Source organism: Mixophyes fleayi, chromosome 2 (genome assembly GCF_038048845.1).
Source record: "Mixophyes fleayi isolate aMixFle1 chromosome 2, aMixFle1.hap1, whole genome shotgun sequence".
Taxonomy (NCBI): Eukaryota; Metazoa; Chordata; class Amphibia; order Anura; family Limnodynastidae; genus Mixophyes; species Mixophyes fleayi.
Window position 1 is genome coordinate 217653042 of NC_134403.1, and position 72089 is coordinate 217725130.

The 72089-nt window shown below is 40.9% G+C and overlaps 1 protein-coding gene across 2 annotated transcripts; it reads right to left on the reverse strand.

Annotated features, from left to right (window-relative positions):
• Positions 1 to 2582: 2582 nt before the first annotated feature.
• Positions 2583 to 59153, reverse strand: LOC142138643 (protein argonaute-4). Of its 2 annotated transcripts, none has more exons than XM_075195474.1 (18): positions 58833 to 59153; positions 47547 to 47715; positions 47319 to 47439; positions 46725 to 46906; positions 46388 to 46524; positions 42207 to 42341; positions 42021 to 42108; positions 39590 to 39737; positions 34863 to 34982; positions 29873 to 30001; positions 29504 to 29637; positions 19131 to 19315; positions 18559 to 18718; positions 17758 to 18073; positions 15616 to 15750; positions 15200 to 15301; positions 14862 to 15061; positions 2583 to 6314 (listed from the first exon to the last, which is right to left on the reverse strand). In XM_075195474.1, the coding sequence occupies exons 1-18, from the start codon at positions 58849 to 58851 to the stop codon at positions 6206 to 6208; spliced, it is 2589 nt and encodes an 862-aa protein (XP_075051575.1). In that variant the 5' UTR covers positions 58852 to 59153; the 3' UTR covers positions 2583 to 6205. The 2 variants fall into 2 exon arrangements, with proteins under 2 accessions (XP_075051575.1, XP_075051574.1); XM_075195473.1 differs by having other exon boundaries at positions 34842 to 34982.
• Between the last annotated feature and the right edge of the window lie 12936 nt (positions 59154 to 72089).

The following is a 72089-nucleotide window of genomic DNA, read 5'->3' on the forward strand; positions in this document are numbered from 1 at the left end:
AATCTTATTTCATAATCTATAAGGGTAAAAACATACAGAGGTACCGGCAGATCAGAGACAGAGTGATGCAGCACGTTGTATCTGTTTTCACAGTATCCAGGAATGGCCACCGTCTGCGCCAGGAAGCTGAAATGGGGAGGTAGGAGGAAATTCCACCTTCCACCTGTCCTCCAAGATGGCCACCTCCATGCCCCGCCGAACCGCACATACAAAGTATGGCTGTCGGCACTTAGAATGCCTCCTGTCCCTCCCCTGCTCGTTATGTAGGGGACGGAATGGGGGGGACTTGCCAGCATGTCCGTCGGGCCATGGAGGACAGGCTATTGTAGCTTCACTCCCGGCCCTTCTAAATATTTAGAGCTCGGCTGTCTATATGGCCGTCCTGATGCAGTGCTGGCCATCACCTAAATGCTGCCTGTATGGCAGACTAACAATCTTGTGGGCCAATTGTTCGTTTTTAGGGGAAGACTGCTGGCTAAGGCGCTAGGCAAGTGAGCCAGGTTGCTGCTGACCTTGCGCAGGGACCAGAATGAAGTTAGCAGACAAGCTATCCACCGCTCGGGTCCTTGAATCGATCCCCGCGCAGCACCTGAAAGGGAAATAAAATAAAAACATGTAAAAAACAAAAAAAAAAAAACCAGGAGCCTATACTATCTGAGCTGGAGAGAAGTGGCAGAGAAGGGGGAAGAGTGTGAGAAACCAACAAGTTTATAAGTGCCAAAACTCCTAGCCCACCTACTAAACCCTGATGTCTCGCAGTGTCTCCCAATGGTAGGAAAGAGAAACTATTGTTGAGGAGAAGTAATCTTGCATATACCCTCCAGGTGTGCTGAACTTTTCCTTTCTACAATCAGCTGAGGATGGTATTAACTCATTCTGAGGGCTGCCAGGGAGTATTTTAAAGGAAAGGAAATTAACGGTAAGTAAAAAAAAAATCCAATTTTCTCCTTCATCCTACTAGGGACACCCCACAGCTGTCCCTAAGGAAAAGTACGTCCAGTTGCGGTGTGCAGCACCTTACTTTCAAAGTTAGCGTCCTTGGATATCAAGGCATTAAACCTGTAGAACTTTGTGAATGTGTGCACCGAAGATCAAGTGGGCGCTACGCACAGCTGCTCAACGCCACCCAAGAGTCCCAGCAGAATATGCACGCATTCTCTGGGACAGGTTGACCTGACAATTCACCTGGCAATGATAGTCAGAAGCATTAAAAAGTCTGGAGCGGGAAAACTTTTGCACTGATTGCAGTACCTCTACTGCCTTCTCCATGCACCCATTGTGGCAGAGTTGGTGCCTAAACACCACCCAGCAATATCCTTTTTTTGTGCACAATCATCATTTATATAGCGACACTGATTCCGCAGCGCTGTGCAGAGAACTCTTTCACATCAGTCCCTGCCCCTTTGGAGCTTACAGTCTAAATTCCCTAAAACACACAGACAGAATGACAGAGAGAGCGCCTAGGGTCAATTTAATAGCACCTAATCAGTGGCGCACGCAGGGGGGGTTTCTGAGTTTCTAGTAACCCCCCCCTGCGCTAAGTGGCCACTGTCCTATACAGCAGCCGCGGCGCTGTCAAAGAAGTGTCCGCGGCAGTGCTGTAAACAGCACCGTTGCAGACGCTTCTTATACAGCGCCGCGGCTGCTGTATAGGACAGCGCTGGCGAAACGGAACTGCTGCGCATGCGCAGCAGCTCTCTCGTTTGTTTGTTTGGTTTTTTTTGGGTCGGCGGGGGGGAAACCCCCCCCCCCCCCCCCCGACAATCCTTCGTGCGCCGCTGCTAATTAACCTACTGGTATGGTTTTGGAGTGTGGGAGGAAACCGGAGCACCTGGAGGAAACACACGCAAACAAGGGGAGAACACAAACTCCACACAGATAAGGCCATGGTCGGGAATTGAACTCATGCCCCCAGCGCTTTGAGGCAGAAGTGCCAACCACTAGGCCACTGTGCTGCCCATGCAAAATAAAAAGCAAAACAAAGTAGACTAAACCAGAAGGCAGCTTTAGCAGCCACACAAAGTTTCCCTCGCTAATGGTAAAACAAAAAAAAAAAAAAAAAAAAAGGAATACTTGCCAACTCTCCCGGACAGTCCAGGAGACTCCCGGACGAGCAGGCAAGTATCCCGCAAACACCATCTTGCTGTGTAAAATAACGCGATTCACCACAGCCGCCCCTCCCGCCCACCAACCACGTCCCCCTGCCCAGGATCTCCCGGAATTAAGTTTTAAAAGGTTGGCAAGTATGAAAAAAATGCTCCAGAGCAGCCAAAAGGTGGAGCAGTTTGGGCTTTTGCCAGTGAAATCAAAGTGTCCAAGTTCCTGTTACTGCACTCTATACCCCAGGATGAGTGAGAAATACCCTTTATATGCAAAATTCAAAGCAAAGTATAAGAAACATTACTCACAATAACCTGTGAACTACAATGCATTCTTGTGGCTCAGCTTTGTAAAACAGATTTAATCCTCTCTTGATCTATTATTCACAGGTTTAGCCATACAGGTAATGTAATTTCAGATATTACTTACTTTTTGATATTAAACTTGAATACATTTGGTTCATAAATAAAACACAAAATACCATTTATTTGGCATACTGCCATATATTTCATTTAAACACATTAAAAAACAAATTAAATCCCTGCAAGATAAAAAAAAAATTACAGCCAGCATCTTAATCTAGCAACATGGGCTGCTAAATTGCCCTTAAATAGCTTAGAAAAAAAAAAAAAAAAGGATTTTTACCTCGTATTGCTATAGACATCCATTCAGAATTTAATAAAACACAATTTGAACATTACAAGTCTAGCAACAATATATAAACAAAATGTACATCAAAAAGTCAAACAAATGCAAACTCCTGTACAATGAACCCCTTTTCTAGACATAGAAACACTATAGAAATTAGTAACATGGTAAAGTATCACTTATTTGTTTGGAGAATAAGGAAAAGTGATATTACAATAAATTTTCAAATGTCACACAGATCATAAAATTAGCCCAAACAAAAAATTAAAGTTTTTAAAATGCCCTCAAAGAAAGTAGGTGTCATCTGTCTTAAGCCTGCACAGTTTTGCACAACTTCTACCCAGCTTTAAGAAGTGTGGAAAGATGGACGTTACCACATGGGGGTGGGGTTACAGGGACAAATTGTGGTACCTTCAAGTGAACCATTGCTAGTAGTCATGCCTTTGTCAAGCTAAATACCAAATTGAGGTACCACATTACAATGAAAGAGTTCTGTAAGACCAAAATAATTTTAGAAAATGCTTTACATTTAAGGTCATCTTGTGATAATGTCACATGTTCATTTATGTGACTTAGACTTGTAAGATTGTCATTAGCACAAATTTCAGAGTCCTAGATATTTTTAGTTAAAACAGATCAGACTCCTCTAGTTCATACTCTGCAAACCTACTACCAGTACACACACGTGAGGCTGCTACATACATTACATAGAGGTGCTAATTTAATGCACTTGTTTGGAAGTTATTAAACCCATTTTCTGAGATAATTTGATACCCCCCCTTCTACTTGATGGAATCCGAAGTAAAAAGGTATAATAAACGAGGGGAAAAAAAAATATATATATATATTCACCCCTTTATCAATACACTCAAAAAGGTCACTGTGCACAAACATGCCAACTATAGCTGGACCTAAAGGCAGTTTACAGACATTGTAGCAGTTTAATTTTTAAGTGCAGTATCTGTTTTATACTTTGGCCTACACGGTCTGCTTAATTTCACATTTTCTTCTGGCAAACAAGAAAACATTCTTAGCAGGGCTACACTTAACTTAAATCTAGGCTTTAAAACTCCAACTTAAAATCATAATTCACAGACACATAATAATTCCTATTGGTTTCCACACAGACACAAAGTGCCCCATCCTGCACATATTTAAAATATTTAGAAGTTGAAAACAGGTCACAATAATATTGCTGCAACACAATCTGTAAAGTGTTTAAAAATGTACAAATATACCTACTAGGTGCTACACCCCCCACCCCATTGCTTTTTCTACCTAAACTACCAAGATATTTAATAAGCATAGGACTGTGTTTATATGACAAACAGTAAATAACCCTATTAAACCTAACTGCACAGTTATCTTCTGAAGGTGTCCCGCCTCAGTTTTATATACTTGTACAGAAGAGTGCAATTGACCATCCCACCTCAGTCGCAAGCAGGTATCTGAACATTGCACTGACATCTGCAAGACTAATGGCACAGATTAGGTTTGTTGCATGATGCACAATTAAAAAAAAATAAAAAAAATGCTGTAGATATGAACAGGAAGTCACCTCAGCCATCAAAAAGCAGTTCACAACCCCTTCAATGCCAGGCGATTGACAACAGTGCGCAAGCAAGTGGCTAGAGACACCAAAGCGGTCATTTGCATCAAGACATCCATGTCAGGAAATCTAAAATATGAATATGCTTAAGTGAATAAGATCAGTGCTTTTAAAAGTAGCATTTAAAATACGTCAGAAACCAAGGACTGCCTGGTACCACCTGGCATTAAGGGGTTACTAAGCAGCAAAGCCCAAAGCAGCATTAAATACTCCCCCCCCCCACAAAAGAGACATATAAACTTCCACTATCCCAGTGAGGTATATTTTGTTTGTGTGTGAAAAAAATCACGAAAGCTGCAAAACAAAAACATAGGTGTTGGTCAAACCTATAGCCATGCGGCAGAAAAGGCTGGGAGACAACAGATTGAAGCAGGAAATGTTCAAGGTATTTACACAGAAATAAAAAATAAAAAAAAGTATATTGAAGAGCTGGCTGCACACTACAGAACATTTTACAGGTCAGTACAGCACTAGGTAGGTTTACTGGACACCTTTCTGAAATAAAAGTTACAATGCAGCAGTTTTAGGGCAGCAAGAACATGTAATTGGTTAGAAGGGCCTGTGGTTTGTTAACCTATTAGAATTGGTTGCCCATTTTATATTGGGAAAGGTTAATGTACATTATGTGCAATATGCACCTGATGCGTTCATTTGGGTTCAGAGTTCCATCACAGATTGAAAATGCTGGTATTTATTGTGATGTTTCCACTGACTAATGGCTGCTGCACTAGCCCTTACATTGAAGGGGTTAGATGCTAATAGCAGGGCCTGCCCGCAGGCAATAGATTAAATGGTGCCTAGCATCTGGTGCTAGAGATGAACACGGAGAAATTTGGACAAGTGAAAATGTGAATTTGGAGAGCAAGTCTTAAATAAAAGATGAACAAAAACCCCTCAGCTGCACCAGTCATTCTAATACAGAAGGTGGGATGCTACACATAGAACAATTATATATAGAAATGCTGTGTGAGGTTAAGGAAAGGTTTATTGCCAAAAAAGTATGCCAAACCCCACCCTTCCTACAAGAGTAAAAATGTTATCAAATCACAGCAGCATAACACGGGCATTTCATGTGCTGGCAAAATACTTACAAATTGTTGTTTTGGGAAGTGGATGTCTCCTGGGGAGGGCAGCGGGAAACGTAATGGCAATCTGCATTTTAAAAACCAATGGCAGTGCTCGCCACATGGCCCTTATATTAAAATCTTATTCATATTACACATTCATTTAATACAGAAAAAACTAATTTAATTAATCTGCAATATAGTGCAATAGTTTTGCAGCTTGTACATGCTAAAATGTACAAGTCTGCAATGGTAAAGAACCTGACAGACAACAATACCTGTAAAAGAAAAAAAAAAAAAAAAAAAAAAAAAAAAAAAAAAAAGGTATTTTACAGTAAAGACAACCTCATTTAACAAGTATATGGCCCCACACAATTATACTTTACCATATATGTATATACTCACAAAGCAGCATGTAGTTAAGACCAATTATGTCAACTTTTGTTATAACCAAGGATGGAGAAGTGCTGGCTTTCAAATGAAACAAATTAAAAGACAACCATTTGGAGCAAAATCTTCAGATATCTTGCGAGTTTGAGGTAAAGATTCAGTCCAACGCATCAGAAGAGCTTAAGTTTTTGATATACTTAAATAAAAACAATTATAAAACAATTCCACAACTTTCCTCAATTCAGATGAGACTGTGAAGAGATTCAGTGCAAAAAGTCCAAAGTGTGCTGGTAGGAAGCCAAAAGAGCTATACCTGACAACAGGAGACTGTTTAAACAATATATTTTAGGGCTCTGAGGAGAGGGGGAGTTTGGTGCGCCATCTTGCTGCTCTGTCAGGCGAAGTACATTGTGTGCTGGGTGTCATGATGAATCTGAACAGCTTTGGCCAGAGCTTGAGGATCACGACCATTGCTTTGTCCAGACACATGGCTTCCTTCGGCACTAAGGAAAAACAACATTACATTGAATTAGGAAATGCCAAACATTCCAATAATTTGGAAATAAGCACTATCTAGATTCAGTATTAGCATGTCATTGCATCTCTTTGTACACCCCTTACATCTACTGGCACAAGTAGGCAGCAAAGTAAAATGAACTCTGACACCTTTACACTGCAGCCTACAAAACAAGTGGTACCATTAAATATATTAAGCTCAAACATACATATTTGCAAATACAACATAACTGAGATTTAGTTTAGAAGATCCAGTGATGCACTGAAAAATAAACTATTCAGATCAATTCAGTGGGTAACTGATACTGCAACGCAGCCTACCCTCTCCCTCTTCATACACTAGCCCCAATTACACACTCAAGCTGTCAGCAGATACCTTCAGGTACTCCGGCTCACTACCACCTCAAGTCCCTATTTCACAAATATCCACAGTTGCGGAACTGACATCTCAGTCAGACACTGCGGCCAAGACTGACAAGCGTTCAATTTTCCACCTGGCAGTCAGAGTGTGAGGGTGCCCTGGCTAGACGAGACTCTGCACATGACCCACAGGTGAAGGGGCCCTGATGAAGGGTATCCAAGAGTGCTTGTTGGGAAGCAGTCATTCAAATTCTGGCAGCTTAAAGTTTTCACCCACCTGTTCCAGAGGAGAGGAATCACCCACTTCTTGTGACCATCGGCCTGGGAGAGGTTATGAACCAGCGCCGAAATGTGAGCTACACCTACCTGCAGCTAAAATTATTGTTCAAATTCTTTTAGTTCAGTTTAAAAATCTCAACGATACGATGGCCTTTGGAACGATAATTGCTCATCGATGTAGGGTAGACACTACTCTGATATCGGGCTAGTCATTTATCATCCGATTGGCCCACTAGATGGCCTGCAGTGTGTACCCAACTTACTAATTACGAGAAGTTAATGTATCAATAACTGAATCCGTTGCATCACCATACACATTGCAGATTTCATACGCCATTCATTATGCCATTTTATTTGCATCCCAAATATCACCCAATCCTCTCAGTGTTATAATTAGTTTAACGGTAGTCACACCAATGAATGGAGTCATAAGATCAATCAGGTATGCTCTAACCATCATTCAATAATTTACTATATTACTTGAAAACTTCTGTGCGATATATAACTTTTCATGAGTTTGACAACCATTACATTAATGAGAGCATTACCTACTGCCAGAAGCCCACTATCCAATAAAGCACATGAACAATTTCCATAAACTTAAGTTTCAGGTCATATGCACATTATAACATGTGTAACATTCCTTAAAAATGTAACATGAACAATAAGAAATTCATAATACAAAAACAAAGCTGTTAATCCCAGCACTATAAGATAACATTATGTTAAATGGTACAAAAATCCTAGGGTATGAAGTGCCAAAGTTATTAGAATTGGGGAGATGAGGCAGGGGGTGATAGGGGATTCATGCAGTGTTAGACGCATGTGCATCCAAAAAGTGCATTATGCACCTGGTTTACCTCCCACATAATTACATCCAGAAACACTTACACCCAAACCAGGCCGTAAGCACAAAGTTCTTTAATATTTGTTTTGATGGTGGACTCTTAATAAAAGCAGGTATAACATTCCTTCTTGTGTACAAATAAGGGTGTCAAAAACAAATTCTAAAATACATCCACAAAATAATCTAGACACGAATAAATAAAGCACCTATTAGCTTCAGAGGTGAAACTGCAATCAGAAGCAGTTCACTACTACTGGGGACTCATCATTGTTTATTTGCAGCAGTCATCAGGCACCTGCAAATGATAAAGCTACTGACAGGCATATCTGTGTTGGTCTACTTCAGAAGCAATTAAACACTTTCTGCCTGTACCTGGTCTGCGTTTGCACACCTTGTTTCTCCCCCACTTTGCCCCAAGTACCAAATCTGCATACAGGCGCAAGTGTACACTTCAGATGGCTTAAACCAATTCCTCATACAAACCTAGATTGAGCCCATAAATTGATCTCTGATATGTCCCATATACAGTCAGAAAATTCCTAGTACTTACCACAATGTCTACTAAATCATATGCTTCCACTATACTTCTTTATTTTAGTGTCAAACCACCCAACACAATGCATAACATCTATCAGTTACCCCTTAATTAAAGTTTAGAAGCTCATGCTCATCCATTCTTTAAACAGTGGGTGGCTTTGCAAATACCAAAATCTTGATATACCACCACTGCAAAGCACTACCTATGGGTCCGGTGGAATTTTATTGCATCATAATTGGTTTCACTTCCTTTACAATAGACTGTATTATAGAGCAATATTTTTGTATTGCAATGGTGTTACATTTGTTTGGAAATAGATCTCAACAGAACTATTACACACACACAAACACTAATATAACAAGGTGATCTTATAAGGTGCATGTTTGTCCTTTATATAGAGTTTTACAAACTGTTAATGTCCTATCAACCAGCTAAGGTTTATTCTCCCAAACAAAGCCTGGACTATGAGTTTAATTCAACACTGTACCAAGCTGCAGATGGATATGTTCTCCCCAAAGCCTCCACACACTGCCAGGATGGGTGTGTGTCCTCTGTCAACGGTGGCCTAGTGGTAAGCACTTCTGCTTCACAGCACTGGGGTAATGAGTTTGATTTCCGACCATGCCCTTATCTTTGTGAGTTTGTATGTTCTCCCTGTATTTCATGGGTTTTCTCTGGCTGCTCCGGTTTCTTCCCACACTCCAAAACTTTCTAGTAGGTTAATTGGCTGCTACCAAATTGACCCAAGTCTCTGTGTGTGTGTTTGGGAATTTAGACTGTAAGCTCCATTGGGGCAGGGACTGATGTGAGTGTGTTCTCTATACAGCGCTTAGGTATTAGTGGTGTTATATGAATAGTTGATTACTTCCCCAAACCCTCTTCCCCCTGACATGCTGTGTGACATGTTTTATTTAATGCCAATGTAAAGTTTACGAAAATAAGTTTTTGGGCAAAAATTAGGTGGTGGATCTATTTTCAAAGGTAGCTGAGTGCTGCAGGAGAATCTCCTTCCCTTATGATGCAGTAGCAAGGACCCTGGATGTGGTTAACCGCCACATTTCTGAGTGCCTTTGGGGGAATAAGAAGCTCTTCACTTATTACATTTAAATATTCACAAAAAGGGGAATAGGACAAGAAAGTTTTTAGAATAAGATAAAGTAAATCAATTTGACACTGGGCCATTACTTGTAGTGGTCTTTCAGAGTTTCTAAAGTTTCCTATAATTTCCTCAGGGACGTTTTCTGCCTCCAACTTTTCCACTGCATTCCTTCTAACTGGCTAAATCCCACTTGTCAAAAGGTAATCATTAAGTTACTGCCATCATTTTTCCTTAACCAGCATCAACAAATGCACAAGATTTAAATCTATTAGTGTACCATATTCATAAAAGTACTGTATAGTATAGCGGTGATGGCACTGAACTTAGTTTCGCAAACATAGGCAACGGCCAAGCAGGATTTCAAGTTTTACTGCAAACACAGCCAAATCTTTCAAAACATGGTTACTTTTTCATCAATCCTAACTGTTAAGCGAAGTGTTAAGTCCCATCAGTAATTAGCTCATTACTTGCATCACCTCCAGCAGTCAAATTTGAAGAATGCAGGTAAATAAAACTGGGCATCATCAAAATCAAGTGGGCCTTTCTCCCTTGCCTTTGTCAAGACATTTTTTCCTTTATGGTGTTGTGAAGGCTTCTGCATTTCAAATATGTAGATCTATCAATGTCTATGTTCTTTGCGGTAAAGAACCAATGTTACCAACTGTCTAAGTCACTTCAGATAATGTTTATACTTTTCCAGAAGGGTTGGCTTCAGATCATTAGACCCCATCGCCTCTGCCACAACAATATTCAGGTCAAAAGTTTCCCAGTTAATGAAATCATGGACAGCAAGGCATCTAGCCTCATTCTGTTTAAACATTATTTCTCATTTCTGAGATGTTTGTCCCATCTCCAACTCAATAACTTTCTATCACCAAGACATTTTGCTTGATAACACAATCAGGAGTGCAAAGTTTTCACTGCTCTGGAGACCAATTGCTCAAGGCCAGACTCTGTGGGTAGGAACTTCAAGTGCTCATGCCAGACGCTGAATCAAATGATCCTTTAAGTGATAGAGAGGTCCCCACATCTACAGAAGTATTTACATTTAAGGAAGAGCCTGGACTAAAGATCAGGATATGCTGAGGGTGTGAGAAACATACCACTGCCAGACCTGGTGCCATCTTTAAAGCAACCTGTTAGGGAGAAAGATTTTCTGGGAAAGAACACAAATTAGTTGTCTCTACTCTGCTCAGCTGCACTGTATTCATTTAGATAAACTATTTGTTTTCACCCCATTGTCATTATGGAAATGCTGTGTTGCAATATGGAAATAAAGAGGTAAAACACAGAGCAGGGATCAGGTCCTTACTCAACAATTTATAAGCCACACCTCCCATACATATACATTCTCATCCCAAAAACTATTGCTGGCTGGAGCTATTACAGGGGTTTTTTTGTTTGTTTTTTAATCGGCTATCTTATTCTAACTTCATGGTTGCATATCAATTACATAGGCTTTTCTGGATATAATTATGCTCAACAGTTGGTGTAAAGATTCCATCAACTTTTATGTCTATATATTGCTACACAACAAAACTGTATGAAACACTAGCCAAGTAGCAAGATTCAAGCTTCAAGCTTTGGTGGTGGAGGCAGAGCTAGGTCTATGACGTAGCCCCTGGACACAATTCCTTGTGTCCAAGCGTCCATGGTGGCTGCCCACCACTGGCGTTGAAAGTGAAGATGGCAAGCCCCCACCACAGATTCCCAAGGGGAAAGAGGGTCACGCTGCGGGCTTACCATTCGGCCTCGAGGCTCTGCGTCTAACAGCGGCAATGCCTCTGCTATACTCTGCCCTGGAGACAGATGACTGTTCTCTTGGCGGGCCGCCCCGACCCAGGGCAAAGGAACGAAGATGTCCTTGACGTGGTCTATTGGACCCCATGGGGAGTGCGTTACTTTTACCTCCTGTGGCCACCTGAATGACTCTTTCTAGCTCTGATCCGAACAGAGTAAACCCATCAAATGGCAAGCTCTCTAGAGCTCATGTTCACGAGCATAGCCATAGGGTATGACGAGATGCAATAATGAGGCTAGAGTCTAGCATTGACAGATACTGCATCCATGGCTGCCTGCCCTACATAATAAAAAAAGTCTCCTGAATATGTTCGGCCAAGGAGAGGAGTTTAGCGCGTGGAGTGTTATCCTGAATGCCTCTTACTGCTCAGCCCATAATTGGATGGTTTTGTTGGTCCAGGCCACTGCCGTGGTAGGTCTAAACATACTGCCTGATGCTATATAAACAGAACGGAGTGTGCAATCGCACATATCTGTGGGGTCCCTCAGAGAACTCGCTCCTGGGTGGGGATCGCTGAAGAGGACGACAAGCGGGCTACAGGGGTGTCAACCCTGGGAGAAGCCTCCCATTTAACCGAATCTTCTGCCGGGAGATGGTACAGTGACTTAAATCTGCCCGGCCTCAAACTGCATATTTGGCCTAAGCCAAGCATCGGCTACCATTTTAAATCATCTGAGGGGACGGCGGTAAGGCCGCCACCTGCGCTTTGGTTCTGGGTCTGCAAACCCTAAAGTATGCCTGAAACCCAAAATGAGATCACCGACATTATGGGCAGATGCAGAATCTATAGTGCTAAGTGTGTCCTCTTCTTGTGTATCAAAGTCTAATTCACCTTCCTCATCTGAGGAATGGTTTGAATCAGGATCGTGGCCCTGGGCCGTAACTGGAATAATTCTCTTCGCCCTGAGGGTGACTGTGAGCAGGCCTTCCTCACCCTTAACCAAATGGTGTTGAGCGGATGTGCAACTAGGGATTGTGAAGATGTGTTTTAAAAAGGAACCTTACGTACCTCTGTGGACAGTAACATCACACTGGTGAGCTTCTCCATGGCCGCTGTTAGGGACTTAGCCCAGAGCCGTTTCTCCACAACTGCTATCCCTTGTGCTGGGCCATGACGCTCCTGAATATCAGCTTCGCAAGCAGCGCAAAGAGCCTCGTGGTCAGGCTGTCCAATAGATAATTTTGCATTACACTTGTCACATGTATAAAAAAGTGCAGACACACCAGCAGATCCCTTACTTTTGGCGGCCCCCCTCTGAGACATACTTGAAATGTATTACAGGTTAAATAAACTAATAACACAATCAGCATTGAAAAATTGTCTGAGCAGTAGCGTCCGTACACAGTACAGCAAGATTGTAAACCAAGTCTCTATACTAGGTAACAAATCTTGCAAAAACCACCAATCCCCATACATTGAACAATAGTCTGATAGTGAACAGCTTAAACAGGCATTCAATATACATCTATGGTGTATAGTAACAAGCAAAGGGAACTATACCAGAAGATGGAGAGGCAGAGCAGAGGAGCAGCGTGCAGCATGAGGATCTGTGTCCCAATATAGCCACTTCCGTGCAGGAAGCAGGAAGGGGGTGTAGGGAAGTTCCTCCTCCGGATCTGCCCCCAAAAATGGGCGCTTCTATGACATGCCGATCAGCACACTTAGTATGGCTGTCAGCATGTATCGCATGCACGCTGTGATTACAGTGCCCAGGCAGCGTGTGCGGTGTCCTCTGGTATCAGAGTCGCCTCCTAGGGAGCGCGATCGATACTTTTTAGTCCCCTGATGCTCGTAGTCCAGGGGGGCTTGCCGGCATGTCCTTCGGCATGGGGGGGGTGTTTCACTGCAGTCCCCAAGTGCGACTATGAACAATGGCCTTTAGAAATTACTGGCTATATCCTATATGGGCCACCTAAAGCCCTAATGGCAGAAATACCTATCATGGCCAAAAAAAAAACCGCTCATCTCTAGGGGATGACTGCCGGACAAGCTGCTGCTCATCTTCGCAGGGACCCAGAGTGTAGGAAGCAGACAGGCTGTTCACCCCTCTGGGTCTTAGGATCGATTCCCGCGTAGCACCTAAAGGAAGAATAAAATAAAAACATGTAAAACCTAAACTAGACTAAGTATAGGCAGGAGCCCATACCAACGTGTCCTATCTCCTAGGTATTTAAAAAAACATAAAACCTGAGGTATCCACAAGAGAGGGAGGGGCATAGTAGGGGAGGAGTGAAGATCAAAGAAGTTGACAAGTGCCTAAACTCCTAGACCCAGTACTATACCCCAATGTCTCGCAGTGTCCCCCAATGGCAGGAAAGAGAAAATTACATTTACAAAAAAGCTGTTTAAATAAATGCAGAATCTGTATCCATCACACTATGCCCCTGCAAAAAAAAAAAAAAAAAAGTTTTCCTTGTTTTACACTGCCCCATTTCTCCTCTGTTCATTTTCTTACCTTTTACTTGCCCTTCTGTCTCTTGTTTTAAGTTTTCTTGTGTTCTCCTCTGTCTTTTCTTCTGGCTCCTCACTGCGCCACTCTTCGCTGAAAATGTCGGGTGTGATGACGTCACGCCCGGTATTCAGTGCGAACGGAGCAGGGAGGAGGGTGTTGGTCGCTGCAGATGTAAGATTTTGGGGGTTTTTTGGACCGGTGGACAGAAACAGTGGGTGGTAAACAGAGGGAAGCGCTTGACACCATCCTTGCCTACCATGTGATCCCTGGGGTGCTGTGGCGCACAGTTTGGAAATTGCTACACTATACTATTACATCATAACATTACTTTCTCTCCGAAGTTCTTTCTCTGCCCATTACAGGTCTAACTATCATCAAACTTTATATAGCAAATTCTGCAGCGCTTTACAATTGGGGACAAACCTTAATAAAACACTGGGTAATCCACACAGGCAGAGATGTAAGAGGGCCCTGTTCGCAAGCTTATAATCACTACACACCATCAGAACAAGCTAATCGGAATGCTGTATTGGCTGCCACATGCCAGCTAGCAGTAGATTGGAAACAAACTCTCAGACCTACCCTGCAAACAGTGCTTGCTACAATTTGACACATTTAGCGGATGGCGTTTATGGACAGTGTACTCAATAACTCAAAGTCTGACCAAAATCTGTGAACACCAGACATTGTATTTTAATGTCTTTTATCTGTTCTCTTTGATTTCACATCCAACGTCCATATTTATCTGAAAATCTTATGAATACTAGAACTCACAGGGGGATAGACTGCATTCTTTGCTACCCCCTCCTGGATCTTCCCTTCTCCCCCTTTTCTCCTCCAGGTGCAGGTCGCCTCACCACTCCCTTTGTCTTTACTTCCCCTTGTTTCCACTTTCCCCTCATTATTAAAATCTGGAGAGCGATATTCTACTGCAACGTTTATTTAATGCACACTCATTGTTTGATGACATTCTGTTCTATTTTGGCCTATGTCTCTTTTCATTTCGCAAAATGGAGTGTTATTAGTTATGGCCAAACAAAATGTCTATTCAGTGGCTGGTCTGTATGACAGAACCAGACATAACAAAGTCTTTAAAAAAGTAAACACTTTGTTTAGCACAGACTGCATCTGGGTTAAAGGACGATATGAAGGCTCACCTGTCATGATCTTTGTCCACAAGATGGTATCTTGCTCTGAAAGCCACCAGCCGAGCATAGTATGCAGGTGCAGGGATGGAGACAGAACGTGTACATCGAACGTATGTGTGGCACAGCTGGTAAGTTAAGAGCTGGAGTTCGTCAGCTGTAAAGCAGTTATCATCCCAAAGAACCTGGTAATGAGATGGGCGACTTGTTCCCTGGAAAAAGCAAAGTTTAAATACTTAGCAATATTACAAGATAATACATTGTGTAATTTACCCAGGTGACATTTGCCAATTGACAAGTCAAAAGCCATATAAAAATATGCCCTCAATAAATTAATTTAAATGCTGTACCTGAATACCTGCATGGCTACAGAGATAGAAGTCAAATTCTGATGGGTGTGTTATGGTGCTGTCTACTGTAGTTCCTGCTGGTACATTTCCACTTTTGCCCACCTACAAAAAATAAAAACAATGAAACAAAACTGAATGGTAACTTTAAATTTTAAACTGAGCCCTAATTAACATCAGTTTTTAATTGATGTTATGTATATAAATGTAACTTCTTACAGCCGAATTGTATAAAATACAGTTGTCAAATTCAAGAAAAACTGATGTGCTCCTTTTTACACTAACAGAAATCAGCGATATTAAATTCTACTATACAAAATGATGAGTGAATGCATCTATATGAAGAGCTTTCTGTAGTTTAGCTTGTAATATGAAAAACAGCAATAGATGTAGCTATATGTTTAGTTCTGCATACATACCCTTTCTGTTTTGTCAGCACAAAAGAGTCTAGTATGATGCCTTTTTTGCACAACAATGTATGTAATTCCTGGTCTGTAATCTTCTTCTAGACTAATGCAGGCTTTCCGAATAGCCATGAGCTCTGGCCATGCAACCTACAAGATAAGTTTATTTTTAACATGCATGTACAGATGTGTTCATTTTATTGATGCAATGCACATTCTTAATTCAATATTTCATTTCAACTACATTCTCCAAAAGCATGATATTCATGTTCTCTGCAATACATCTTTCTGCAATGCTGCATAGTGGAGAACAGGAAGTGAGTTACCTCCACTCACATCACAGATGTTTCACTAAAAAAACAACACAAACAAAAATAGTTGCCCATTTCCCAATTTCTCAACCAACAGCAGTGGACAGCCTAGGCTAGTATCCACAATAAAAACATATGAGTGTGAGGTTTCCCAGAGATATAATGTGGTCCCAATATAATGGGCCATAGCCACCAAGACTTCTGTTTACTAAAGCAGAACAGTAACAAACAGGTTTATAAAGAAAACTGAATAAATGAATAAACAAAAAAAATCCCCCATTTATTTACCACTTTAAAAAAATAAAATCGTTGATCCAATATTGACCAAGTCTTAAATAAACAAACAAGAAAAATGTAATATCAGAAAACCCAGATGAAAAATATTAACTTGCTCACAATCAAACGATGAGACACAATCAGGCCAGAAACCAGGACTCCCATTCCTTTGTGATGAATGGTGAAGGGCAGCCCTGGCTTTGATCACCTTGTAGTAGCCGTTGGTAGTGAACGGATGGCTTTTTAGAGTTTTAAAGATTTTGCATTTCAAAAGCTGCACTCTTTAGAATGGATACATGTAATTGAGGATCCACTCCTCTCCTGTCCCATTACTGCATTCAAAAAGTTAAATCTATGTATCTGGGTACATACATGTGCCTAATCTGTGCCCACAACAGCAATTGGCTCCTCTTATAAGGTGTAGTACAAAACTTTGAACCAGCACCAAGCAGACTTTGCCTGTACATAAAGGTGTTAACTCAAAATTGTGCATTCTGCAGAAACAGCTGTGTGAAGCCTTAAAAAAAAGGTTCAGTTACAAAAGCACAATGCATTTGCAGTTTTGATTACAATATTTTGATGGAATACTGGTTGTAAGCCTGTTTGATGCTACAACACAGCCATTCAATAGCACATACCAATGGGTCAGAAACAGGTTGCCCTGAAATTTAGAATTCAAAACATTCCACCTTACTTCAGAACTACTTTGGTTTCAGGCATTCCCAGCCTTTATAAATTATGCTAACAACTTGGTCACAATTTTGTCAGATATGCAACTGTATTGAGTTACAAAGCCATTAATACAACAGTATATAACAAGTCATTGCTTGCTTAAAAAAATTAAAAAAAAACTGTTCCTGGCCACATCACTGGAACCAGAACCAGTAACCAACATTCTGTTAATGCACAGATAGGTTTATAAATGGTGTCAAGATGCACAGAAAGTCAGTGTGAGCCAGAGAATCTGTCCTTAATTCATAGCTCTGGGAACTGTATGGTAGTGCAGTGATAACATATGACCCACAAAGGAGTATACAATTTAATAATGTCAGTTAGCAAAATATATTTTGCAATAGTTAACATTTTAAACCGATTAATACATAAAAAAAAATATTTGCAATGCATTACAGCAATCTTAAAGCCAAAACGTATTTAATGGAACAGATATATCATTGTTCTGTGTGGAATAGCCAGTAAATTGAGGATTTTTGTATCATTAAAGTGGTCTTGTGGGCAAAACCCGTCAACATAACAGATAGTGTATTGCCCTATGGAAAATGGTAGCTACCACTGTACAAGACCAAACAAAGCCATTGCTCAGAACAGTGGATCCCAAATTCTCTCAGTTCAAGGCACCCTTAGGGTTTCCATAATTTTTCAACGCACCCCTAAGCCAATATAATTTCCAAGTAGTCCCCAGTCTTGCTTACCCAGCTTACCACCAGCCCTGGCTGAGACAACCCTGTAAGATCACGCGGCACTCCAGGGAGCCGCTGGCTTAGAATAAAAAATATTCTGGCTGTTATAATTACTGCATGCTACAGTCACAAAGACCAAATACTTAACTCACCTGCTTCATCTGACCTTCAGATACACCACCTCTGTAATAGATTATGCGTGTGGGCTTGAAGCGAGTCGACTTGTAGAACTGGATGAGGAGCTCCCGCACCATGTTGCTAAGATCCTGGATAACTTCCTGACTGTACAACAGCTCTTGGGAAGTCTCCTGACGAGAAGTCTGCACACGCACAGTAGCACAATACCGACTAGGATGACCATCCATACTGCCTACTACAGCAGCAATAGAAGGTTTCTTGCCATCACCAGCTGGGGGATGAGTTACATCTGCACCCAGGAAAATAACAGGCTGCTGAAACACTGAGGGACTGCAAATAAACACAACAGCAGTTTCAGGTTAGCAAAAGAATCGATTTGATAATTATTCTTCTACTTGAGTTCAAAGCTCAATAGTTTATCCTCCTAACACTATGGAATAGTTAGCAGATCTGTATTTTAATCTGGTACCATTCAAGTTAAAAAAAATAATTAAGACTGCACTAGCACAGCTTGCTGCATTTTTTAGTATTAACATGGTGGGGAGAGTATGCACACCAGTGGTTCTGCCACGTCATATATGTTCAACCATCATTATGCAATGCATCAGGAAATAGTTTTGCTGACAGATAGATGAATGTTAATCTGTACAGTAAATTGTTACATAAGCAGTTTACCATACAATTAAGATGACCATTTTAGAGCTATACACCACATCAATAGTTAAGGGTAGATCATAACCCAGCATACACTTCGTCATAATAGCCAGTGTGCTACAATAGTCATACACTAAATGTGGTAGGTTAAGCTAGTTTACCGTTGATGAGGAACCAGCACATTGTTTATGCCTCCTAGCTTGGCATTGATCTTCAAACATAAATTGGAGAGTGTCTGAGGAGAGGTCTTGACTACATTTTTCACCTGCACACATTGGGTGGCCATTCCTAGGAGTGTGTCCCCCACTCTCTTAACTTCAGCTGTGGAGAAAGACATACACAAGAAAAAAAAATGATTCTCCCCCTAGTAGTGCAGTAAATAATTTGCTCCATACATGTTCTGTATAAACTATATGGAGGTAGTTCTTAAGCAATTTAGCTGCATAACTACATGTTACAGCATAGAAAGCTAGCCAGAAATTGAAAACAGTAGGGCATGTTGTGTGTTCATTGCCCTTAGAGATAAATCAGTGCAGCTCTGTGCATTGATACTACTGCATCATATGCAATGGGCAAAAAAATTAACTAATCTGTATAAACCTTTACATCAAGTTAGCAAATATTACTTTTGCCAACATTTATAAGTCTAAGAGATTGTATGTTTAAGTATACTCCCTTTTACAACCCAGCTACTCAAATTTTCCACAATTTGATGCATAATCTTTGCTCTTACCATAAACTGGAGTCTTTCCAGGAAGAATAACGACAATGAGCTGTAGACCCACATAGGTAAGCTTTAGATGTTTGAACATTGGCTCCACGCTGTCTGCACCCTGTGCATATTTACAGAAGCATGGCTGACCTTGAATTGGCATCCCTGCATCCTTCGATATCTTCCTTAGTTGGTCTGTGAAACTCCTGTTTTGAAAATGAAAAAATATCCAACATGAAACAAACGAAATGAAGCACAGAACCAGTAGAAATTTTGGCAAGTACAATAAAATCAACTAAAGAAACAATCATGAAAAATGTAAGCCATTATGTTAAAAATGGGATTTTCGTACTTCCGTTAAATCCTCTGAACTCTGAATTCATCAGGATACACTGGAGACTGGGTATAGAGTGTTGCTGGAGCATTGGCCACTTTCAAATTTAGCGCTAAAATTGAAGCTTCTACCCCTGTGTCACATTGACTACTTTCAAACCTTTTTTATTTAACAAAGCCCCGAATGACAGAAACAGGGGTACAGAAGAAAAAACCTGAATCCTAACAAGGATAATAATGAAAACTAGAAATCAGAACTGAAAAATAATGAGTGTAAAGGAAGGGCATCTCAGAAAAGGATTTAACGCAAGCACAAAAATCCCATATGTCCATGGGGACATGGTGACATCCCAAAGCTTTCCCCTAAGGGAGGGTATGCTCAGAAGTCACGTTGCACAGCACTTTCCGTCTAAAGATGGCATCTCTAGATGTAATGTATTACACCTGTAGAACCTACTGAAGGTATGCACTAAAAACCAGGGGGCCATCGAGCACAGATGCTCAGCAGAGGGCCCGTGGCGCATTACCCACTGATCTAGTGGAATGCCTTCTCACATTTTCCAGGCCAAACTGTTCCACTCTAATGTAAGCCTTGCGAATCTCCAAAATAATCACTTTGGCTGTGGTCTGTTTAAAGACTGGCAAGTCTGTCTTACAAACGTCCTGCGCAAGCCCTTAGTCCTGTACACATGTTCTCTGGGACTAAACTACATCCAGAGATCGAAGAACGCAATCTTCCACTGGAGACTTAGCCCAGGAAAAAAAACTATATTTACAATTTCCTGATTCATGTGGAACAGTGAGCCCTCCTTTGGTTGAAACACGGGCTTGGTTTAAAGTTCTGAAACTCTTGGCAGAAATGAGAGAGAACAAGAAAACAGTTTTCTAGGTGTGAAATTTCAACTCCACCAAACCAATTTGTTCAAAGTGAAAGTGCTGCAAAGTCGTCATCAAATAGTAATCCCACGCATCCACTAGAGGGATGTAAGGAGGCTGCACATACAGCACTCCTTATAAGGTGATCTGCACCTCAGGCTAAGAAGCCAGTTTTCTCTGATAGAAAACAGAAAGGGCTGAAACATGTGCCTTCAAAACAAACAACCCCCTTTAAACTGTCCTGCATAAATTACAGCATTCGATGCAGCCTGAAGAGACAGGAAACCCTTTCAATTCACACTAGGGGGTATATTTACTAATTTGCAGGTTTGAAAAGGTGGAGATGTTGCCTATATCAATCAGATTCTAGCTGTCATTTTGTAGAATGTACTAAATAACCAGAAACTGATTGGTTGCTATAGGCAACATCTCTACTTTTTCAAATGCACAGTTTAGTAAATATAACCCCAGGACATTTAAATCTTTCAGACTGTGTGGTCCCAGTAGTAAGTATATTGTCCTCTGGCAGGAACACCTGTTTCTATTAGTTGTAACTTAAGGCCTAAGAAGAATCCTCTGGAAAAGACTCGATTCGCCACGTTGCTGGATTAAAATTTTTAACAAAGGGTTGTCTCGTAGAACGTTGAAGTATGGAATGACGGCCACACCTCTGAATCTGAGAAACGCCGGGTAGGCCCAAAAACTTATAAAGGCTAGTTTCAACGATGAATTTAGGGAGTCATTAATAACCCTCCTTGATTCATGTCTCATTCAATGTGGTCGCTCTGTCATTTTTAGGGATTTCAGGTTCAGAATAGGTCGGAAGGAGCTGCCTAGCTTCAGGGCCAGGAAGAGGTTTGAGACAAAATCCAAACTTTTTCCCAAAACAGGACTGACCATTCCTGTTGAAATGAGGGACTGAATGGCCTCTCACAGGCCAACATCCTTTAACCCGCTTCCTGGAAAACCTATAGTATAGAAGCCCCCTGAAGGGGATGTCTGGAGTTCTACTACATATCCCTGGCTGAGGCCTCTCATTAAAGCATCTGTGGTAAAACAGAACCAGTGGTCCCTGATGAGAAGCAGACTGGCTCCCACCATGGGGAATCACTGGGCAAGCATCCTGCCTGTAATGCCAACTGCTGGTCGGGAGGGGGGGGGGGGGTTTAGATGCTGGACGTCCTGTCGTCCAGGCCCTTTTGAGGGCTGGCCTCTAGCCTTCCCATAGTTGGATTAACTGAAAGGAGAATACTCAATTCCTCACCGTCCCAGATCTCAATCACCTGTATAACTGCACATTCTTCCACCGCATGTTTCTTTTAGGAGTCCTCAAGAAACTAGAAAAGTTTAGAGCCTTCTGCAGCCTTCCCTTCCTCCTGGAACAGATCCTTCCAAATTCTGGGGGACCACTGGAAGCCGACTGTTCAGGAATCCGGAAATGGTAGCAGATGTCAAAATCCACTCCACAGACAATGACTGAACTAAACCCTGCACTAACATGGCCAAGTTCTGAGAAAAAGTCACAAGGCATCTTTGCATAACAACTGGAGCAAGTAAAAACTTTTTCTACTGTCTCGCTTCCAAGCTTATCCCTGGATGAACTCCCCTTTCCAGACATGAGAAATGAGGGAAGAAAAAAAAAAAAAGACAAGCAGTTGCACAATCCAGGAGGATGTGAGGCAGCACAGACATAGGCCAGAATTATAGCGAGACCCAAACACCACAATACCTCACCACTTAGTCCCTTTGAAGACAGGAAAACAGACCGGAAGAAAGGAGCAGCTGCTTTCAGGCTCTCAGTCACAAGTGAGGTGTCCCATAATTATCAGGATCTCTTCCAGTGGGGCTTATACAAAAGGAAAGCAAGGGAGGAGGTGCTAGAGAAAGCTTTCACCCAAGCACAGTACACAGGCCTCCAGTGCCCACATATTTTTAAATCAGGTAAAATTTTATTGCATTTTTTCCTTTAAACAACAAAAAAAACCCAACACAGTAGGCTATCCCCCCAACTATACCCCATACAGTGATACAAGCATTGTCAAGTATTTATACACCATGCAGTTAGAAAAAGCAAAAAACATTGACATTCACATTTCCAAGTAAAGATATAGACATTTTTTCACGATATAGTGAGATAATGGTACAGCTTTGGTAATACAAGGTACAATCATTGATCTTAATAACATAATAGGTGGCTGGATGTCTGCCCCAAGCTTCAATCAGGAGAGTTCCACCTCCCTCAATCCCTCCGTGACATACGGGGATATCCTCCATCTATACCATATTCTTTCATACTTATCCACCAAATTCCTGCTGGTATACATGAACCTTTCATGGCCGACTGTATCGTTAACAAGGTCAATCCAGCTATTCAATGTTGGACCTTCTGGTGCCATCCGTTTCCTAGCTATCACTACCTTTGCCAGCATGAGTAACGTATTGATAAGCAATCTAATGAGTCTACGAGTTTTTTTGTTCAGGCCTAAACCGAATATACAGAGCCTTGGAGTCAGGGCAATCACTCCCACCTCCAATCTTTTAATACAGTCCTCCACTTCTCCCCAAAAGGATGAAACCAGCGGACACTCCCAAAGCATATGCCAGAAGCCCCCCTCCTCGCTCCTACATTTGGGACACAACACTTTCTGACCACCACTGAACTTAGAAAGCCGAAGAGGGGTGAGATATGCTCTGTGTAACAGAAAAAATTGAACTTGGCGAAATCTAACTGATGCGATGACCTCCTTTGGGCTACATAACACCATATCCCATGCCTTATCGCTAAGACGCCCCAGATCTCCCTCCCACCTGCATCGCAGCTCCGGCAAGCCCCCTTCGCCAGATCCTTCCACCAAAATTGAATACAGAAAAGAGATTTTCCGCCTCTGGCCCAACCTTGACAGTTGCACCCTTAAGGAATCTGCGTTAAAGCTCGGGGTAGCTTCCCGAAACTGCGAGGCCAGAGCATGTCTTAATTGCAAATATCTATAAAAGTAACCCCTAGGTAGTTCATGTAGTGTCTGAAGTTGCTCAAATGAATATAATATACCGTTCTCATACAATTGTCTAATGTGTGTTATATTGTAGTTCCGCCAAGCTACAGCCCCCTCCATCTTAGTTAGTTCTCCAAAATCCAAATTGTCCCATAGTGGAGTGCATGGATCCAGATCCAATCCACCTCCAATCTGGGATGACAATCTCCAAACCTTCATGGCCTGTATTAATAAAGGGGGGTCCCTCCCAACTTTTCTTCCGGCCAGAAGAAACTGCACACGTGTATGACTAGATCCTGTCTCAGAAACCAAAAAATCATGCAAGTCTAGACCCAGCCTTGACCTAAACCAGATTTCAATATGTGCTAACTGGGAGGAAAAATAATAAAGCCGTAGATTCGGCAAAGCCAAGCCCCCCGATCCTCGAGAACGATATAAAGTAGTGAGTTTAACTTTTGCCCTCCTGCCCGCCCATACCAAAGAGGCCATAAGACGTTCTATGTAACGGAATGTACTATGGGGGATATAGACCGGCGACTGCTGCAAAACATACAGAAACTTTGGTTGAACTATCATTTTGACCAGATTAATTCTACCTGTGACCGACAATGGCAGCTGCTTCCACACCCCAACTCGGCTCCTAAGATAATCAATCTGAGGTTGAACATTACGCTGAATATACTGACCCATATCACTAGAAATCCAGATACCAAGATATTTAAATACCGGAGTCCATTTAAGAGAAGTCTGCAGAACTTGGCCCGTAGGGCAGGTTCCCCTAATCGGAGTTACACTAGATTTATCCCAGTTAATCAAAAGTCCAGAGTATCTACCGAACACCGAGACCACATGGAGTAGATTTGGCAACGATTTATCAGGATATGACAAAAAAAGTAGCATATCATCTGCATAAAGGGCAATCTTGTCCGTCCTGCAGCCCATCCTTAAACCAGTAATATCTGACTGCATTCTTACCACACATGCCAATGGCTCTATGGCAAGGGCAAACAGAGCAGGGGACAGGGGACATCCCTGTCTGGTACCTCTGCCCATAGCAAACTGGCGGGACATAAAGCCATTTACACAGACTCTAGCTGTAGGACAAGAATACAAAAGTCTGATCCACTGAATAAAAAACGGTCCAAACCCAAATTTCAAAAGCACCGCCCACAGGTACCTCCACTCCACAGAGTCAAAGGCCCTAGCAGCATCCAAGGACACCACCACCGCCTCCTCCTCCGCAGGATGGGGCAACTGTAAATGACAAAAAAGCCTTCGCAGATTTATGGCCGTAGATTTTCCTGGCATAAAACCAGTTTGATCAGGATGCACTATCTCACTAATCACCCGGTTCAACCGTGTCGCCAAAATTTTTGCTAAAATCTTAATATCCGTTGCCAGTAACGATATCGGTCTGTATGATTCTGGAAACAAGGGATCCTTTCCCGTTTTAGGGATAAGAACTATAATGGCTTCAGACATAGACGGAGACACACACCCCTGATCTCTAAAACTTGTAAACATGTCCTTCAGGCGAGGCACAAAAAAACCCAGATGTTTCTTATACAGCTCTATGGGTATCCCATCTATGCCCGAAGCCCTACCATTTGGGAACGATGATATTGCAGCTACAATCTCCTCATCAGAAATTGACAGTTCCAAACTTTCTCTACCATCTATACTCAGTTCGGGTATGGAAACAGCCGCCAGAAACGTATCTAAATCAGAATCTGAGTACTCAGCTCTTGACACATAAGCCTCTTTGAAATACGTATAGAAAACATCACTAATCTCTTCAGTCACGGTATGTACGACACCCAAAGTATCAGTAATCCCCGCCACTACAGCCGCCGCCCTTTCAGACCTAGCTAAATAAGCTAAAAACCTACCACACTTATCCGCTTCAAAGTATTGTGTATGTTTAGCAAATAACAATTTACGCCTTGATTTATCTAGCAAATAATCCGACCACTCTCTCTGTACTGTTAACCAAGCCATCCTATCAGAAGCCGCATGAGAGGAGAGATATACTTCCTCCAACCGCACAACCTCTTTTTCCAATCTATCGCCTTTCAACCTAGATTCTCTCTTGAAACAGTTAATGCTTCTAATTAAAGAGCCTCTTAAAAACGCCTTAAAGGAATCCCAAACGACAGACAGAGCTGCTGTATCCACATTGGTAGCAAAGTACTCTTCCCATTGGGACTCTAAAATATTTCCATCCTGTAATGTCAACCAAAAGGGGTTAAGCCTCCAGAATGCTTGACCTCGAGAAACATTAAGTTCAACTGTTAATATCAATGGAGAATGATCTGAAATTCCCCTTGGCAAATATGCGACACCAGAGACAGCCGGCAGCAGTTCCCCCGATACAAGTCCTAGATCAATTCGGGAGAAGGCGTTCTATGAAGTGGAGAAACATGAGAAACAAACCTCTGCCGGATGCCTCAGACGCCACACATCCACCAAACCCGTTTCTGCCACCAAATCAGCAAACTTTGATCTCTTAGCATGTGTATTGTCCCCCACCTTCCTCCACCTGTCAACATTAGAATCCAACACATTATTGAAATCCCCACAGCAGATCACTGGAGTATCAGGAGACAGAGAAATAAAATCACTGCACTTTTTTAGGACCTCACCACTATAGGGGGGGGGGGGGGGACATAAACTGACAGCAAGTTTATACGTTTGGAATCAAAAAAGCCCCTTACAAAAACATATCGACCTAATGGATCCGACTCCACCACTTCCAGAATAAAATTTACTTTCTTTCGTATAAGGAGAGATACCCCTCTAGAATGGCCCGTATGAGTAGCATGATATGCCCATCCAACCCACGGTTTCTTAAGGGCCAACACTTTACCTCCCACTAAATGAGTTTCAGTTAAACATATAACATCTGCCCCATACTTTTTCAATTGGGATATGACCAAAGACCGTTTAATTTTATCGTTTAGACCACGTACATTCCAGGTCAGGATTTTAATAGACCCCTTATTCACCTTCCCAGTCGCCATAACACAAGGGAATACACATGAAGCATCTCACCATAACCGTCAACCCCTTCCAGCCCAGGCAGACACCCAATCTCAACATCCGAAAGCATTTGCATAAAGATAAAGTACCACACTTGTCACTGCATTGTAAGAACTCATCCCTCCCTACCCTATTCAAACAACCCCCCTCCCCGTATATCCACCCCCAACTCAGACATACCTGGATCCCCTTATAACTATCCCACATCTCCTTAGACAACGCACACACCTATCTCCCCATACTTATGGAGATACCTATATGCGCCGAAAAAAAAGAAGAGGGAGACCGCGACCCTTTAAGCAAGGGAAGCTCCCCAACCCACAAATTCACCCCTAGTACTCCCCTAACCCTCCCATCTATTAGCACCAACAACAGAATTCAGCAGTTTCAAATACTATCAACATTGTCATAAGTATCCAAATACCTACAATATTAATCACAGTATTTCACTTTTATATAAACATACATCCAAGTGACATATATTATCCCTAACATTATAGCTATCAAAGGCACATAGTCCTTAATGGTATCATCTCAGTTCAATAGACCAATACATCACCAGGAGCATCTTCAATCCGGACGAAGACCACTAGGAGCTCTCCTATCCAGCCAGTGAGTCGCCTCAGACGATGATCCACAGAAAAGGGTAGTCCCATCTGCAATCACCCTCAATCTTGCCGGGAAGAGCATAGCATATGGCAATTGCATTTCACGAAGACGACGTTTCACCAGTATAAATTGAGCTCTGCTTTTTTGCACATCCACCGAAAAGTCAGGAAATACAGCAACTCTCTGGTTTTCATACATCAGGGGGCCCTTAATCCGAGCCAATCGCAGGATAGCATCCCGATCTTTATAATGCAACATCTTGGCAATAAATGTGCGCGGCTGTGCACCAGGAGGTGGTCTCTGCGTCGGGATCCGATGTGCCCTTTCCACCGCAAACTGGGCCGTGAACTCCTCTCTGCCGAATAGCTGGATCATCCAGTTCTCCAGAAATGTCTCCGGAGCATTTCCCTCCGCCTTCTCAGGGAGACCCACCAGTCGAATATTACTGCGTCTGAGGCGACCCTCCATATCTGACATTTTCTGTCTAACCGACACCATCTGAGCCTCCAGACCGGCAACTTTCTGCGGTAAAGGAACTGTAGTATCTTCAAGTATAGAGATGCGAGCCTCTGTCTCCGACACACGTTCCCTAATTTTCTGAAAGTCCTGCCACATCAATGACAAATCAACCTGCACTTCTCCGATTTTATCCATTACCTTCTTTTCAGAGGCAGCGATGGCTTTCAGGACCTCCTGAAGAGTAGAATCAGCAGGTGTTTCTGCGTCTGTAGAAGACTGGGGTACCCGCAGCTCAGATGCAGGAGCTCCCCCTGCCGCTGTAGCAGGATTAGAGCGAGCATATTTCTCCAGCTTGCTGGCAGCAGTCAGTCTTTTCCCCGCCAGCAGGTTCCGCCTCAGCAGCGCTCCGGTCACTCGTGACTCTCACAGCCGCCCTGATCCTCCAGCATACACCAACCTTGCCTCTGCTAGTGCCAGGACAGTTCCCCCACAAAATTATTACGGTAAGAGGGAGTTACAGGTAATCAGGATGTCCGACCAGGATATTTAGGCTGGGGAGCTCCGGTATCTGCAACCTACACCATGCTCCGCCAGGCCACGCCCCCCAGTGCCCACATATTTAAAGTGCAGTCATTAAAAAAAAAAGCACCCAGCTCCAACTAGCACAAAACAAGACTGGTTTAGAACGTAGCCAATAGGCTCTGCTAACCACTCTTTACCCCCACAGTCTTCAGTATCCCCCAAGGATGAGAGAAATTACAATTTATTGTAAACTTTATTGCTTTTTAATTTAGGTTTCAATTTTAGTTTTAATTTGTTTATACACACATACTGTGTTATGTGTTGCACAGTATGCCAATACAGGAGACTTATAAAGAACTATAAGGACGATTTGCAGACTCCATAGAAAAACTAAAACGACATGAACACCCCAAAAATACATTGTCCCATAACAGTAAACATTTGGTATCCATAAACTCAGGAGACAAACACAGTCTATCAAAGAAAAACAGAAGCATCTCAGGAGCTAAGGCCAACCGTTAGATTTGCCATTATCAACTAAAAAAAAAAAGTTCATGTTGCTAACCATTTTATATAATGTGTAAGTATGGCAGAATATATAAATTATTAACATTAGTTGGGCATTTTATGGTATCGTAGAAGAATGGAGCAAAAAGATGTCCGCAAGATTTAGTACATAAGACAGGAAGGTTAGCTTGACTATTCATTTCAAAGTCAGAACCCTCTAACCAGATGTCTGAACACCTCCAACCCTGAATAATATTAGTCCAAAATTACAGTGAAGTTTTCATTATACTCAAAGATCAACTTTCTTCTGATGGTCAGAAGAAAGTACATGAGAGATAAGTGAAAGAATGCTACCAAGTGTTTTCTTTTGTGTAAGAAACACTTAAAATGGAGTACAGTAAATGGTTAAACAAATATACCATTAAGTACAGGCATAGTTCTCTATTGAAAATAGACTTTCTCCTCAACTCTTAAGCAGCCTCATTGAGCAGCTTTTCCTAGGAAGACTATCCACAACCATTTCAGAAGTAGAAAATGTAGCATAAAGCAAAACTAAAATAATTTGAAAATTAAAGTTGTAACATACCACAACACCTCAAGAACAGTTATTTTTTCTTAAAAGCACCATAACCTCAAAATGTTCTATCTAGCATATGAATCAACGGTACAGACAATTGAGCAGTTTAATTATATCCATCTTTACAGCCTACAAGCAAATGTATGGTTTTGTGACTTCCTCCCAATTGCCTGCGTTGATATTTTCAAAGCTTAAGTCGGGCCATGCCACCGAGGACATATCCATCCTTTTCCACTATGCAGCACTTCCAAGCTGTTCAACTGTGAAGCAACACTCATTGGAAAAGACTAACAGTTTTTTTGGACTGAAGGGATTATGGGACAGTGACAAATAATTACACTTAGCTAAGCTAAACTCTACATGCAGAATTAATAAATTCAGCTCTTAATATTTACATTAGACAATATAAAAAGGACATTTTGTGTTGTGTATTTTAAAGACAAATCTATCACAGTCCCATGTTGCATGTTAACACTCACTTTAACAAATCTTCTCTGCATTGTTTCTGTGGGGCAAAGCAAGCAACAGCCCAAACTTTGATTTCAATGCCGGCGTAGAATTGCTTCCCTCTCATATCCCAGACACCCTGGTTTGGAGTGGCCACAGTTTTATTCTGGTGGAAAGAGATTTGTATGTGTCAATTTGCATATAAAAGTGATCATACTCACCATAAAACCACTAAAATTGGGTATACATCTATTAAACAAAAAGTTACAATATTAAACACAAGCTGTTCATCACAGGCAACCCAAGAGTGGGATCATAAATACAATTTATTCCTTGTAATACCTAGTTGCCTTTAATGTAAAAAAAAAAAAAAGAAAGGGGGCGAAGGTGGACAAACCTACCCGGCCGCCATACTGAAGCATAGGGGCTGGAAGCACCCTGCCAGTAAGCTCTGTCATTTCATTATGTACGACAATACCAAACTCCTTCAGGTATGGGTCTGGTCCCCCAACCATGCTGTTACTCTTCACCTGTGCAAAAAAGTTTTAAAACTTAAACATCCTGATTAAAAACACAAAAAAACAAAAAGCAAGCAACTTATGATACCAAATAACTTTCAGTAATAAGCAAGCATGCATTCCATTAACCTCTTCTCACTGAAGTGTAGGAGCTATGCTTTACTCACTGGAACACTTATCACACATACAAAATTGAAATATGTCCCCAGACATAAAACTGGGAAACCTTCATCAAAATGGATTGCAATAACATTGTTTACACAAATAAACTATGATCGCTATATATTCTGTATTTACATTCACCTAGAACAGTGATGGCTAACCTGTGACACTCCAGGTGTTGTGAAACTACAAGCCCCAGCATGCTTTGCCAGTAGATAACTAGCTGATAGCTGGCAAAGCATGCTGGGGCTTATAGTTTCACAACACCTAGAGTGTCACAGGTTAGCCATCACTGACCTAGAAGAGCAATCACTAAAGTACAAAGATTGTAATTCCCAGGCAAGTGGGGAGGGGAAGACGGGTGTATAAAAACAACGGACAGAATATATCCCTTCATGGTGTTTATGGTAGTTGCATTTTGTGACTGGGCCTTGATAATCACCAAAGCAATGAAGTCCAGAAAACCTGCAGAGAACACCAAGGTTTTGATTGGAAGTTTGGTCACATGAGCAGACCAGACATCTAAAATACACTGGTATATAGACCAACTCTAACCAGCACCCAGGTAATGGTTGTCACCACCTACTATATCAAATCTATTAAGGGTCAAACAAATCATCCTAATGTATTGCCTTAACTGTCTGCAGAGAATGTGGTTAGCAATAATTGAAGAGCTGTTAAATCCCTGCAAGAGAGCCTTTTGCAGGGGTCCAAGATGTAACTCTGCAGGCAGTCTCCACTCCATCTGGTTGGGACAGATCATCTCCTCTGGCATCAGAACACCATCGGCATTACTGAAACCAGGGCTGTAGTTTCAGTTTATAATTTAACTGTGGTTCTTAAACACAGGTGCTTTAGGTCTTCACTAAAATTACATCCAAAGACTAAAGCGAAGCCATGGACATTCAACACCTTGGCGAAGCCTAAGGAACTAACGCCAGACCAAAGAGGTCTCAAAACCGGAAATGGTAATTTTGCAAGGCAAAAAGGATTCATTGGTACTCTGTCCTGCTTTAGATATAGGAGATAAGAATTCCTGTTGCCGACAAAAACCCTTAGCTGCCATGCACTGAAGGACGGATCAGATTATACACTATATGGATAAAAGTATTTGGCCACACCTGTTAATTATTGAATTGAGGTGTTTCAATCAGACTTGTTGCCAGAGGTATAAAATCAAGCACCTAGCGATGCAGTCTCCATTTGCAAACATTTGTGATACAAAATGGGTCGTTCCGAAAAGTCCATCGACTTCAAGTGTGGTACTGTGATATGATGCCACCTTTGCAATAAGACGGTTCGAACCTGCACCAGCTATATAGACGAGTTTCCCTTTGAACCAGACAAGTTGTAATAGAAATTTCTTATTCACTGGGGAAATCAATGCGAGGGGTGTCTGGATGTCCGTGGAGCTACATCGCGCCAATGTTATTGTGCAAAGGAAAAGGAGCTGAGAGTCCTAATGTTAGGGACAGCAATGTGCACAGACTGACATTGTGGTGATGTCCGTGCGTCACATCGCCAGCAATTGAATCATCCCCCATTGACTTGATCTCACTGTGGAAATCACTTCTGCCTCCTAAACATTTTAAGTTGCAATGAAAAAGGCATTTACAAATAAAGGACACCCTGAATAGGACAAATGCTGTGGGGGCAACATTGCAAATTTTATCCAAAAAGGTAGCTTGAGCCCAGGGGTCTGACACAGATACCAAAAAAGTTCCCGGGAACCAAATCAGAGTTTTCTGAACCAACAGATAACATGGGCTATATGTTACTGTTCTACAATTGTTTTCCCTCCCTTGGCACACCCCACAGACTGCCTCTTAACTACTGTCCCAGGACACTTCACTTGGGAAACAAAAAACAAAACCTGAAACTAGAACGCACATTGGTCTTTTTAGAAGCAATGCCTCTTACCTTTAGTCACATCTTTTATAAGCCATGTCTAGTTTAGTACAAAAAGTGATTACCAAGAAAAATGTTAGCAGAGAACTTCATTGATGTGACAGCTGCAAATCACCTGCTTAACCATAACTGTTGTAGAAACCCAAGTGGCCAACTTTCATGAATCTAGGGCTGCATCCTAAATGTATGCTGCGGTCTCCTGTATATGAAAGACAGGACAAGGGATACTCAAAACTTGTATTTTGGGTCTTCATAGCACACATCCTGTATTGAGATGGTTGTGCACTTGAAAAGCCACAATTCTTGAGTATATAATGGGAGTGGTGCTAAAGAGATTCAGGTCCGTCTGGTGCAAAAGGCAAGTTGACATGCTATGCTTTGAACAGTTTGTCCCACTTCTCAAAAACCATGACATAGGGGATCATGAAGAAAAATAGATGCTTGTGTGAAAGTTGCGGGTTCTTGGTCCTAAGGAATAGGAGTAATTCCCTGATCAATTTCTACTGATGTTGAAAGTACACAGTCTACCTGAGGAAGGGCTGCAAAAGCTTCATTACATTGAGCCACTTCCAATATTTTACTGTCCTCAGAGAGAAAAGCAGTGGACTAATTCACATTAACCTCATGAGTTTCTGCAGGTTGAGGGAAAACAATCACTTTGGCATTTGTAATACTTTTAACAGCAACTTAAAATGGTAAATGTGTATAAATTACATTAGCGTTTAAAGTTGTTTACTTTATAAAAATTTTAAGCAAGCAAAAAAAAAATCATATTGAAACAATAGGCATATGCAAACTTCTCAGTTGTTCATATGTGCTTAACTTGTGCAGCATACTACAGACCCATAACGGCAATGACCTTACTGTATTCCCTAAAACATTTGAAAGAATCAAGAGTGCCAGTGACCTAGCCAACTACAATTTGGGTAGTGACTGAACGTTCTCTCCCTAAAGCAATATTGGTTGAGCCATAATAGTAAACAAGAGCAAACATGAGCGCCCTGAATGTCCCACAGTAAACTTACTTTGACATTCAGCCCAAATGTAACTAGTCTTCTCCAACGCTTAAGACGCTTTTGGAACCTTTTCCTGAGCCTCAGGCATTTGCTGCTACATCTCACAGTGCAAGTTACCAAAGACCACACTTGAGGAATCTGCTCTTGATTTGTCAATACCTTTACCCACATAATACCAATATAACAATCAGCACCACCATGTTAAGTTTTGTCACTCACTCTACCAGTTTTCCACCTTTACCCAGCTGCAGATATTGAAGGGAGACATTTTTTTATATAATTCTTTATTTTAGTTGGTCAAATAAGCAAATACAGGAAATGCCACTGTATTATTGGAAGGGAGACATTTTACTGATGTGCACATGTAAAAACAAAGGTGAGCTGAAAATGCAATTATGGACATAGGCATTCCTACCCTCTAGTTTTGACAATGGGAGATCCTATCATCCAAGTAGTAAAGCCAGCTGGGGGCTTTTCTGTGAAAGGTAATCTCTGCTGAGATGACAGAATCGTAGAACTTACAAAAAGATTACAGTGACATGCAGACCTGGTCCACAAGAGCCAAAAGCTTTTGAGTGCGCAATAAAAGCCTCACGACCACCTAATTGCCATTCAGTAGGATAGAACCCTCTTTTTGCCACTAAAGTAACAGTCCCACCAGATAATAAGGCCAGTGAAAATTTGTTTGGTCAATTGCCACCACCTGGAAAAATTATGTGGCTCCACTAATCTCCTTTTGGGAAGGAACCCACTGAAATGCATGCCATATACTGTAGTTATCCACACAGCAACATCAAATCTGCATACCAAAGATCACCAGGGTACCTGGAGAACATTTTGGCAGCTGTCCAAACCTCCCAGCCTACACTGCCGGATCAGAGATACCGAATTAGTTGCATCAGTAACATCCCCTTAACATAGGCAGAAGAAGGTCAACCTGACAGAAATAGGGTTGAGCGATAACCATGTTATGAGTGCGCAGACAGAAGACGTAGCCAACGCTATCATCTCAATATGCAGAAGAGAATATAGATAAATAAGTTAATAAAAGAGCCTCAAGGCCATTATGCCTACTTATTGTGAATTTAATATGAACTTTTTTTTGGAGGCACATAGGAGCCACTTTACCTGCTTCTATTGTTGGAATTTAAGCATGGTTAATTGTCCACCACCTGCAGGCTGAAAGGGTGTTTTCATTGTGTTTTAGTTCATGTTGCAATCTTAGCACAATATGACAAATATGGTGCAACAGTCTCATCGAATCTCATCTTTTATCTGCTCTCCAAAAAGTCAATGAAAGGTTTAAATTCCAATCTCAGCCCCCAATAGATTGTGACTCCAATTGACCGCCATCTTTATAGCATTATTTACACTTTTCAGCTTAGCAACAGACACTATACATCACTCTTACTCATGGTCCAACTTGCTCAATGAGACCAAGCACTAATTTGCTATATCAACACATTACAAGTTATTATAGTATTTATCAGTGAAATTGGCTAGCCTGGAGTGAGAACTATAGCCGGTTGGAAAATAATGTTACACACCCCAAAAGGATAGAAATCAAAAATTTAGAAATAGTATTGCTATATGAGGCACATTAAAAGATGAGATGAGATGCCAATGTATGCTTTTTTTTGTGGATTCTGGAGGTAGTGCTCAATTAAAATGCGACATACAAGTGTACATACAACAATGCATCATCTTCAGTTTTAGCTCAAAAACAAACAAAAAACAATATGTTGAGAAATACTAAATTAGCTCACCCAAATATCAGAGGCACTCACCAGCCTGCTAATCTCTTCCTGCCTGTCCGGAGCAGACCGGGCTGTTGCTTTGATCATAGTGGAGGTCTGATTGTCAGTCAGTTTCTTGATGCATCGCTGGCCAGCTACAATGTTACAGACCTGTTACAAATGACGAAGTTACAAATCAACAAATGAGTGTACCATGTGTTTTAAAAGCCATTTAATATAGTAGTTTTACAAATTCTATTTTTTTGCCGACCCATTGTTTTAACTGAAATTTTTAATCTGCAAGCATAGTATACTCTGAAAAAATGCATATTTATTGCAGAATAGGACTTCTGCTTGCTCACAGTGCAACAGTGAGCACCTGCCTTGATACAAGCGTTCATGTGTCACCAAGAATTGCCGACCACTGCAATTACGGGGTAAAAGAATGCAACTGTATTGTACCTTTCAAAGTTAAAGACATATGACATACTGGCAACTAAAATTCCACTTAAAACATTTGAAAAGTTAAAAAATAAATACACAATTTAATAGTGCGGAAAATGTATGAAATATGTCGGGGATAGATAATTATTTTGACCTTTAAAAAAAAAATTGAATTTATTTACTTACCGTAAAAATCTTTCTTAAAACAGATGAGGGACACTGGTCACAACTGGGTATAGTGGGAGCTGTGTGGAGTAAGGCAATAAAAGACTTCTCTATCCAGCTCCTCTCCCCTCTATGCGCCCCTGGACAGAAGCCCGTTATTTACCTTACAAAGCGAGGGCGAAGCCACAATCAACAGAAGATTCAACAGAATGGTCAGAACATAAAGGGGTGGGAGCGCAGTGTCCCCCAACAGTGTTAAAAGATTTTACATCAGGTACAAAAATCTTATTCTCTCTTACATGAATAGTTGGGGAGCGCTGCTCACCATGGAGACGACTTTCCAAAACTTCCCCAATGGGTGGGTACACTCAGACTGAGCTGCGCGTAAAACTCTACAGACAGGACTTGTGTCTTTGGAAGACACAAGACGTGAAAGTGGTAGAAAATAGTAAACATGTGGACGGAAGACCATGTAGCCGCTCAACACAAGTGGTCGATCAACGCCCAATGCCACGCCACCCAGGAGGCGCTAACTGACCTAGTGAAGTGAGCAGTAAGACCATTGTAAACTGGATATCTCGCAGAGATAAAAGCCTGATGAACAGTTGCAGTAATCCATCTGGCAATAGTTTGTTTAGTGGGTGGCCAGCCACATTTCCTAACATCGTACAAGACTAAAAGACTGTCTTTTGTACATAAGCCTTGCGATCCACAGACACGCAAGGCTCTGATAACATCAAAAGGAAGAAGAGAATCCTGACTATTTAAATGCAAATCCTGAGGTAATATAAAGAGAATATACCGCACCAGGTAATACCCAATCTTCCCAGGTGGTTAGCAAAAATTCAACAAGATAATCTCTATAGAGCTAACCCTCTTGAGAGTGGTGCACCCACACAATCATGAACATGAAGAAAAATAATTAATTTAATATAATTTTAAATTAGTTTAGTTCCCGGAGTGCCCCAATATACGCATTACTTCTCTTTCTTGAAATCCTGAGGTAAAGCAGGGATAACAATATCCTGATTGATATGAAACTTGGACACACTTTGGGCTGAAAAGAGCTTGATACACAAAACTGCTCCGTTGGTATGAAAAATGAGAAGTGAAGACCTGCAAGACAGCTGTCCAATCCGAAACCCGCCTAGCCGATCAAATTACCAGTTGGAAGGCCACCTTCCAAGTGAGAAGCTTCAAGGAAACAGACTACAAAGGTTCAAAGGGTGACTTATGCAATGCTGTGAGAACCAAATTTAGGTACCATGGCACCACAGGAGAAATAAAGGGTGGCTGAACATGAAGGGCCCCTTGAAGTGAAGTCTGGACGTCTGACATCAGAGTCAGCCTCCTCTGGTAGTACACCGACAAGGCCGAAATCTGAACCTTAAGTTTTGAGGAAAACAACCAGTAATTCCAGGAAACAGTTATGGCGTCCACTAGAAACGGCTGAGAATCCAATGTCCAGGCGCAATACTTGGCCACCTTGCAGTTCAAGAGAGGACATGTCAACCGCTGGCTGACTCCACCGTGGTACAATCTGAGCGAACACCTCTGGGCGGAGGGACCATTTCCCAGGGTGAATGGCATGCTTGCTCATTTAATCTGCTTCCTAATTGTCCATCCCTGGAATAACGACCACTGAGATGGCCAGAACTTGTTTTTCCGCCCACTGCATGATCATGGGCACCTGCTTCATGTCAAGGGAACTTCTGGTCCCCCTTGGTGGTTGATGTTCGCTGAAATCCTGAGCAAATTGTAGTGGCTGTCCCATAGTTGTTTGTCAGCAGGATTGGATGCAGGACGTTGTCCCGTCCAGACCAGTCTGCCTCTCTGAGCCCCTCGCCGAGGAACAATCTCTCGTGGCAGCACCCCTTGGGTCTTCTGACAAAGCAAAAACTTAGGTGCAACTGGAATTAACTAACTTTCCTCCAGTGGCCTGAGACATGAATTTTTCCAAAGCCAGAACAAATAGCATTGAGCCATCACAGGGGAAAGCCTCCAGGACCTTCTTGAATTTGGAATCTGACTCCCAATATCTGAGCCAAAGCGTGTATCTAGCCGCCACTGCCAGAGAACACATCTAGGGAAACACCTGACCTGCGTCCAGGAGAGCGTCACCCAAGAACTCAGCCACATCTTTAATATGATCCGACAGTGGGGACAGTTCAGTTCTAGGCACACTTAATTTAACGCCATCACAGAAGAGATGGCCCATTTTTCCACCGCTTTGAACACCCATGCCACTGCCAGATGGAGGGAGACCTCAGAAGCCAAACAAATGGATTTTAAAATCCCTTCACATTTTCTATCCATGCTGTCTTTCAAACTAGCAGTACTTGGGAATAGAATGCTGGTGGATTTAGCCAAACGCGTAATGGGAGCATCCAAACTTGGATGAGTTTCTCATGACGCAACCTCCTTTTCCAGAAAAGGGTAAGAGGTGAAGCCTTCTAAGAATCTGGTTTTGGCTATCTGGTTTCAGTCTAGCCTGTTCCCAAATCTTTGACAATTGTGGAGAAGATTAAAAAGAAATAATTTGTTTCTTTTTTTTCATTTTCCGTTTAAACAAAGAAACCCGAGAGGTCACCTGTTCTACCTCAATAATATTAAATGTCTTTCTTACTGCTAGGATAAGTTCTTTCACTGCCAGCGTACAGGAAGAATAATCCTCCCAGGCTGTGAGATCTTCAGTGTCAGCATCTTTCTGAAGTTCACCCTCCTACTGAAGAAAGGGGTCTGTATCAGTCTCTAGCAGCGCCTGAGCCTGAGTCTGCACCAGTCGCTTACGCTGCTTACTAGAGGATGAAATCTCTAACCATCCTTTCCAGGGAGAAAGAAAATTTAACCAGTCCCTGGACTGACATTTCCAGATTCTGCATCCAGGTAGGTTCAAGTGGCACTACTACTGTGTCAGGGGTTCGCGGATATGCCTGTTCCAGAGGAAAGTCCTCCATAAACTGTGTCCCCAGGGAAAGACTAGGAAAAACATCACTACGTACCATCCAGGGCCGTGCATAGTGTCTCGTTTAAGTTCCGTAATGGACCTTGCCAGTTCTCTAGCCCAGGCCAGTTCCACCCTGTCAGATGCATCCACAAACAAGTGCAGGCCCTAGTCCTCGAGTCATGCACAGAGCATCCTGATGGTATATTTCACCTGTTTAAGCTGTTAAAGCCAAACTACCAAGCTGGCCTATCCCATATCATGCACCAGCTACATAGCAATATAAATGCCCATATACAGTATGAAAATAAAACAAAAAACAGTTATGAGCGCTTATCCTTAACACTGCATATCTGTGTGTATCTAGCAAAATGAAAACATGATGTATGCATACAATGAGTTGCCCTTGACGTTGGGATGCAGGATTAAATGTTTTTATCAAAACAGGAACTAATACCTCATGTTTTCTTTGTGCTAGATAAACACATATGCAGTGTTAAGGATAAGCGCCGACAACTTTTATATATTCTCTCCCCTGTAAGTATCTCATCCTTCCCTTAAAATGATACCTGTATTTCACTAGGTATACAGTTTCCTACCACAGAATATGCCCAGCACCTGATCACCAACACTGTCACCAGCCCTCTTCTGTCCAGTGGCTTAACTGCATATGGGTTGAACGGACAGGGACCTCTGGCAGCCCATCCCAGCAGTTGAATTAGGGGACAGGTGCTGTAGCAGCTCGTGGCACAGCCAGCTTCCGTCTTCTGGGGTGACAGCTGAGTCCTTAGTTACTATTCAAGTGACCCATAGACCGTGAGCCTTAGGTAAATAGTGAGGCTGAGGCTAATAAGCGCCACTGGCGCTCTCCTCAAAATTCCGGTGTTTGCCCTGTGAACACCGCTAAGACAACCTAATCAAATAAATCTAATAGTAAACTAAAACTTGCCCTACTCCGTAGGCAATAATTAAAAAACTGAGGCTTCCATCCAGGAGGGCATAGAGGGGAGCAGGCTATACAAGTCTTAGTGCCTTAATCCACACAGCGCCCTCTATACCTCATGGTGAGCAGTGTAAGAGAAATTGAATTGTCCCATGAATATTTACTAATTTTAGCAATGTTATTGTTTACCAAGTAGAGTTTAATTAAGGTGTTTAGGTTAGAGCGTTACGGTTGCCCTCGCCAGTCATAAATTATATGAAAGGTGTTTTGTTCAATATTTACCTCAAGGGGCAGATATGTGTGTTTCTGTTCTTGACCCACTTGCAAACAAGGAAGGTGAGGATATTTTAATTGCAGGCTGTATTTCTGCTTAAAGTATTGTGCCACTGTGCACTCCATGGCCTGGCCATTCTCCAACTGCAGGGGAAAACTAGAAGGAAACAAAAGTATGGAAACTGACCAATCAGATAGTCATTCAATAGAGCGAAAAAGTGTTTAAAAGATAAATCCACCCAAAACTGACAATTCAGCTAAACTGATATATTGCAAAAGAACTGTGGTCACAATTCATTTTTATCTGTAGAGTTAAAAAAATTCTCCTCTATGTAATTAAGGGGTATTTCTATCCAAATAGGAGTTTAGTACTATATCAGTACTTGAACAAAATAGCAAACTGGCTTATGATGATCTTCTTGCATTGTGCCGAAAAAGGTTCACCAGATGCAGAAGGTGGCTGCTCCCATCACATGCAGTCTTATTATCTGCTTTATAACAGAGCAGAGAATAAAAATGTGGACAAAGTTAGGGTCTGCAGGTAAATGCTTGCCTGTTGCCAATCACTATACTACAGCTAAGCAATCTGGAATGCAGTAATCATTTTTTCTACCACATGATCAGTCTAAGCACACAAAGATGGACTTTAGGAGTGCTAGGGTATTGAAAATGCATCACTGAGAGATTACTTACCTGTGGTCCAAAATCCCACCTCTGCCACAGTCGAGCAATTGTCTATTCACTACTCCTGGCAGAATATAAATATATATTTTTCCTATGTGGGCACTGCAGACATTGTAGGACCTGACAGAAGGTGGAAGTCTGTACCCTAGGCAAATGTTGTGTGAACTAAATTATGGAATATTAAATCAGCCTTTAGGCCCTTCAAACAGAGAGAGAAAGCAGCCCACAAACAAATCAAGTTTCACATTTCAGCAATGCATTGTTTTTACAGAAATAGCTTACTTTGTTTACCCAAGCAACTTTTATATTTGGAAGTGTGGGAACACTGCTTTTGACAGCATATTGGAATAAACATTTATAGAGAAAAAAGACCTGAAATTAAGAAATTATACTACCCATTCACATGGATATGGCTACAGCACAAATAATCCCGAAATATATTCTTGCATTTTTTTTTGAAGTGTGCTATTTTTCTTCCCTTAGGTCTGACACTGAAGCTCACATAGCAGGGGTCAGCAACCCTGGCACATGTGCCACCCACTAGTCTGGTATGTGGGAGCCCCGCAGCCGCTTCACTAAAGCAGCTGAAGACAGCTGAAACGGAGATTCTGTGCATGCGCAGCAGGTCAGTTCCGTCCATTACTAGCTGCTTTATTGAAGCAGCTCCAAGATTTTGCTGTGGAACAGAAGATGTGCATGCTGACTACAAAGGTAAGTAGGTGGCACACTATGTATAAGGGCACAACTATGAGGCATAATTTGAACTGTGGCATCACTGAGTGGCATAACATGAATGTTTATTTTCTGGTCCTATTACTATTAATATGCTATTCGCATCATAAAATAATTAAATACAATACACACACACATATGCAACTGGCACACCAGGGCCTGGCTAGATTTTAGCTGGTACACTGATAGAACGAGGTTGCCAACCCCTGCATTATAGCATGTTAACACACTTCCTTTACTATAGGGGCACTGATCTGGATCCTACTAGACTCAGGGGCTCACTAACGCCATACATGGTGATCACCGTTTCATCAGCTGAAAGTCACATTCTCTGAAGACCACTGTGAATTTGTGTCAATCAGAACCATGAGCAGCAATTACTAAGCTGGATAGGATACACAGATACTAACTAGGGGTTACTGGCGATATCCAGATTCTTGATGTTTCTACATAATCTGCAGTGCATACTGGTTGCGTAGCAGGATATGCATAGGAAACGTGCTAAAAAATGTAACAGTAATGCACTTTGACCCAGTAAGTCTAATTGTAATGTAAATATTGGATACTAAATCACACTCCTCCATCTCAAATGTCTTTGGCATTATTCAATATAACCTTTCTGCATGAGTAGACATAATTACCCAGAGCTTACGTGATCACTTACAGCCAAAAGTACTAAATGCTTAATGTCACATACAGTTTCATGTCCTTGCTAGTGTTGAACTGTCAAATATTCATGGTTGGCCAGAAGTTTTCTAACTCTATGCATATGTAAAAAGGTAATTATAGAATAAGTTAGAATGAAACAAGTAAATATAAATATGTGTTTGCCATCTGTTAAATGTGCAAATGTGTGTATGTGCCAGGGTAGTGTAGAGTATTCTTGGTATGATAAAGTGGGTGAAAAACTAGCAGCACTAAATAATGCAAGACTACACCTAACATGTAGACTCAACATCTTGCAGTAGAAGGGTATTTCACAATTCTATAAAGCATCTCAGAGTAAAACATAGGAAAGTCTTACGTCTGGTGGCTTGCAGGTCTCCTGGTAACATTACACACTCTATACTTCCTCTTCATCTGGCCGCAATGTGTGACCTCTACTTTTAAACCTGGAAAACATACATCCATGTTTCAAAGTTGGTGATCAGTATTGCAAACATTGAAGGAAAACGCTCTGGGGGGCTGGGGACAAAATTGTAAGAGTCACCTCTTATTTCTTTGGTGAACTTGACACGCTGGGAGTCAGTCAGAGGCTTGGTCTGCTCATTTATGTTCTGAACGTCAAGAACTTCACACATGAACTCAATTACCGGCTGAGCGCGGTAAAAAGCAGTTGCAGAAACTAAAAATCAATATGAAAAATTATATACATTACAGCTGATGCACAATTAAGTTTTGTTGAACAATTAGTAAAATGCTTTATTGTATTTCACATATATTGTAGAGCCATACATAAATAAAGGTCAACAGGAAGAAATATTTCAAATCTGAAAAAGTTATCACACTACTCAGATTCTGTATTACTGGGATGGGAGAGGGTGGACTTTTAATTAAAACACCTTTTCCATTTTGCATGAGACTGTGTACGTACAACTTCCTTTTTAGCCAATCTCCTTCCGCAACTATCCCTGGGCTTCTTTCATTGCTGCAGACCATCAATGGGGGAGATATGTTTGATATTTCTGTGTATAGATGTCCAGGTATTTACACTTTCAACAACACCTTACTACTACTGAGCATGCTTTGAGTCAATTACATGTGAAGTAGTAGTTTAATGCCACCATAAAGAACGCCAGGGCATGCCAATGTGGGATAAAAGGGCTTACAGTTCTGTAATTTCAGATTTCTGAGAAGTTGCCTTGCATAGCCCTGATATCAGATCTCCATGATCATGTGCAGAATAGAACCAAAAGGAAAAAGCTGCTAACGGAAGGAGTACAAACAATAAATATGTATTTGACATCACACTCTTTAGAAGGGAAAAGTGTTTGTCACAAGGACAACTTTAAGACAATGAAAAGGTGTAAAATGCTCCTCAGCAGTTATTTGTGAGCCATCAACTCTCCCTCATCAATAACGCTGTTCAATGTCGCCTTATATGTGCTCCTACCTGAAAACTCCCATCCTACCTTCCATTCACACCCCACACTTTAAACATAAGACACTACTGAATTATATGCTCTATGTTCGCGTTATACTTCCTTCCCCTGTTCTAATCACAAGAAAGCCCTTGCAACATCATATCATCTCAACCTCCTGCATCATCGGTTATTTGTAAGGCACCATATAGTCAGCCAGCAAATACATGATCACAAATTAAGCGCAACAAGGTGTGTGGTACAAATACAAGTAGGAGTTGCACAGGTAGCACAGACTAACTATGTATTTCATAAGCATTAGATGAACATTGCAGAAGCCTACGCAAATAAAACTGCAGTATATAACTTAACAGGTATAAGCGAGGTTGATAAAGGAAGCAGACATGAGCCATAACGTAGTGAGCCGTAACGTAGTTATAATGCCAATGAGAGCTTACAATCTAGAAAAAGTTGGTAGGTAAAGACTTTAGGAACAGTAAGACAGGTGGACAAAGTGAAAGGCATAATGGGAAAGGGTCATCTTAAAATTAACAATCAAATAAACATCAAGTTTAATATGATGTTGAACAAATGTTAGATATTCTACACCTGCCAATAGAAGAAATTTTTATCCTAAAAAACATGGACATAAAATAGTATCTTTTAACCAATGTCACTACATCATACAAAAATATGTAGGTTAAGCAGACTTGTCACAAAGGGTCCATTGTAGTCAGCAGCCAATTAACTTATATGTTTTTGGACTGTGGGAGGAAATCAGAGTACCTGGAAGAAGTCCATAAAAACAACGAACATAAACTGTGTGCCCTGGTCATAATCAAACTCAGCACTGTGCCAATAAATTATAAGGACACTCAAAGTCACAGGAGTTCTGTGACCATATAGAAGATGAAGTTTGTAGGCCATGTGCTTTTAGACAGGGCACAAAAATTCCAAGGTGCTTTGTGATATCTAATCATTTACAACATGGTTGTCCAACCCGCGGCCCAGCATGCCTGTAAATGTGGCCCAGCAGGAGTTTTGGTTGTGGCAAGGGGGCAGAGCTGAAAAAAAAAAATCCTGCAAAAAAAAAAAAAAGGAAAGAAAATACTTACCTTGCAGTCACGTCAGCTGGCGCTCCGGCTCTCTCCCTGGTCTCCTCCTCCGTGTGGCGCTCTCAGTGAATGTCGGGGGTGACGTCATCACATCCGACATCCATTGCGTGGCGCAGCACAGAGGAGTCACACGCGTGAACTATCAGCAGCAGTGAAAGATTATCCAGTATCTTATTGTTGTTACTCTGAATTTGGACTTTCTGCACCATGCAATTATGAACTAGCTGTGTTCTCTGTATGTATCTAATATAAATATTGAGATAATTGTATTTTTAATATTTTAAACCATTTTAAATGTGCAGTGCTGAGTAGGGTGAAAATATCACCCACTGTTACCCTAATCGGCGGCTGCTCCATGAGCCATTTTTCCCACCACCCTATCTTTAAATCTCTGTAGATTTCTATTAGTCCTCCTGATGCTACCTATATCGGTGACCATTTCAAATTGGTCAATAAAAAAAAATGATTAATGGGTGCATAAAGAGAGGAAAAAAAAGTTTTTGGCATTTAATTCCCCGAACCCCACTAAGGGGCAGATGCAGGCAAGTTAAATTGTAGCTGGTAATGGGACTACTGCTTTAATCATGATTCTGCAACAGGTTTCCTAACTCTTACTAACTTAATTTCCAAGTTTAATATGCTAACTATGTTTTCTATGGTTTTTTAGATGATCAGCTATCATTAGTGTTATTGTATTTTATGTGCGGCCCAAACCAACTCGTCGTCTTCCAATGTGGCCCAGGGAAGCTAAAAGGTTGGACACCCCTGCTTTACAACATTATTCCTTATAATATACAACACATGGAACTTGCTACTTATACAGATATTTATAGGAGTTTAAATATACACTAACATAAGCTGTGTATTACAGTAATCTTCATACCCCAATCTGATAAGCAAATACAGACCCAGACTAGTTTCAAATATTGTTGGAAAGCAAACTATTCCATAGTATCTTACAGAATTGATTGATAAAGCATTATGAACTGTGACTTATTTAAAAATCAATGGGATAAGGTGCATGAAACATGCAATATATCTAGACACCATTTAATAGTAGCAATAGATGTGCCTAAACTCAAAAGGGTATCCATCATCTAAACACAGCTGCACACTAAATATTTCTGAGCAGTCTGTATGTAACTAAACATGTTTTAAAGCTGTATAGCATCTTTTATAGCCACCTTTTTGCATACCTGCATTTTCTGGCTACCTCATGAGTACCACAGAGTGAGTGAAGCGCTCATGTACAGCCAGGAGCATGCTCACTGTGCATCTGAAACATCCTGCAACTTCATCAAGCCGTCAGTTTTCACTATATGGCCGTAGAATGATCAGAAGATCAGTGTCACAAATGTGACAGCAAATTTAAATGTCTAAGACATATTTATAGAAGCAGTAACAGATTAATTGTTATCAGTAATGGCATTAGTGTTCCACTTTAACCTGTGCCACACTTCAAGTTAGCACTGAACCATAAGCAGCCATGCAAATCACATGGGAGATTACATAGAAATTTAAAATGGGTATGGTTTATCAAAACTACAGATTACTAATGTATGTCCGTTTGAAGCAATATTGCTTCTTTTCATGCTTCCTTCTTTGCCTTTAGCTATGAATATAACCAGGAAGTGCTATTTATGGAATGGTATAGAACACAAACCGGCTCTATGGATAAAACTTTAATCAATGCAAAGAACATAGCAATGATGTTATATTCCAAGTCAACGGAAACAGAAAGATTTTATCTGATTAAAAGTTAACAGAAAGGTAGAATAAAGGCTGCACCTTGACTATGCTTATTTTCAAGTACAGGTATGAAATTACCCAAAATGATTGAGACTTTTTTTTGTTGAATTAACAAACTTCCTGTCTCCTGATGACAGCATGATTTTTTATAACATGGGGAACCACTCCTTAATTATACTAATAAAATGTAAAAACTCCATGACTTCCCCCCAACCCCTTTTCCTTCTGGATAACTGGTATCTAGATAACATACTATATTAGGACCAATCGTGATTTTTAACTTTTGCACTAAACACAAAGCAAAAAGTTGATTCAAGCCACTTAAACCACAGATTATCTTTTAAATACATAAGTAGCTGAAAGCAAAAATTTGTAAACAATAGATTTATCTGCATTTTTTATCTTTAAACTGAAATTTGTAACACATGGGGCTTATGTTTGCTTACCGTCAATGTTAAGCATCATATTCCACATCGCAGGACGCACAGATTGGTGAAAGCCAAACCAAACCTCACGACCTCCACCCAGTGGGTGATAATAACCCTCAGGTGGTGAAAAGAAGGACCGCCCAACTGGAGTGTACCTGAAAAAATAAAAATATGTATTGTACATGCTCCAAGTTTTATCATATGCCTAAAAATATGTTACTGTCAAAATACTGCTTTAAATTTGAACACCTCAATTAAAAGTAAACTAGATAGTACACCACCAAAACAGTTGCAATTACAAAATTTTAAGTCAGGTAAGGTTATCTTGCTAAACCATAAGGTTATATTACAACACCTCATAGACGGCAGGTGACGGGTAATGACATCAAGAGCCTGCACAGAGTCTTCAGGAACCTCACTGAGATGTCCAGCCAAAGCCTCCAAGAGAAGCTGTAGACTCACAACAGACACCCACTGAATGGTCACTTTGAAAGTCTGATCTTTGCCCTCACCTGGGAGGGTCACTTCCAGATCAACCTGAAAGGAGGCAAAATAAATAAAAAACAATTAACATTTCTTGTAGAGCATGCATGACACATGACAACTAGAAATAGTATGGAAACATGTTAATAAAATTATATAGACACCACTCCATTATAACTTAGCTTTTCAGTGAAAATGTTTGTGACAAACAGCACAAAGTTCGATTGTTAGGAGCTTGCTCTGTACAATAGTCATTTTCATATACACAATCATAGAACACACTACAATCCTGATGACCTCTTAAATATTAATAGCAGCTATGGTTATTACATCTGGTTTTCCATTAACTTATTTTCCAGCAAAGTTAAATAATTAAAGACTAAGATGACGCCATGTGTCATGTCATCTTGCACCAGTGAACAGCAAAAGGAAGTGCTTTAGCCAAAAACTGAATACTTCTACTCACTCTGTCCCTCCCAATTGGCAGTGGATGTGCAGTGTACATATTCCTCTTTCCATCATATCCTGGCTGACGGTCTCCAAATATCTGCATCTTGAAATGACGCACCATTGTGTCAACCACCTCCCTAAACATAACCAAATTAAAGGTTACCTGTGTGCATCAAAATTTCAGCCAAGTCTACAAAATCAATAAAAAAAATTGTTTGCTTGGCACTACTCATCCACATCTCACCTGTTAACTCTTCTGGGCCTTTTCTCAGGCTTAATGTCCACATCATAATGGTAGACATCAATCTTCGGTATTTGCACCTGAAAGTGGTTGGCCAGAAGCCTAATTGGTTTCCCTAGTGTTCCCAAGCCAGGACGCCGCGGAGGTTGGAAGAGGTTGGTCGGTGGAGGACCTTAGGATAGAAAAGAAGACTTTTTAAATACAATTATACAGTCGTCCGTTTTGGCGGAAGAGATTTTTAAATGAAACAGTTCAGTTAGTTGGTTTAACCAGGTCTTACGCATTTTCAAACCTTGATACAACCCATTCAAATAAAAGGTAATCTCCCATAAACATACTATTTAAAAGATTCAATTCTTTGGCCACCCTGGCTTAACGACTTAACAGCCAGCTCTACTTATTTTAAGAGTTACAAGCGAAATCAAACTAGGAGTAGCATACTAGCAACATAATCTTTATGACCTGCCTCTGAGCTATCTCTAGCGCCTAACATAATGGGAGGATTATATAGGCAAGATCTGAAATGCGAGTACCTTTCAGGTGCTCGAATACCATGTACACTAAGCATTAAAAAAAATAATAAAAAAAAAAAAAATACACAAAAGGGTAAAAGTGATATTGTTGGGGATCCATAGACCTAACGAACAAACACTTTAGTTCAAAGAGAGATCTGGCATTTAGCACAGAAAAAAAATAAAGTTGTGTGTACGTTATTCTTAAACTTTCAGTCTGTTTTTACAATGCACTCAGTTGAGTAAATAATTTATAAGCTTTGATTGGTCTTTAGGTGTTTAAACAAGGCCCCTGTTTCTTGAATTTACTATGCTGCTGATGAAACCACTGGATAGGCGAAGAAACACATTATGTTTTTATATATGAGAGCTCTATACTGCCAAGGATACACCTTTCCGCAGAGGAACAGTCTGGACAGAGTAAGATGAGCAGCCACTGCTTAACAGTCTGAACAACAGAGAACCAAGTATAAAAATGGACTATACAGAAATCAAACAAGAAACAGTTACAATCACAGCATTTTATTATTATTAATTTTCATTTATAGGGCGCCACTAGGTGTCCGTAACGCCGTACAGGGACAAACAAAATTACAATACGAGGAGAGACAGCACAGTACAGTAAACAATAAGCACAGTAACTGAGCTCAAAGCACAGGTAGGGGTGGGGGGAGGGGAGAGGGGAAGATCCGCCTACGACGGAGCCCAAGAGGGAGGGCACGGATGACAGGGAGACCCCCAGAGGGGAGAGGAGGGAGCGAGAGGGGACGGGGGGATGGGGACGGGGGGGGGGGGGGAAGAGGGTCCTCGAGGAGGAGGGCAAGGTAGCTGGAGAGCAGAGTTAACAGTGGTGAAGACAGGAGGAGAGGTGACCCTGCTCAAAGGAGCGTACAATCTAAGGGAAGAGGTAGACAGACAGAGACACGGGGGAGAGAGGGAGAGAAGGAGGAACGGGGGATAGGAGAAGGGGAACGAAGGGGAAGAGGCAGAAGAAAAGGTAGGAAATTAAGTGTGAGACTGGAAGGCTTTAAGAAAAAGGTGGGTTTTTAAAGCTCGTTTGAAACTGGACAGATTAGGGAAGTTCTGATGGAAGGAGGGAGCATGTTCCAGTGGAGGGGGGCAGCGCGGGCGATGTCTTGGATACGCGCATGGGAGGAGGTGATTAGAGGGGGAAGAGAGGCAGCATGAACACAGGTGGACTTTCATGACAATGACTGGCGAAATGTGAAAGACCACTTCGACAATTTTAATATATATGGATTAAAGAATGGCACATATATTCTTAAAGAGATATATAACATACACTTTTGTCTCTTTTCGGAAGGCATTAACAAGGTTACTGCATTACTAAGCCACACTATTCAGATCCACCTCTGCTATCAGGTATAATATGCCATAGCAGATTATATATCCAACTAGAGACTAGAGTTGCATGAGGCCACGGAGTTTGAGTTTAGATTTTAGTGTTCAGATAAAGTTTGTCTTTCAAAATTAACAGCATATAAAATTCTACATATATTTTTAATAAAATTGTTATATTTGACTTGTTTCCAATTTGATATAAGTGTCGAGGTTTGTGATTACAATATAAATATAGCGGAATCAGTGGCACTATATAAATAAATGGTGATACACACACACACATATACACACACACACACACACACACACATCCCATTAACTCCTGTGTCAGTCTATGTGCCAGTCTATATTATGCTAGTATGTAATTTTTCCAACCTACTCTTGTTAAATTATCACTACTTGGGGAAAAAAAATCTGGTGACAACCAAGTACCAGTGAACATATCTAGTACTAGGTCAAGCTCTATTTCAGATCGGTTTTGATATATTTATATATATCTAAAAGGCAGAAATAACTGGTACAACCAACATCTCCACATCAGTGTAGACAAGTGTGCACCCACCTGTCTTGAACAATACAATTCATGGCTGATATATTATGATGGTGCTGGTATAATAGGACCGTCATTTTGGCTTGCCACATTTGTTTGCAGACAGCAGTCATTTGTTTATGGGAAGTTCCTTAAAAGACAAGATTTTTTGTATCCTCTAACATATAAACAGATAATAGAATTCAAAATGTACACACCCACTATGTTTCAAAACCACAACGGCCAATGTTTTCACAATGCAAACACTAATTTGAGTATTACCTGCTTAAAAGTATCTCCTAACACCAATAAATTCATCGAACATCTGCCCTACATACGAACCAAATTGTACAGTACATGTAAAACATACACTTCTGTATTTGCAACCTATTTTACAGCAAATGGCGCTCTGGACAGCATTTTAAGTTCTACTTTAAATACAATATAAATAAAATAGATGCACATAGAAAGTCAAAGGTTCTTTTCAAATATGGTAAAGCCCTGTTTTAAGTCTCAATCATATTAGGTCTTTTGGTCATTGGCATTTTGGTCTCTCCTGGCTCTGATCTGTTTGATTATAGGCAGCGTGGGATAGGTCACAGGGAGTTTTCAACACCTTGTTTTAGTTTCTTCATCTGCAGTGCAAAAGGAAAAAAAAATATATAGAAGAAAGTCATATCTGGAAAATGCAGATTGTTTTGCCAAAGGTTTGGGCTCTACTGGGTGTATGGGGTTCTGCTCACTAAGTGAAATGATTAAGAAATTGTATTAAAAAAACAAAAACATTAGGGAGATTTTAAAATACTTGCTAGTGACTATAAATGCAAAGTATGCTTATTGATTTATTTTCCTTTAAATACTCCATGGCAGCCATTACAATGGGTAAAATCCATCTCCAGTTTAGGACAGACAGGTTAGAAAACACCCCCCTGGATGGTGTATAAGGAGCTCCTCCTCGCCCTTGTTTCTGAGTGATTTCCCAGGCTTTTTGTGATATGAAAAACAGTATGGGTTTAAAAACGGAGCTACCAAGGAGTATTTGTAGGAAAAAAAATTAACCACCAAGCTCAGACTTTCCCACAGCCTTCCAATGTTTTGGCACTCTTTGATAACACTTTTTTTTTTTTTTTTGGAGGTGACCTTATCCCCAAAAACACTATTCACGCCAATAAACCCTCACAGCTGTCCCAATTTCCACTCAGTCCCATTTGCTCCTCCTGTTTCAGCTGTGCTCTCTTCCACTTAGAATGTAAACTCTCTAAGGAGCAGGGTCCTTCATACCCTTTTGTTTTCATGTATGTGTTTATTTTGTCTGCCTTGTATGTCTGTTTTATGTATGTACTGTTTTGCCTACTGTATGGTGCTGCAGAGCACTGCGGCGCCTTGGAAATCTACGATAATAATGTAAGCATAATTTGTAGTTTTCCTTTTCATGGCAGCCATTAAAATGGGATGCACCAAAGCAATTCAGTAGGGAGGGGCACAAAGAAAAAAGCCAAACTGGCACACATGCTCCAAAATCATGAATTTATTTAGTGGCTGAGCAGAGAACATGCCTCCAGAACCAAGAGTCAGTGGAGGATAGCCAGATGAAAATGACTAGCTAAGGAATGGATAGATGGCCATATATCTATCTACTTTGTAAAGTTCATATCTGAAGCCTGAGCCTTTCTTGCCCAACATATTCCTACAGCCCATATTGAGTGGGCCCTCAGAATCTCTACCACCTTATGCCCATTCATCTTAAATACCTGTACAATTACTTCCCTGAGTCATATGGAAATTGCTTATTTAGAAGGGGCACACCCTTTCAGAAGCCATGTAGGAACCACAATGTTCTGCATTTCTGAATCCTTCTGTTCTAGATAAATAAATGGAATTTGTGCTAAACAATTCCAAGGAATGCAATCCCTTTTCATCATTCGGTCAGGGACAAAAGACTGGCAGTATAACCTCCTGATTCATGTGAAATATAGATACTATAGAAACACTTGACTAAAGTACCACCTTAAGAGCATAAACATTCAGAAAGCGTTCCTTGCACCACAGTGCTTGTAATTCTACAACTCAGCAAGCAGAAGTAAATGCCCCTAATAAGACCACTGCTTAGGTTCATCCATCTCAAAAGGAACATATTGCTGTGGCTCAAAAGAGACAGTAAAGTGTCGAGAACTAAACGGAGATCCCAAGAAGCCACAAGAGGATCTGACAGAAAGCATTCTTTTCACTTTTGAAAGCAGTGAATCAGGTATCCAAGAAAACAATCAAAGCAGACACATGTACCTTCACTGTAGATAAAGCAAGACCTTTGCAGAGACTGTCCTTTAGGAAATCAAGGACCTGTGGAATAGTGGCTACAGCTGGATTTAGCGTTACACCATGCAATAAATTCCATCCAGATTGTGCAATAGCTTTTAGAATTAATCTTTCTTGCTTTAACAGTGTGCTGATAACATGCTCTGAGACTTCCCTTATTTCTGAGCAGTTCCCACTCAATCTCCATGTCATTAAAGCTAGCCACTCTAGATTTGGAAAAAGAACTGGGCCTTTGCGTTAGACATCTGGCCAAAGAGGTAAAAGCCATTGTTACTCCCGAAGCCTCTCACGGACTATTGGAACCATGAAGCCAAAATGGAAGGGTTGCCATTGCTTCTACTTTCTCCATTGGATCTTTTTAAAATGTGAGTGGGAAGACATAACCCAGATAAAATGCCCATGAACGGTCAGAGTACCTATTCCCTTAGCAGAAGGAAAAATGATAAGCTCGAATTTGGAGATGTTGAGTTTCAGGAAGTACTGTGACATCCAATTAGCTACAGCAGAGAAACGGCTAGATACCTTGGTTAGGAAGGCAGGAGATAGGTCAGGGGAGTAGAGAGATTTGCGTGTCAACAGCAGAGAGGTGGTAATGGAGGCCAAATGAAGGGCCAAAGACAATGCCCTGGGGAAAAGATGGCGTGGGGAGGAAGAGTCTTAAGCAGACATGCTAAAAAAGTAGCCAGAGAGGTAGGAAGCAAACCTGAAGAAAGCCATTTCATGCAGACCTAGGTAGTGAAGGGTGGTGAGGAGAAGAGAATGATAGACAGTGTCAAAAGCAGCAAAGAGGTCAAGGAGTACGAGAAGGGAGAAGTGACTTGTGGTTGGATCACTTATAAATAACTTATTGCATAAATATATTTCAATTATTAGCACAGTGCGCCAATTTATATAATTGCAAACGTACTGATTTTTTGTTTATATTGCGTGTATTTCTGTATAGGAAGTGTATTGATTTCTAATGTATTATGCTTGGCTAGAGGGAGTCTGTGTTGCTGAAAGCAGAGAGTGCCAAGTCTTTTCATTTCAGAAGTGACTAACACCTGATTAGCCTGAAGGTCCAGCAGGAGGTCGTTACCCGTCATGTCTTGTTAGAGAGACAGAATCTCTCTTAACAATGTAGACAGCAAATCAGAAGAAGTCACAGATTGTCTCTTGTAAGTTAAATTACATTACATGCAAGAATATAGGATATCTCACATCCCGATAAATTATCTGATGTTTCGAATTTTCTGATGATCAGAAGTTTCGGTACCTGCTAGCATCAGGGGGACTGGATTACCTTCTGAAAGGTTATTTGTGTAAATACATATAAAAGGAAGACTGTTTAACCATGCAATTATTTTCCATCTGACTTCTGGATGATCACCAGTATCACAAACTAGTGTGTTAAAGTCCTTGCCAGGACTCTTGAGCAGTAAACCATCACTGCTTTGACATTCTGCCTGCGACTATTACCTGCTGTATCCTGTTACCAACAGATAAGTGCTTACACTCTACTCTGTTACCCAGCTGTCCTGTGTTAAACCCAGCATCTGTGTGAACGCACTGCCTGCTACTCAGCAGCCTTGAACCATAGTAAGCGATCAGGAGATGCCAGCCAGCCCACAGCAGAGAGGCATTACAAGCTACCCCAGAAGTCAGCTGTTCTACACACCGCAAAGCAATGATTGCAGCCAAATTCTCCTACAACTAATGCGCAGTTGGCAAGTGTCTGGTGGTAAGGCGACTCCAGTACTAGTGATCAGTAACTGTCAGTTACTGACGGTGAGAAGGAAACAAAGAAGCTGTGCAGGAAGGATATCCCTCCGTCCTCCCGTATAGAATGGGTGGCAAAGTAAACCCATGTGGTCAAATGACCTTCAGACTTGGCTGAGACCAAGTCGTTTGTTACTTTAGTGATGGCAGTTTCAGTTGAGTGAAGGGGACGGAAACCAGACTGAAGAGGGTGAAGAGTGAGAAGAGAGAATGTGGGTCAGACGATTGAAGAAAAGTCGCTCAAAAATTTTAAAAGCAAAGGGAAACAGATACATGGCAATAGTTGGAGAGAGAAGATGGGTCAAAGGAGGGTTTCTTGAGAATAGGGGCTATGAGAGCATGCTTGAAGGCAGAGGGGAAGATACCAGTGGAGAGAGAGATGTTAAAGAGTTGAGCAAAGTAACAGGCATTGGGATAGAGGGAGCTGAGAAACTTGGATGGGGACAGGGTCAAGAGGACAGGTTGTAGAAGAGGAGAGGAGAAGAAATAGGATCTCAGTCACAGTTACAGGAGGATAGCAGCCAATGGTGGCAAAGTGTGCGATAGAGGGGACAGGTAGGGGGAGGCAAGTCTGACGAGTCAAGTTTGTCTTTGAAGTTGGTAGCAAAGTCCAGAGCTGTGATGGACAAGGAAGGGGAAAAAGGGGCAAAGCGGTGTTGAGGGTTTATAGCACATGGAAGAGATTAGGTATGTGAAATAGGTTTGTTTGGCAAGAGAAAGGGCAGAATAGTAGGAGGAAAGGATGAATTTAAAGTGGATGAAGTCAGCAGGAGACAAATAAGTGGGGAGTGCCAGGGTTGGTGTTTAAATTGGCAGAGATGAAGAGGTGTGGCTGAGGCAGCAATGTCAAGGGCAACAGAGTGAGGATTTGTAAAGTTACAGCAGCATTGGGCATGATAGGGAAGAAATGGAAGCGAGGAGGGGTTCAAAGGAGGACACAGATGATGGGGTCAGTGCTGTTGCTGGGACACAGCGTGCGAGTGACTTTGGGATGGGAGATGGGGGGCAAGGGGTAAAGGAAAGAACATTGTGGACAGAGAGATGGGGGGGGGGGGGGGGAGACAGAATTGGAAAAGTTGGAGATGTCACAGAAGGCAATGTCCTCTGAACTCCTTACCAAATGAATGTCGTCCAGATAAGGCCATATAATGACTACTTGTTGCGTCAATTCTGCCATCAAAGTAACTAGCAAATTGGTAAAAGTTCCTAGAGAGGTCACCAGATTGAAAGGCAGACAGATGAACTAAAAATGCTGGTCCAAGACCCAGAACCCGAGGAATTTCCCTTACTGAACTACAACAGGGATATGAAATTAGACATCCTAAAGGTCTATGGATGCGAGAAAATCCCCTTTGCTGATTTCTTTCATTATTAAATTCATACTCCATTGGAACCGCTTCAAATCTAGAACCGTGAAAAGGCTCCTGATGACTTTCTCACAAGGAAGAGCATGGAACAAAAAGCTGTGCCTTCTTAACCTGCTGGAACAAGAGAAATTGCATGAGCCTCCCAAGGATTGCAGACTGTTTTGCATGGCTACCAATTCTATTATGGCTGAGAGTCCGAGATCAGGCACAGAAATTGTTCCTGGGACACGGGTGAAAATATCTTGTACCCATTCCTTGCAATGTCCAACATCCAATGATCTGTTATAGAGTGGGCCCACACTCCTACATACTGTCCAAGCCTGCCCCCCTACTGGTGTTAATAGGGACTGAGCCTGGCAAAAGTCATTTCTACTATCAATCATTTTCCTCAAATGCGTTTAGATTTGTTCATAACTCTTTTTCAAGGAGTGTGAAAAAAAGACTTCTGAACAAGTCGAAATGCATTGAAGGGAAAAAGATCGATAGTAGAAAGAATCCAGGGATTGCTTCTTTATTTCTTCATCAGGAAATTCATCTGATCAGCATAGAACCATCAGGACTCCTGGGACACTGATTTCATCTACATGAGATTTGATATTACTTCCAGTAGGAGCATCCTTGCATACCACTGGTTTATATGTTTTTTTATTTTATCTTTGGATAGTAATATTAAATGTTATTTACGGAGACAATATTACGCTAGAAACCTCTTTCTTCATATCTGGGTCCCACTGCGAAATACACCCCAAGAGAACTGGATGGAAAAGAAAGAAATACATGAAGGTCTGTTTCTAATTTGATTCTGGTAGGAACCTCATTAAAAGGGGGCACTAGTGCGACCACATGGTGCAGATCTGCATGTCAAGATGTTTTTACAATAAGCACTTTTGAAAGATACCGCTTTTGGTCACTTTTAAAGAATTTATTTGTTATAGGCACATCCAAAGGCCTACCATTAATGGGGGCACTGGCTCACTATACTATAATTTAAAAGGCGTTTGATACATATCTCAACTAGATTACACTATATGATTTTATATTTTTTTTGCATGTATTGTGATGGATTAATACCGGATAATGAAGATCTTTGGGATTTGATTTCAATCTACATGAAGTCAATGCAAATAGTATAAGTATTTTGCACTATACATACATCTACATGATTGGTTTCTAGAGATACTATTGGATTACACTATAGCGTTGTAGTTCTTTCTTCTATTTTTATCTGGAATATTCTATACATTGCAATGGTCATGGAGGATTAAAAAGAAAATACAAATAAGTCCATCATGCAACACATTAACAAGTTTGATTTATGAACTCCATTTCATATCAATGTGTGTTAAACACCAAACTTCCTGCACCAGTTTGGCAGTTAGCTCAATTTATTATTTTGTGGCTTAAAAATTTAGATGCTCACGTTTGCTCATAGTTGGCCTATGCACTAACCATTCAGATATGAATACAGGATGAACTGAAATACTGACCTGCTGTTAACATCGTAATGCACGGATTGGTTGCTCTATATTACCCACTTCATCTCCTACTCATAGCTTCTGGCCTGACAACAAAGCATCTGTGGCCTCAAAATGACTATACCACCTGGTAAGTCCATCAAAATCTAAAAGATCATTATCACATGCTAGTAAATCCAGTCAGAATATAGCCGTTATTGGTTAGTGTCATCTACGGACCACAATAACTGGCTCCACTTATGCTTTTAGTGATCGGGACACTAGATCTTATCCAGTGTCACTTGAGCAAAGCAACATGATACCCAGCATCTCACCAGCTAACTCCTGGATCCAGCATCTCTATGCCCAATGATCTACCTTAAGTGAATAAAAAGCAAAGTCCATGTTTAGTCACACATGGAAAATTTGTTTGATACGTTTATCCTTACAGAAAAACACATTGTAAGAAATGTTTGTCTTCCAGTCCATTGTATGCAAAGTACAATGTAGGGTAATAGGCAGCATAATATCAATGTATACAATTACAAACCTTTATAGGCAATATCCAATGAGTGAATACCCAAGGTATAGCAGAGGAAAAATTGTACTTTCTTTACCTCTTCAGTAAAAGTGGATTATTGGCTATATGCTATTTTTAGCCACCTACACGTTCGTTTTACAAGAGAAGTGCCTAAATTTGGAACATTTGGCAGCCACTGAAGACTAACTAGGACACACTTCTAACAGATATCTACAATGCACTGCTCAACGCTATTTTTAAACACATGAATTGTTATTTAAGTTAAAAAAAATAGTAAACAATCCTGAAATTAGAAAAGTGAACCAAACATGTTTAAACATATGTCCAGCAAAGACCTGCAGTGATTTATTGTGTTTATTAAACACACTTGAAATATTTCAATCATAACTTTATATAAACTGCCGAGAAAGAAAGTTTCTAAATTTCAAACATTTGTTTACAAACTATAATAAGACCAAGTTTGGAAATAGCTATATTTTAAAAGCATAACAATAATGCATGCATACATTGTGTTTAAAAATCAGATTCTCCAATTCAATTAAAAATAAAACATACTTTGAACACAGATATTAAGCAATCTCTTAAACATAGCTAGTGAACAAAACGATCAAGTGGTGAATCATAGTTGCACTCCCCTGCAACACCTTCATATTTATGAGTATAGGAAGAATGTGCTGAAGTATTGTTTGTTTTTTTAAATACACTATCCAGAACTAAAAACCTACTAAGCACATCTACTACAATTAAGATCCTATTTTGGAAAAATGGCTGCCCTCAAACTAAAAATTAAAATGCAATTTTAATTGCAGACACCCGACATCTTCCTGTAAGTTGTATTCACGTTTGAAGAATTAAGGAAGTTACAACATAAAATGACCTTCCCTTAAAAAAAAATATATTGATAGACCTAATCTAAGAATCCATCATCCATATGCAAATTTGAAACTGTCATCACAACAAAACGCACACTATATCCACATTACGTTCATAACATGTCTAATGTGTTCGTCCAGCAGACCTTTAAATGTGGACAGATTGAAAGCGATACAGTACTGCTTGTAGAGAATACTAGCACAGGAAGCCAACATAATTAGGTATTTCCAACATAAAAACAACCATACTGGTACATTATGATGACACTTAAAGTCCCTAATTTATCCAGTGCCTAATATTAAGATCATAATAATCCAAAACATATTATTAAACCCACGCACATACCAGCACACTCCCCATACACACAGACTGCCCCCCATACTGGGGTAAACACACATGGGTGTTGTGGGCGACAGACGTCACAACAGCCCTTATTACCCTGTGCCTTCGACCTCCAGGTGAGCACCTATCATCCTGCCCCATTATTTCTTCTCCTTTAAATCCAACCTGGCCCAGGTGAGGCCTACCCACCCAGGGCTCCACCGTGCCTAAGCCTTGCCTCTAAACCGTGGCTTACCGGGCCCCACCGCCTCCATCTCCGCTGCGGTCCTCTCCGGGACTCTCTTTTTCTCCGGAATATTTGCTCCGGGTGGGGGTACCTCCACGGACGGAATCGGGTCGGGTGAGATAGGAAGCCACCGAACGACGGGGCCTCAGCTGCAGGGGTGCGGGCGGCGCTGGGACAGGCGCAGGGTGCTGACGACGGACTCCTGCGCTGACACACACCGGGGAAGGAGAGGGGATCCGCGTTTCAGTTCTGCCCGGACGGCAACACCGAAGACGGGAAAGAGAGGGGGGGCACTGAGCGTGTGAAGCGGGACCGCGCAAGTATGATGCGGGTGCGCGCAGCGTGTGCTTGGGCTGTGCACTAGCCCGGGGATGGGGACAAGAAACCAAGAGATCAGCCAAGTGCTGCTGTAAACACAATAGCAAATATACATCATGTTACATGAGGATAATATATAATAATCTTTCCTGTCCACTATATCAAAAGAGCAAGCAACATTCTTCCGCCTGTTGTACTAGAATTTATAATAGGCATGAATTGTTATTTTTGATTTTACATAATTATAAGTAATTGCAATACGTAGAATGAGTGGCGCAAAAATAAGTCTGTGAAAGACATGGAGGATGAAACTTCGTTGATTATCGAATTCCTGCAACTTCCTGTAATCTATGAGGTTTAAGTTTAGTTCGTTGTTCAACAAGGTTTCATTTAGGAACCTGCTCATTATTTCAGTAATCCAAATTTAATCAAATTGGGGGAAAAACGTTGTAATTAGCTGGATCATGAATAAGTGAAGAAGCTAACTTCAGCATAATCTATTATCTATAGTTGGCATTTTGAGTTTTGTTTTAACAGGTGAGATAATCAATTTACTTAGAGGACTATTTAGGATGGATATAATTTTTGATCTGTTAAGAATCTGTCACTGCAGCAATTACAGATGACTTAATGGAGCAATTTACCATTAAAGTCATGTCAGGACAGCGTATACAATAAGACTCTGTCCCAGCAGCAGTTCTGAGCCGCAGCCTCTATGCATGCAGTGTTGCCAGTTTCATTTATAAACGCAGAGGAGAGCACAAACCTTAGCAACTGCCCTTGATCAAGTGGCTCCAGCAACTCTTCATACACCACTTAGACTTTGTTGTCAACCGTGGCACACTAAAATAACATGAAATCTACAAAAACTCTCTCCCAAAGCAGAAAGTCACAAATTAAGTCTTGTACCTCAAACGATTTTATCACATATACTGTCATCTACTACCCCTATCGAAATGCTGTGGACACTGCAAGACAAATATATTTCCAATCTGTCATCTCTGCTAAGGCTACTAATCCCAAATGCCTTTTTAACACATTTAAATCTCTTCTAAATGCTCCCACCCAAACCCTCAGACTACCATCAGTGCCTAGACTCTTGCTTCCTATTTTAAGGACAAGATTGATAAGATCCTAATTGAAATGGTATCATCTCCCTCGACAAGCAATCAGCTCAATTTCTTTGTAGTACCCTCTCTTCATACAATCCCAAGCATGGAGAAAGCTTCTACTCTTCTCATCTTCCTACTCTACCTCCTGGGCCCTTGATCCCCATACCCTCACAAATTGGTAGGTCCATGTCTCCTGTGCTCTTTCCACCTCTAACTAAAATCTAATCTCTCTATACTGGTATGTCTTCATAACTATTCAAGCACTCAGTGATTACTCCTATTCTAAAAAAAACAAAAACTAAATTCTGACCCAAACTCTCAGCTCCCATGCCCCTCCAGGCTTCAAGAGAATTGCCTACATTCGCCTCACACACTTTCTTACAGCAAACAACCTACTGGATTCTCTTTAGTCAGGATTTAGCTCTCGACACTCCACAAAGACTGCACTGACAAGGCTGTCAATGATTTGATCACAGCAAAAACTAAAAGCAATTACTGTCTTCTAATTCTCCTGGATCTATCTGCTGCATTTGATACTATTCACCACTCTCTCCTCATACAAACACTACAATACCTAGGTCTTGAAGGCACTGTTCTATCTTGGTTCTCAACCTACCTATCTAATAAGTCTTTCAGTGTTAATTTCTCTGGATCCACCTCCACTCCGCTTCCTATCAGTTGGAGTACCACAAGGCTCAGTCCTAGGTCCTCTGCCATTCTCTAGCTACACTACTTCTCTTAGAAAACTATTAAGCTCCTTTGGATTTAAGTATCATCTTTATGCGGATGATACACAAATTTATCTATACTCTCTTGATCTCTCACCATCTGTGTTACCTCACGTTAGTGACTTTCTTTCTGCCATTTCGTCTTTATGTCCTCTCGTCAACTCAAACTCAATATTTCAAAAACAGAATATTCCCACCCAAAAACAGAAGCTTCCTGCCTGATATTTCTATTTCTGTTGATAACATGACCATAAAATCCCACCCTGCCAGCTCGCTGCCTAGATGTAATCCTTGACTTACAACTATCCTTAGTTTCCCACATCAACTCTATATCTAAATCATGTTGCATACATATAAAAAATCATTTCTAGAATACGCTATATGTTACACAAGACACTGCAAAAACTTTAATTCATGCACTCGTATCCCGTATTATCCATTGCAATTCTCTCCTTACTGGTCTTCCAAAATCAGACTCAAACCCCAACAATCTATTTTGCATGCAGCAGCTAGATTGATTTTTCTTGCAAATTGTTCTTCCTCTGTTGAGCCACTCCGTCAGTCTCTACATTGGTTGCCTGGTTTTCAACCAATCCAATAAAAAATTATTCTACTAACATACAGGGCCATCAACAAAATTGCACTGACATACACTATATGGACAAAAGTATTTGGACGCTTGACCATTACACCAAAAAGGACTGTAATGATATTGTATTTAAATACATACTTTAATATGGAGTTGGTCCCCCTTTTGCAGTGATAACAGCTTAAACTCTTCTTGGAAGGCTTTCCACAAGATGTTGGAGTGTTTCTGTGGGAATTTGTGCCCATTCATTGGAATCGAAAAGGGCCTACCCAAACTGTTGCCACAAAGTTGGAAGCATAGCATTATCCAAAATGACTTGGTACGCTGAAGCATTAAGATTGTCCTTTACTGGAGATAAGGGGCCTATCCCAAACCTTGAAAGACAGCTCCATACCATTATCCCTCCTCCTCCAAACTTCAAATTTGTCATAATGCAGTCAGACAGGTAACGTTCTCCCCTCATCTGACAAATCCAGACTCGCCCATCTGACTACTAATCAGAAGTGGGATTCGACACTCCACAGGACACCTTCCACTGCTCCAAGGTCCAGTGTCAGTGTGCTTTACACTATTCCATCCGATGCATGACATTGGTCTTGGTGATGAGGCTTGCACGCAGCTGCTCAGCCATGGAAACCTATTCAATTAAGCTCCTCCCGCCGCACAGTTCTTGGGCTTACATTAATGCCAGTGAAAGTTCGGAACTCTTCAGCTATTGAATCAGCAGATAGTTGACGACTTACACACCATGTATCTTAGCAATCGTTGACCCCGCTCTGTGATTTTACGCGGTCTTCAGCTTCTTGGCCGAGTTGCTATTGTTCCTAAACGCTTCCACTTTCTAATAATATCACTTACAGTTGACCTTGGAATATCCAGCAGGGATGAAATTTCACAAACCATCGTATTGCAAAGGTGGCATCCTATCACAGTACCATGCTTGAAGTTACTGAGCTTTCCAGAATGACCCATTTTGTATCACAAATGTTTACAAATGGGGACTGCATGTCTAGGTGCTTGATTTTATACACCTCTGGCAATGGGTCTGATTGAAACACCTCAATTCAATAACAGGTGTGGCCAAATACTTTTGTCCATATAGTGTACATCTTCTCACTTATCTCAAAATATCTCCGAACGCAACATCTCCATTCTGCACAAGATCTGCGTCTCTCATCCACTCATTACATTCTCCTATTCCCAGTTACAGGACTTTTTCGGGTTGCACCCATTTCGTGCAATTCCTTCCCTCGCACAGTAAGACTTTAATCTTCAAATCTTCAAGCGTTCTCTGAAAGCACACTACTTCAGATAAGCTTATGATATTCCTCAACCACCATCTTAATCTGCTTAGGTTACCTTATCACCACCCTCTACACAGCCAACACAAGACAACAACCCTCTGACCAACATTGCTGTGTGACTGATCATACAGCCCACTCAATGCTTGTTACCTTTGCATTCTAGCTGAAAAATATGCAATGATGTAGCACTTACCCTTGTATATCAAACTCTCATTGTCCCATAGATTGTAAGCTTACAAGCAGGGCCCTCTATGTCTGTATGTATTACTCAGTATTGTTGTACTACTGATTGTTCCCAATTGTAAAGCGCTACAGAATTTGCTGGTGCTCTATAAATAAATGAGCATGAAAGCTGCCGGAGAGGAGTCTTTAGATCCCTCAACTGCAATGCTCTTCCCACAGACTTAAATCTTCAGATTGCGTTAACCATCAGGTTCAACCCCCGAAAATCTAAGCTTTTTGTAGCTAAATAACTTTGTCTAGATTGTTATGGGGACTGCGGTAATTTGCCTAACGCAGGAAATATCTGATATCTCCTGCATTAGACTTTTGTTAAATCGTGACTATGCTTAAAAATTCTTAAACCATGCAGAAAATGCAGTTTCCGCATGGTTTAAGGTTTGATAATTAAGCCCATTAATGTCTAGAGGAGGAATTTGTTGTAACACCAGGTCCTGGCATTCATGGGGTGCCAGGATCTGAGTTGAGAGTGGGAGGTGTGGGATAAGCATGTGACAATCATATCTGTATCCAGGCACTAGGAAGTTTCCTGAAGCTGGAAAGGTGAAGCGACATCAGAGCTTGCCTCACTGGTACAGTGTGGCACAACACAGGAGAGAGAAGCTTTGCACTACACCATACTGAAACCCTCCATAGCTTGCCTGCCCAAGCCAGTGGTCTGAAATGTGAAACTATCATAATATTGCGGATTCTACTCTACCCATCATCTTTTGATTACTATAATTGGACTGTTTACAAGTGTCAAGTCTGTTTTTTTGAGTGAATATACTAGATTCACTAGGGAAGCACACTAGGCCTCAATCATGTTGCAAGCTGAAGATTGTATTTTTCATCATTTAGATCTGACATGGATCCACATTGTATAGTAACAAGGTACATTAGCTCCTTTATAAAAACAGAAAACAGACTGCGCTGTGGAATAGTAACTGATAGACAATAATAATTATTGGCTGCTGAAGTACCTTTTAAATAACTTGAAGTGGATTGGAAAGGTTCTTCAAAATAAAATACATTTATTTTTCACATCAAAAAAATATACACACCCTAAAAGGGACTTCAACCTTAAAGCGAATGAGCACTTGACCAGGTTACATTAAACCCTAACAGATATTCCGGCTCCAAAACATAATATGACCGATAAATACAGAATAGATAAAATAATGGTAAACAGTAATTCTTCGTATTATGAATAATACTTTCAGATGATAGCGTTCATACAAGGAAGAACAGTGCACAGATGTTCCACATGCAGGCTCAACTTTATAAAAGTGATGTTTCTCCAGGCATCATATATGTCCCCCACCTGCTGCATCAGAGATGTTGCTAGAATCCTTCAAAATAGTTCTCAGATCGCAAATAAGAGTCTTCTAACCGGTACCGGCCGCCACCCTCCGGAGGGAATTAGAAAATAGCCAGTTTCCAGTATATCTTCACGGAATCCTCAAACCGTCCGGTCAGTTGCACTGTGATACAGATACTGTGTAGCCAAATATACGGTCAGAATGGAAACTAGATTCGCGTAAAACAGATTCCTTCTAACTGATCACAAGAGAAGCAAGATCATTAAGTCATGGTCTCATACCAACATTTCTTAACACAGCAGATGCGTTTCGTGCTGGATATAGCACTTTCTCAAAGCTAATGAAAGGTCTACAGATATCCATTATATACATACCTTGGTGAACACAAGTGTTAAGGTTTGTCAATTAACCCTAATTACTGAGAGCCATCACGTGAATTTTCACCAACCTCAGGCTTCCGCCTATAATGTTATATAACATTTGCATAAAATATTAAAAATAGTGAAGCCAATTAGGAGTTAAATACTACACATAAATCAATATAAATACATATTGAAAATGCCAATAAAAATATAAGTTGAATTAATTGAAATTTGCAAAGGAAAGCCAAAGAAAACATCAGGTAACCGCTTGCAGAGCCGTAACTAGACATTTTAGTGCCCATTGGCAAGATAGATCACTGGTGCCCCCCCCCCCCCCTTCTCTTCAAAGGCGTGCACTGTTGGAAGAGAAGTAGCCATCCTATTGTGGAGGGGGTGGGGGGTCAGTAGGGAATTCACATATGCTTGGAAGACAACTGGGGCAATGCACAGGCCAAACGAAGTCATGTGTTTTTTGTAGTGCTTATCCTTCATGTTAAAGGTAGTCCACTCGTTCCATTCGCCCTCCTGGACACATACCAGTTTGTAGCCCCTTACAGATCTACTGCGGTAAAGACAGTAACCTAACAGCCTCAGGAAGAAGTCCAAGATCCGTGAGAGAGGTACAGATTCTTAATTAGGATTTTGTTGAGCAGTGTCTTCTGGAACTGTCCTTCGCCACAAAAGAACCATGCACTGGCTAGGGACCTGGACACCGTGATGAACCCTCACTCCAAGTTACCCTGTTTGTAGGTGGTCATGAGCCTTGTCTCACAGCAGGTATATCCTGCCCCTCTGTGGCATAGTGACAGACAGCAGGTTGATTACACAACTCCATTCGCTGTGGTTTGAGCATCTGCTTGCCTTTTGTCCAATACCCACTTGAGCATACATGTCGAGGCAAAAGGGTTAATAAAAAACCTGTAAGTCTAAAAATCTACAAAAAGTTGTCAGATTCCAATTTCAAAAGAAAGACCAGATTTTATCCCTGAAAACATCCCATTTTCCAATATTTACAAATTATACAATATAGTTCCTCATAACCTTCATTCAAAATGCAAAAATCACACTACAAGGCCAGGGTCAGATTACCTGTGGGCCCTACCACTTGAATTACCCACTGCTTGAAATTTTTACATTTTTAAATTATTTTTGCCTGGTTCCTGGAGTGCTCCCCAATTACACCTCGAGGCCTGCGTCTATAGTGTTAATATCAGTGTGACATCAGCACAGGCCAGGCTATACTTAGAGCAGCAGTGGTGGTCCTTCCTGCTGCTGTGTCTCTAGTGCCTCAATCACGTAAGGTGGCGCACCAGAGGTCTGATGAATGTGTGCGGAGCTCTGATTGGAGAAGCACTCAGTAAATGGTCCTCCATGGTGCTCTGCTTCATGCAATTAAATGTTGAATGTGAGCAAAGATCGAATAGATTTGTACCCAATCTGTCAAATATTACATTGAACAAAACTCTTATTCCATAAGCTTCCATACTCCAGTTGCCAGAAAGTTATGTCATTGTGACCAATGTTCTCACTAAATTTTGAAAGTTGTGAGGGGGATTTTTATTATTTGTTTTTGAGCATAATTATGTAAAATAATGGGCAGCGTGGTGGCTAAGTGGTTAGCACTTCTGCCTCACTGCGCTGGGGTCATGAGTTCAATTTCCAACCATGGCCTTATCTGTGTGGATTTTGTATGTTCTCCCCGAGTTTGCGTGGGTTTCATCTGGGTGCTCCGGTTTCCTCCAACACTCCAAAAACATACCAGTAGGTTAATTGTCCGCTATCAAAATTGACCCTGGTCTCTGTGTCTGTGTGTGTATGAATGTTAGGGAATTTAGACTGTAAGCTCCAATGGGGCAGGGACTGATGTGAATGAGTTCTCTGTACAGCGCTGCGGAATCAGTGGCACTATATAAATAAAATGTGATGATGATGATGGGCGTTATGTTTTTATTATTCTTTCAATGGACATAGCACATAATGATTCTGACCACTATTTACCTACACAGTAAATGACAACCATTGTCCTGCATGACAAACAGCCATCACCATCATACATATGGGAATTGGGGCCATTTTTTGAAACTTCATTTGTCTCCACCTTTGAGTTACTGACCACTGAAACAGACAAGGTAGCTGTCCTAGTACTTCTGAGAGTAAAATATTTAACCAAGTTTTCCACTTTCTATCATGCTCAATGTGTATCAGGTATGTGATGTTATAGAGTGAACTGTGTGTGTCAGGTGTGTAAAGGGTAAATAGTGCAGTATGGATGGATAGTATTAGGGGTCCCAAACCAGCATCTTGCCTAGGACTCCATTGGGCCTTAATCTGGCTCTGATCACTACAAATGGGTAAAGTATACCATTTAGAAAACTAAACAACCCAACATGAAATGAGGGGCCCAGTTACCTTTCCTTCTTTAACCCCTTCAGTGGTAAGGACAGGTGGGAGTCTACATATGGGGATAAAGATGTAAAAAAAAACTTTACGTCCCCTCTTCTAAACTATGTGGTGCCTTAAAAAGGTATTGTCTAGTGATCGTGTGTGATCACCAACATCCTACATATTAAAGTAATTCTATCGTTTTCAAAATAAGCATTGCCCAAGCAATTGTATTGTGTTTCCAACGCACAAAGTAATTAATTTTAGCAGATGCAAAGTTTAGCAGTTCAATACATGATTATATTATAATACAGTACAGCCAATATCAAAAGATACATACATACCGCACTCGCATTGCGCTCCCACGGGTACCAGTGGCCAGTATATCACTCCAGAATACTGTGGTCAGAGTGGACTGAGGCTAGTGGGAGCACAGCTATGATTATATACATTCAGTGTTACAGAGCGAACAATGCAGATGACGTGGCTTGCTTCTGTAGACTTCAGGTGGGTCCATTGTAAACAGGTCATAGGCTAGTTCAAACAACCCCCTCCAAGGCTGAGGGTCAACATTCCAAATGATTCTCCCGCCCAGAAACCAGTTACAACTAGTCCATTAGCATTTTACAGTTTGGTATCACTCTATTTATTCCCCAACATCAATAACTAGAGTATGCAATATGCGATCTCTTTGGCGAATGAACCGGACAGCTGCTGATGAATAGGGGTTTAAAATGATATCAGACATGACATTTCCTATAACCTGAACCTTAAATAACACTGAAGTGTACATATAATCATAATATATAAACTAATAATAAACTAAATACTATCTGCTCATAAACCACTGTATAACGGAACCAATAGGAATATGAATTATATAAATAACTAAATGTTGTAATGCAAGTGTGTGCGTGTGTATTTTACCGTGCGATCGCAGTATGCCACGTGTAGCGTGGCATACTGAGTGCAATCGCACAATAAAACAATATTAACCAATATACTTTCGTTCATCCAATTATACGACTTCGACATACACTACAGAAAGCATTAGAAGGCTTCAATAACTCAGGGGTACCCCATTTGAAAGAGGAGAGTCTCTTCTTTCAAATGAGGTGGCTCCTAGGTAGTTTTTGTTTGACGATCACCAAATAGCACCCTACATTACAGAAAATATGCAGCCCAGGGAAGAGGGAGGGGTGTTGTAATGCCTATACCTCCCCCATTCTGGCTTCAAGAAACTAGGGACTCATTTGAAAGATAATTGCCCCCTCTTTCAAATGATGAACCCACTTACAAATTTTTGCCTACTTATCAGGCAATAATTTTTTACACTACAGAAAGCGTAAAGCTTTCCGGGGATGGGGAAGTATTAATGCCTATATCCTTCTTCCTGACTCAAATTCAGGGGCCACTTCATTTAATGTAGTAGGTTGCCTAGTTTTCATAATGGTATGACTTGTTTTCTACTACTCATATTACACCTACTTAGTACCTATAGTATGCATTTCATTTAAGACAGTGCAAAAAGCAAACAAATTGCATCATTTTCAAGTGCAGATTTCATCATTAAAACTAGTTTTGGGCTGTATATAGAAAGGAAATCCTACTTACCCTTAGCAAAGGGATTAAAAAAAAATTAGAATTCGATATCTGTTCAATCATACTAAGGGGAAGTTAGTAGCTATACATGTAATGCTTGAAGAGTAGGGAAGTAGAGGTCAATATAGCAAATACAGTAGAATAGGTGGCTCAGTAAATGCATAAATATAGGTTGAGTTTTTTTATACCTATACATAACTATTTTCTCATGGGCTGGATAATAGCCCCCCAAATATTACTGTTTCAATGCACCTAAAGCCTTGCTGACACATAGTATATACATATTATTAACTTGGTTAGGCAGGAGCTCCTGATACTTTCACAGCCATGGCTGACACATGGGGTTGTATCATGCTGTGGGGCACAGGGTAGGGTGGTCAGCGAAAGGTCCAATCGGAAGCTACAGTCAAGAGATTTTGGCTTAGAATTAGTCTTCCCTTTCATATCCTTCCCTCCAATTTAAAAAGGTGGATGAAACAGATTTGCCAGGTTTGGTTTACAGAACAGCGAGTCCAGAGTAAAAAAAAAAAAACAACAAAAACTGTACATTGCAGCACCCAGGACTTCGGTTAGAGGAATACTCGTTTGTAAAATATATATACACACCATACTTGCCAACTCTCCTGGAATGTCTGGGAGATTCTCAAATTCCTGGTATGTCTTCTGGACTTCTGGGAGAGTATGGCAGCCTCCCGCATCTGCCCACTTCCTAGTGAAGTTGGCAGAGTTAGACCCAAAATGCGGTCCCGCCCACTGCTGTAAAATGACGCGATTGCATCATTACATCACGGGGTGGGGCCAAAATTGTGTGATTTGCATAGCTCCTCCCCCAAAACACCCACCTCCCCCTAGACCGCTCCCGGACGCTGTCTTGAAAAAGTCGGAAAATATGATATACTTAACCAGAGGTGGAACTGTGGGCTCTGGTTCAGGGAAGCAGGGAGGAGTGAACCAGGGCCCACAGTTCACTACCTCCCCATGTAGTAGGCCCCAATATCTCCATGGGTCCCGATGCACTGCACCCTGCTGCACCAATGGTAGTTCCGCCACTGTACTTAATGACAGTGCAACTTTAACAGGAAAAAGACTCTAATGTTATATAGATGACAATAAACAGCCTTAAGTGTAAATCTATTGCTCCCTGTATCTTTTTTGCTCCAACTCCACTACATCCTATATATAAAATAAATATTATAGTTAAGTTACAAATCATTTAGATCTAAGGAACACACAGCCCCTCCACCAACAAAAAAATCCATAATAACTGGATTGTCAAACTAGGGGCAATATTCATCCCTTAAATTCTGCTACCATTGGTCCATACTTATGACCTTACCACAAATCCATGTGTGTCTAGAAGACACGTGAGGAGATGAAAAGGGAAGCGGCAAAAGCAGTAATTTGGTAGATTAATAATGGAGCAGGGGGTAACTGTGGCTGCAGCAGCAATTGTTCAGGATTGTACAGCAAAGCAAATTTAGTTTAAGTGGTAAAACAGATAAAGAATTTATAATGCTAAAATTCACTAAATCCATGCAGCTCCATAGAAGTTTTGGGTAAGCAATCTAGTACCCAAATTGTTTTATAATTCAGTTTAATCTACATATTTGGTGTCTTGCAAAGATAAAATGTGTGCACATTCACAGGTCTGGATGCCTTGCACCAAATAAAGCACAGCATGTCTTCAGATGGTTCTGGGTATGAAACTACCATAAACATTTTAAAACAAACGTTATTCACCAAGTATATCCACATAGAGATCAGTGTTCATATCCAGAACCAGTTTATGCCAGACTGGATTCAGACGTAATAAATGTACCTCTATGTGCGCTCTAGAACTCATTAGCCAATATTTTCTATGCAGAGGAGTGATCAGATTTGATGCATGCATAGTCACTGATAGTTTGTTTTATTTCTCTAATTTTGCATATGGTATGAAAAGCTCACTATGTTCTCTAGACTTTAGCAGACAAAATATATTGGGTATGTAAAGGGAAATAAAGGACATAACCAAATTCAGTAAACATGTCATGATAGAGATTGTGGTGCACAAATGTAACTAGACAGCCGAGTGTGATGTGCCAAACATCACTGAAGTGTCTCAAAATGATTTTAAAGTTTGAATTAGGTACAAATAGTAGCCAATGACCTAGTTAACACATACAAACAGGACACATTTGCAATGTAACACAATCTGCAACTGAGGAAATGAGAATAAACCCTTCACAAACTAGAAATATAATGTGGGACATACTATACTATGAATCAGTAAATTTACAAGTATTTGTTTTCTAGAGGAGAGAAAACTTATACATTTTATTGTACAACAGACTAAACAAGCACAAACACAAAATTATTAATGTTTAAAATAAATTCATGCAATCTTTTCATGTTGCACAAACATATAAAACTTACCAGAAGTTAATGGTTTCTCAGCAGGTTCACTCCTGATTACAGCATGATAAGCGGTTTCAGAATCACACAATGTTTTTCTACCCATTTTCTTAAAATCTCAACACCCTATTTTTGTTTATTATTATTTTTTTTTTAAAAGTAGCAAACCATTCATCTTTTCTGGACCTGTTTATATGGGATTTACACAGGTTCATACACTCCGCCCAAAGGATATCTACCTTTACACCTGCAGACTCTTACCTCGTCATAATTCCCTCCTACAGACTTTCAGAGTATATTTCCAATCTAAAAATGCAAGCAAACATGTCTTTGATGTACTGTGTTTCTTTATAATTGTGTAAACAAAGAGTTTAAATTGCAGACCTATACCAAGAGTGACACCTACTGTTTATGAGAAGCTGTCCTTCAACATTTGCATAAGAGGAAAATGAAACCCATATAATAAGAGTGCTACAAAGCTTACTAAGATAAATAAAGGAAAAAAAGATATGTATTCTTTATACTGTTCAAAATAAGTGACATTTAAAATGAAAATGAAAATAAATTCTATCTTCATTCAAAATGTTAAAATCAGTTACCAGTGAAATACTATTAAAAGATGTGTATATGTTTATCTTGAACAGTATAAATAAATATATATACATTTTCCAGAAAAGTGCACCTGTCCTGAATACAAATCTTTTTTTTTGTTTTTTCCTGTGTAGATTTCTATGTAACACAGTAGTGCCTTATTGGCCAAAAATTGATCTGATATGATTCATATAAACCAAGTCTGATCTAGTGCGACAGTTCCTTTCAATTTTTCTAATAAAATAAATAAAGATTGTAGAGTTCAACCGCTTTGGGTTTCAGTCACTATTAACCCTTTTACAACCAAACCAATTTTTACATACCTGATATGTGCCAATTATTA

Bases quoted from the DNA above. Each gene is read 5' to 3' on its own strand.
- LOC142138643 (XM_075195473.1), bottom strand. The intron at 30,002-34,841 runs GTGAGCTAATTT...TTTTTTGCACAG, and splicing joins TGAGTGCCTCTGATATTTGG to GTGAAGAGTAACAGCATGGT. The intron at 18,719-19,130 runs GTAAGAGCAAAG...CTTTCTCCACAG, and splicing joins TGGAAAGACTCCAGTTTATG to CTGAAGTTAAGAGAGTGGGG.